Here is a 58,481-nt window from a genome sequence, read left to right on the forward strand (position 1 = left end):
ATCACAGGTATTGTACTGTAGACGGGGAAAAGTGATAAAACTGAGACAAATAAAGAGAAATGGAAAGGCACATTGCGCAATATTTCTGGTATCTCGCAAAGGGCAACTCAGGTGAGGCCCAAACTAAAAGCTAGCTGTTAGGTCTTTTTCAGGCAGAAATTAATAAGCCTTTTGAGCAGAAAGTGATGCACCTGAGGTACAAGTGCACCTAAATAAATATTCCGATGCCCTTGCCTTCACATGCAACATCCAGTCCTGAGCAGCGTCGTCCCAAACAGTACCACCTGGCCAGGTAATGCGTACAAGCAACGACCTGGGTAGGCTCCTGAGCCACCCGGTTATACATCCTCTGTGTGGTTCGTCTAACTCATCGAGGCATCCCACGTCTTCCTATCATGGGGTCTGTTGAGTGGTATTTGAGCACGCCCATGTCCATTGGATGTCCCTCTCGTGACATCATCCTCCCAGCTCAACAATGTGTCATCAACCATTAGAAACTATGATCCCAGATGACAGTTTCTTGTTATAGTATTTTGCTCATTTTACTCTCATCTCCATGGAAGTTGGCTTTGTTCATGACTACATAAATACCCATTATAAGCTCTCAGGTAAAAGATTTCAATTTCTTAGAAGACATGGCTTCTTCTCCAACTCGAAAACACACACATCCTCTTTGAAACCCACATACAGAGCTTTGTTTAGTTTCCAAACCTTATTCCTCTACCGAATTAAACAATTGGAAGGTCCTCACAACCTATCAAGGACACTTGTTTTGCAGATTCACAACCCTTTCAAACACATTCCAATATAACTATCAGCCACCTGACCTCCAGCTTAGAAGTTCATCTGCCTTCGTGGATTTAGAGCAATATTACAAAAAAAAAAAAGGATAGAGCTTGCAGGGAATATGCTTTCTTGCAAAACAAAGTTCCTTTTACGTTTGGCATCACTCATTAAAAATAAATTTTGAATTTAAATCATATTATAAAGTGTTCTAACATTGTAAACGCAGTAAAGAAGTTAATTCTTCCGTCACAATGCAAGATATTACGCGTGATCACCAAGTCAAGGAGAACATATCCATTCAGTTGAATCCTTTACCTCCTATCCAATCTCTGCTATATTTCCTGGAATCATCTGTCAATTCTAGTTTCATAAAATCTTCTCTTCTCTTTTCATTTCCTACTGTAAAGAGTTAGTCATTTCGAGCAAAATGGGTAGATGTTTTCATATGTAATTCCACACAAAACCAAAATATGCTGCCATTATAATTATCAAGTCAACTCAGGCAATCCATTGCAAAACTGGTTATTTTCTCTGCTACCAAATTGTAATAGCGTGAGAACTAAGCGAGCCCATCTATAGCTCTCTCAAGAAAGTTTCTCGTTGCCCACTAGACTAGCTAGCTACCATATGCAATAGGATCTACTAGTATTCTTACGTTAAAAATTTTGCGTAAGGAATAAGCAAACCGTGAGCCCGCAAAATTATGGCACACACCGAATACGAATCACACTTCAGACAAAACAAATCCAGTGCAAAAAGAACGAATCTTATCTATACCCTTTCTATAAAGCACAAGTTTTAACACCATCTTGATCAGGACATATAAACGCGCTCACATCTTCCATTCTTGTTCATCCCCTTTTGCTTTCATGTCTTGCCTGAATTTGAGGCTTCCACCAGCCAAGAAGGCATGGAAGAGTTTCACATCCAACCTCCAAAGAAAACTGCATAAACTCAACACGTGCAAATCTATCACGAAATCGAAATATCCAACCAAGAATATTAACAGCACTGCTTCTCATATCCTGTTTGATCAGAAACGTGATGGAAACAGGAAGCGGCTTGTATACCCACCTCGTGCACTTCCTTTTAAACAACGTAGCAGCCGCTTAGGCCATGTCCACAAGAAATCAGCACCTGTATATATTGATAAGCTCTTTCGAGAGCCTGTCAGTAGTTTTGAGTTGATGACTAAGTATCCGCCACCTCCAAAGACTATGAAGATTCTTGATCACCAGGCAGCTACAACTGTAGCGCCAGCAGGAACGAGCATGGAAGATGAGATCAATAGAGGGGAAAGAGGCTGTGCAGCGGATGATATGTGGGAGTCGTTGGGATTTGCATCTCCTCAAATGCAAGGAATTGATGAAAGAGCTGAGCAGTTCATTTTGACATTCCGGGCAGAGATGGAGATTCAGGAAACGATTGATTGTGATTTATAGCGATGGTAGCTCATATAATTGAGCAACTTGTCTTAATAATATTTGGATTTCTTTTGTTTGCAGTTGTTAGAAATAGTGAAGGTTGAAAATGCCTGTCTGTATGGAATGTCTGATTAATTAGAAGGCTCTGAGAGATCCCTGTACTCTTTTCCGATTTTGAGTTTCAGCGAACTATTAACGTGGTGGCTGAAAAGGTTGTGGAGATAGCAGCGCGATGAAATTCCTGGTGTGAGCAGGAAAACATGTTTGCAGCCATTGGACAAATCTAAAATCGTAGTTTGTATCTCTGGGCCTGGTTGGAGGTTTTTTCTTACAGAAACTCGTTGTTTATATGTGTGATTAGAACTTCATTGATCTTTTCACTGTTTTATGCGAAAATTGCACAGGCGAACCTGGATGAAGTATAACGATGAATCCTTTCTCCAATTTATGCTTGTTTGTACAGTGACTTGATTTATTCATTGTTAAGTTTATAAGCATGAGCATTTTGAATTGAATCGCGTGCTATCATAAAACTATCAAATACAAATGAAAACAATGATAAAAATTTTTAATTTATCAATAAATTTCAGTGAATTTTTTTAATTGAATATACCCTTGTTGTATTTATCGGTAAACACTGATAAAAATATTCCTTCGGTATATACAAAGAGAATTACAATGAAAAAACGATGACGTATAATTTTTACAAATAAATTTATCGAAGGATTTAAATCATCAGTACATCTATCTGTAATTTTTAATTCATGACCTGACAAATGACCCTCTCTTTTTCTCTCATTTCTTCTTCTTCCTCTTTTTTTCTTTTTTTGCAACAAACAATACACCAACGAATTTTATCACACATTAATCTTTAACTACAAATTTAGTCACCCCAACATTCAGTTTTTCAGCGTCTCTATTCTCATTTAAATTTTATTGAGGGTTTCTCACTTCAAGTAATCAAAACTAACTATTTTTTATTTGAACATAATTTTAAAATGTTATATATATATATATATAGATAGATAGATAGATAGATAGATAGATATTTGTATATGTATTTTGTTTGGATGTTTACTTATTTTATAACTTTTTCCCATATAAATTTGTTATATGAATGTGTGATTTATACATGTTAGGGTTTGTTTGAGATTTTGTAAAATTATATTTGTTTGTAAATTGATGAAATTTATTTTGAATTTGTGACTTAGGTGTTGTGTGATGAAATAAATAATGACTTATATAACATGACCATTTTATATTTTATTAATTTTATTATTGAGTTGAAATTTTTAGTAAATGTATAGAAATTTGAATTTATGTTGATAATTAATAATGAATTGGTTGTACTATTAAAATAGTTTAAATAAATTTGAGTAAAACCAATAATTGCAAATTTATTTAGTTTACATAATTAATTAACACATATTATCATTAATATTTTATATATGTTTGATATAAGTAATGGATGATCGTTCATGGATATATCGAGATTTATTTGAAGGGTTGTGTAAGATGGATTATTGTAATGGAGTTAAGGGTTTTATTAATCACGCATTATTTAATTCGAGAGATATTAGTGGAGGTAGTATATTAGATATCCATGTAAGAGGTGTAAAAATACAAAGTTTTGTGATTTAAATGTTGTAACGATGCATTTTCTATATATATAAAAAAAGGTTCATTAAAAGATAATTATGTTGATTTGCATACGGAGAATCATATATTCCTCATGAGACTATAGTAGAAGGATGGTTGGGTCAACTTCTAATTCTAGCAAAATGCATGAAATTATAAGTGATAATAGTAATCCTTATAGGAATATGGTTATAGATGCGATGAGAATGAATTAGGTTTATGTCGATGACTAAGTTTTTTGATCTTTTAAAAGACTCCAACAAACCATTATGGGATGGGTACATAAATCACAATAAATTATCAGTCATTGCACAAATGTTCACCATCAAGTCAAATCATGGGTTAAATGAGGTTAGTTACTATAAAATTATTGAACAGACGAGAAATATTTTACCTGAAGTAAATAGGCTGAAAAATAACTTTTATATTGCTAAATCCATGATGAATTCCTTTAGCCTAGGATTCCAAAAAATTGATACATGTCTAAACTTTTGCATGTTGTACTACCTTAAAAATATAGAGTTGACTAAGTACGGAACATGTAGGTATACTTGTTATAAACCTAGAATTAACAGGGAAATAACTGTTGTCACATATAGAAAAATACTTCTCAATCATACATACATAATAAATGTTATTCATGTTATCAAAAACTATTAAGCACATAGCATGACATCATTCATATAATATAGTGAATTGAATGATAGTGTTCTTTTTCAATGATGAAGCCTTAAAACATTTTAATAAGATCCATCTTTAATTTTTAGTGAAATCAAGAAACTTGAATCTTAGGTTATATATAGAAGAATTGAATCCAAGAATTGAATGAAAATATATGATCACCCTTAAAAAAAAAAAAAAAAGTTAAATGAACTGCAAAAATGCATTCCAATCTTCTATTATTTATGAATTTCATCAGTTCTTGTATATTAGAAGTTCTCATGGAATTTCCTCTTCACAAGCCGCATCGCCTTACTTCTCCTTGGTAGCATCCTCCTTTCATGTCTTCAATTTCTCCTACATATATGACCATATGATTTTTATATAACAACTCAGCTTGGGATGGAGCAGCTTTCGTGTGAGAACCTTGCCCTGTCTCAAACACCTTCGCAGCATGGATCTTGAGATGCTTGAACTCCAATGCCTGACGTTGCCATTATGAGATATAATGAAGTTGCCGAGATTTTATACAGGTTTCTCTTCTTCTCCTCTGCAAATTGGGAAACAGCCACCGGCACGGCCAACGATGGCGTTCTGTACAGCTCATCTCTGTTAAGGCGGTTCGGGCTCACATTCTTAGCCCTTTAGGGTTCGGAAATCCAATCTTGAACCACCAGTAACTCTAGATGGATACGAAGGAAAACGTGGGGTGTGTTTGGGCCACACCGGCCCATTGGGCTTGGTTAACCAAGAAATCTAGCCTTACATTACTTTTTTTAAGGGGGTGATTAATTACTTCTTTCTCTCCATCTAGGAATCAATAAAGTAAATATCGGAAGTTTTTTATTTTTTTGGAACATGATTTAGTTAGAATAATGAACCCAATAATGATATTAATTTTTTTTGACGAATTTAACTCGGGGTTCTCCCAAGGGTGAAAACATAGGAATTTTAATAAACTTTTGAAATATTATTAAGCACAAAAGTTGTCAAGGTTTCAAAATGATGCCTTTGACATATATATATAAAGACAAAATCATGATCTTACCAAAAAGATAAAAAAAATATCTTTTTTTTTTTCTCTATTTTTTTATATTTATTTCTCCTTTATATTATAAATATTCATAATAAAAGCTATAAAATTTCTATAAGAAATTACGATAAGAAGTTTTAGGTAGTGATTAATATTGTGGTAACAGTTAGTTTGTAAAGTATTTTTTAGTTGTAAATATATCAAAATAATATATATTTTTTAAAAAAAATTATTTTTGACATAAACATATCAAAACGATTCAATATTTTTAAAAAAATAAATTAAAGCAAAAAAACTCAAATGTTTTTAAAAATATTTAAAAAAAAACACAAAAAACAAATGCATTATTAATATTTGACTTGGAGATATAAATCTCTTGGAGATTAGGTATTCCTGCACGTTTTCCTTTTCGAGTGTGTTTGGTATTGCGGTAGCGGTTGTGGTTGTGGTTTAAAAAAAGTTGTTTTATAAAAAGTACTTTTAGTTGAGGTTGGTTTGAAAAAATAGGTGTTTGGTTAAAACTGTGGTTGAAATTGAGGTTGAAGAAAAAGTAGTTTAATGTGTTTGGTTAAGAATGATTTTGAAATTGAGGTTATAAAATAATTTTAAAAAATATATATTAATATTGATGGTTTTTAATTTAAATATTGTGGATTTAATTATTACTATTACATCATGAAATAAATAATACTTTATATAAAATATTTTTTATTTGTTCATTAAACTATCTACATTTCCATCACGTATGAAATACATCCGATAAGGACTATAATTTTTTTGGTTTCTTAAGCACGTAATAACATCGGGTAAAATATAATCAAGAACAAAATTAGGATTGCGATCAAATTTTGCAAATGATATGTCATCAAGCGATATCTGTCTTATTTATGTAGTGTCATTGAATAATGTTAAATATTAGTTTTTTGAATAAAATATAATTAAAAAATAAAAAAAATATTTTTTATTTTTTATTTTACTGGGTTGGACCCGGTTCAATATATTTTGAGCTTTGAACTGGACCCGATTAGGCCAGAACCGGTCTGACCAAAATAGCATGCTACACTGTTCATCTGTTGTAGCATTCTAATTATAAAGCGTTTTGGATTCAAGCCAATTTGTTGTTTCATGATTTTTCTTCTTCACATCAATTAATGGTTTTTGGTGTATTGTCGGCGCAATTGACCAAATGGAGGACCCCTCATGTTAAAGGCATTCCCAATATAAAAATATATATTGCGTTCCTGCCTCTCACAGGTATGGTAACAGTGGATTAACGAGAGGCGAGAGGTAGGAACGCAGCGAGAAGCATGAAATTTCAGCTTCAACAAAACAGCGTTTGCAACGCAGGTAATAGTAGGGCCCACATATAAAAAATCGCAGCTGATTTATAACCAAACACTTCAATGCAACTGTTACACAATAAACGCAGGTATAAACACTTAGCCAAACGGACTCTTCGTCTATTTTGAGAAAAAGTTGTGCCTATACTTTAGCAAGGAAGAGAGAAGCATTAAGAAAACGTGCTAAGCCTATCAAATTCAATGAATGGATGCATATAGCCAGCAAGGTCTTCATTTCCCTATCATGCTGTCAACATTGTGCATGGTTTTGGAAGCAATGAACGAGGCTGTGCTAAATTAACCAGAAAAAAAAAAAAGATGTTTTTTTTATAAAGTTTATAACACAATAACTTCATATCCGATATGATATCTATGGCTTGATTTACATGCTCACCGTATGCTTATTAAATCCAATCCTGGAGTTAAACTGGATTATGTATGGTTAATTGAATCAATTAAAAAAATTAGAATGATGTTATTTTAATTATTTAAAAAATAAATAAGTTTTAATTAGATCAATAAATTTGAAGCTTATTCCTAGTTGATCGGTCAATACTGAATAATTATAAATTAATTTTTTTAATACTTAATTTAGAACATAAATCAGTTCAATTAAGTTTTAGTTTCACCTGAACACCGGTTTAATGAAAATATTTTAATGTATGTTTGGGAATATAGTAACAGTTATTTTTTAAAATATTTTTTATTCAAATACACATCAAAATAATATTTTTTATTTTTTAAAAAATATTGTTTAATATTATTATATTAAAATGATCTAAAAACATAAAAAAATATTAATTAAAAAAAATAATTTTAAATTTTTTAAAAAAATTTCTGAAATGCAATGCCAGACCCACAGTTCAAATCAAGCCTTGCACAGTTCGGTGGCAGTGGTGAACACACAGAAAGAGAGTACTTCACAGAATTCGATGAATTTTTGGGTACAGACGGTGACTATTAAAATGATTTGGTGCAAGGTCGGTCCACGAACCACTGAAATTTTTGTTTCCACCTTTTCTACTCGGTACGAAAAGGAGCCCTTTTCGAAAATTGATGTTTTCGACACAGGAATAAGATAGGATTTGAGGGTCCTTCGTTGTAGAAATCCATTACCCACGAAAATCTAATATTAAATATTTTTTTATATATTTTTTCTCACAATAAAAGTTAATTTAGTTGGGAATTCCAATGATTCAAGGAATTTGGAATTCAGTTGGGAATCCCGACGATTCAAGTAATCTAAAATTAAATATAGATTCATTCGTGAGATGAAATAATTTTGTTGGTTTTTCAAAAGAGTTGAAAAGAGTAATGAAAAATTCATTAGTAATCTGCTTGTAATTGGTTTCGAGTGTTTTTTTTTTTTTAAATTCATTCAATTAAAGATTAAGAGTCTGAGTTTGATTATTAACCTTTTATGTTTTGTTTTAAAATTATGTTTTTTTAAATTTTAAATTTTTTTTAATTTTTAAATTATTTTGATGCACTGATATCAAAAATAATTTTTAAAAAATAAAAAAAAATATTATTTTGATGTATTTTTAAACAAAAAATATTTTGAACTACAATCACTATTATAATTCCAAATATATTCTTAATGAAATGATATTAATGTCAAAAATATATTATTTTGATGAGATAACAAAGAGAAATTGTAATATTTTGAAATGTTCTTATGATAGATCCTTTGTGCATGCATAGCATAATCATGGTGGTAACTATAGTACTTTAATTTCACGATTAATATGAGAAATTATAATCTGAAAGCACGATTAAAATCAGTTTTTTAATTAAATTAAATAAAATATTAACTAGATAAACTTATTCATTTTGATCAAATCTATTTAAACTCATTCAAACTTGACCAGATCAGTATATAAAAAACAAAACATTGTTGCCTTAATAAAAAAGATCAACCTAAATTAAGGTAATAACTTGAAATTTGACCGGATAAATTTTTTCATATTTATTAATTTATTTTATTTTGTTACAATAATTCTGTCTTCCTTCTAAGCAGTCAACAAATTGGAGAGCTACAATCCATACCTGCCTGCAAATCTATCTAAAAAAAAATGGAAAAATATAGTAGCAGGTTACAATTGTTCAAATTTCTGGTAATTCTGGTAACTCCCCAGCTCTTGTGAAGAGGTTGTGCCAAAAGTCCAAGCCATCATACATACTTGAATTAGTGGCTTGGACTTGTTCCATATCAATTATCAGTGGAGAAAATGGAAATTGAATTAGCGGCTCAGTGCTAATGGCCGGATAATCACTCGTCAAGCTTGAATTATCAGCAGACAGTACTTCTGACCAAAAAATCTCATCCATTTCAAGAACATCATCCGACTCCAAGACCTTCGTGCTCATGTCATTACTGGTATCAACTGTGATCACCGAAGAGACATCACTTGAACATTGTTGTGGTGAAACTGGTCTATGTTCCTTGGTTTGATCACATCCTGCCGCAACAACGTTTGATGAACTCACTATTTCTGGATCAGTCTTTACTTCGTGATTGAATCTAGAAACATCAACAGATCTTCCATTGATTTCTGGGGCGACATGGTTTTGCTCAAGTCTTTTTTTCAAGTGGGTGTGCCACACATTTTTAATTTCGTTGTCTGTGCGTCCTGGTAATCTCGCTGCAATTGCCGACCATCTGGGAAAAAAAGAAGGGGGATCGATCCATGTCAAGATATGCAATAACCTTAGTTATGATCCTACTTGATTAGCAGAATTTAAAATGCTAAAAGCCCTTTTGGCATGTTTCATGTCACATGAATGATTATATGTGCAATAACCAAAGTGTGCCAATCTTGTCTGAGAGTGCTTCAACTTGAAAAACGTGGGATTTCTTATTAGTCTATGATATATGGTACGTGACTTCCAGGAATCTGTCAGCCCCACATGTTTCTGATGCAACCATGAAAAAAATATTGACATGAGAGAAGGACACTTTAAAATGACAAGTTGATTTCTTCTTCTTCTGCTTTTTGCTGTTAGGAGGATGTGGATGTGGGGGGCGGCTACAATGACAAGTCCTTTGATCACCAGAAATTAAAAAAAAAAAAAAAAAAAAAAGGTTTTTTGCCTAGCCTATAGGCTACATGCCATCTCCCTATGAAGCACTGATTATCAAGTATCAATCGGGGAAGCAGAAGTTCTTGAAGATCAATAATTAGTTCTTCCATGTAAATGAAAATGCCAGTGTTTTGACTCTAGTTTGACTGAAAATGGTGAAACTGCATACCTATTGCCTAACATCTCATGCAATTTGATGATGGTATCCTCTTCTTCTCTGCTGAAATTTCCTCGTTTAATGTCAGGCCTCAGGTAATTTATCCACCGGAGCCTGCAGCTCTTTCCACACCTCAGCAGACCTGAAAATTGGGTAAGAAAGAAACGATTCAAAACCAACATAAATCACCAGCTTGTTGCTAAAGATCTCAGATGATCAGTTTGACTCAATTATCCACGCAAATGGTCAGGATTCACTTCAGAATTAAGTTCTAAAGAGAGATAAATAGTAGAGAGTGTATGCTTCTACAAGGCAATCTTTGTTGGGAAGTGATGATCCATGGTAGATATGTGTATAAATTACCAGCTTGTTTAGGAAGCGCACGCCAATTGCCATGGCCATAAAGCTGAATGTGACTGATGAGAATCCGATCCTCTTCAGCAGTCCAGGGACCTCTCTTCAATCCCATTTTCTCACAGCATGGAGCTCTCACCATTGTTGTATCTCAGAGCTCGTTAGAAGAAAGAAAAGAATGGCTGGCTCTTTATAAAGAAACGAAAGAGCCTCAATGCTCAAAATATGAAGCAAGGCAACGAGCAACTAGACTATATATAGCATGACAAAAGCATGCGGGCATGTATATAATAATCTACAGATGAATGAGTCCAAAGCACACCCCATCCATCTTTTTTCTAAAGGCAAATCCGCCTGCAATTTCTAGGAAATCTCTTTCACTCGCTCACCCCTCTCAAGTGGGGTGCAGCGCTTGATCACCAGACTGGTCAAATGAAAACGTGGTCATTTGCATCAAACGGGTGTGAACTCGGTGGCTATGTTCAAGTGCAAGCAACTTGTTGTCAAGTTTAGCTCGTCTTATAGGAGAAGTTTCAACAGTCGACACTTTGGGGATTTGGATTGGAATTCTTGGGTGAAAACCTTGGAAGGAATTATATACGAAAATAAAAAGATTTAAATGATAAATTTTTTATTTTATTTTTTATGGAATATACGTGTTAGATATTAATATAAATTATATTTTGAAACTTCACTTAACGGTTTAACCTACTGAGTTGAAATGATTTTTTTGATATGGTATCAAAGTCTTAATAACTAAGCAGTCACGAATTTAAATATCACTATCTTTATTTATTTGATAAAAATTAAATATAAAATAGTATGAGTATATACAAATTTCAAGTTCAAAAGGTTTGTTCTTAAGATGATGTATTACAAAATAATATAAATTATATATTGAAACCTCACTTCGTAACTTAAATTATTGGGTTGAAATGATTTTTTGATAATAAATAAATTTTTTTCAATTTATCTTAGATAATTTAGTAAGGATTTTTTTAATTATGGCCTTAGGATCCATCCATGGACACTTAACATTGTACTAAATTTATGGAGAGGTAGTGGCCAGTTTAATAAAATAAAATAAATTTTAATTTTAATATTTGCTTATCACGAGGAGATATTTTAGATTTTTTTAACACGTAAAAATCCTTTTTGTTCGGTGCGAAAATCACTCCACATGAATACAAATAACATGGAGATTTGAGAGGTCATCGCTCCCCATGCTATTTGTATAAAAAAATAGAATACCAATCAAACAATATATTCCATTCTAATTAAAAATATATATATATATATATCAAAACATAATCAATAATTTTGAGTTAGACAACTCTTTCCGGTTTGTTTTTACATTTTAAAAACATTTTTAAAAAAAATAATTTTTTTTTTTTTTTTTTGCTTTAAATTAATATTTTTTTGGTATTTTTATATTATTTTGATGTGCTGATATTAAAAATAAAATTTAAAAATATATATCATTTTGATGTATTTCAAGTAAAAAGCACTTTAAAAAATAATAACAAACACACTTAACATGCATATATGATTATAAATGATATTCAATTGATAGTTTATATTTCAATCAACACTCACACATTCAAGAGATTTATTTAAGACCTTTTTTTAGTAAAACAAATAAATTAAAACTCGAGAGAGTTAGTTTCTAAAAAAATCTCAAAATTCTATTATATAATATAATCTTTTTCTTTACTAATAATACTATAGATGAATAAAAATCCAAGATTCAGATGAATCTACTCCCTTAGTTTTTATATTAAAACCTTTACTTTTCTTATATATATATATATATTCCTCTTTATCTATTCCCTTAAGAACATCTTCTTCATGATTAATGGATGTCGTATCTTTTGAAAGAACTCACATCCATGCAATTTTTCACTTATATTTTAACTAAGATAATAATTTAAATAGTTATTTTTTGTTTTATTTAGATTTTTTATATGTTTTGAATAATATTAAGATACTTGATAAATTTTGGGAATGAAATTAAAATTTACTCCAAAAAAATATACAAAGACGCCAGCCATTAATTGCTTTTCCAAGCACACGCGTGGAATTATTGTCAAAAGATAAGCTCTGAACAATTTGTCAAGGGACCATTTTTTAAGGAAAAAAAGGAGTGATGATTGTGATTTGTCCAGAATATCTTGCTTTATATCTCGAGGTTCAAAAGAGTTTAATATAAATAATTCCGTATATCAATTTAAAAGCAGAAAACGCTTACTGGGTATTTTAAGATTTTGACTCGAATGATAATTAGATTTATCTTTAATAAATCTCATGTTAATTACTGGTTCAAAGATGGATGATCTACGTAAGAATATTTAAATCAAAGAGATATTCAGTTATGCGTGTGGCTGAATATTATATATTTTTGTGTGGACACCTTGTTTTAAATTAATTAATTAATTATGAAAATTACCTCAACTCCATTAACAACTTCTCCAAGTTGGAGTTTTTTACATGTATGTTTGTTTTTTTAGATAACTTTTATGATTTTGATTTGAAAAAAATAATTTTTTTTAGAAAATATAGTTTGTTGGATTTAAATAAGTAGTTGGTATGGTTGAGGTTTATGTGCGTATAAAATATTTAGTAGTGTTGTTACGGTTGCTTTTCAAAGTGTTTTGTACTTGGAAATGCATCAAAATATATTTTTTAATTATTTTTGATATTATTAAAATGATCTGAAAATACAAAAAAAATATTAATTTGAAGTTAAAAAAATTACATTTTTATAAAAAACACTTTGAAACACAAAAACAAAAAAATTACATTTTTATAAAAGTATTTTGAAACGTAAAAAATAAATAACATTTCAAATTTAATTTTTTAATAAGTCTCGTAATAAAAAAAATATAATTTAATGTACGTTCTTATATTTTTTACATCACAGACACTAAAAACTGAAAGTAAACAAACACAGCCGAGTACATCTGTAGACGTGAGAGTTTTTCTGTCCACGTTCACGAGAAAGAAATAGCTTGAAAGCTAAGTAAAACCGGCGTAAAACAATATTGTGTACAATAAGATCCAATTTTTTTTTTTTTTTTTAAATGCTGTCATTACATAGGTAAAAAAGTAGCCTGTTCCTCTCGGACAAAATGATGATTTAAGTTTTTATTTTCCTTTCTCCAAGGGTCACAGGCTTGGTTAACTTATAAACAGGAATATAATTTTATTAATAAGTGGTTACTTGAAACGGTAAAGATTTTAACCTGCCAAGATCTGATTTAATTGAATTTTTAGTTATTTAAATGATTTAATTAAATCTAATTTAAAACTCAACCGAGTCGAGTTTTTCTTTTTCGGATATCCACAACTCCATGGGTTCATTCAACCAAACTCTATCGCCCAAAAATGAATTCTAAAACTTTGGATTGTCGATGTTGTCATTTCACTTGAGACGTTAATTTTGATTTGTATTATATATATTTGAATTATATTTGTTAATTCAAATTTTTAATTCTCTAAATTATTATTTATTTTTTGAATTAATTGAGAATTATGTTTAGATTGAGGTTAGAAGTTATGTAGAAATTGAAACATGATAAGAGTTAATGTCCTTTTAGGTGTGTATAGTAGCTTCTGTTTTTCTATGTTTTTCAGTAATATATTTATTTTTAAAAATATTAAATTAATGTTTTTTGTTATTATATTGATGTGCTAATATGAATAATATATATATATATATATATAATTATTTTAATATATTTTTAAACAAAAAATATTTTTTAAAAATACTATACACTATAATATTAAATGTACATTTAATATGGTAAATCATTTTTAATATAGTATATCGAAACTTATCGGGTTAATCTAGTGACGGTTGATTAACTAATCAACTTGATAACATGATAACTCCTGTCTTTTTCCACATAAGTCTTCTAATCGGATCTAAAAAATATGATCAATGCTAAAAAAAGAAAAAAGATTGCATCGTGTTGTCGAGAGGGGAGGGGGGAATTTTCACCTCTTGGAAGGGTTGAGTGGCCGTCCTTGTTTCTTGTAGGTCAAATTTACAGTTCCATCAGATTTGTTTTTTGTTTTATGATATAATTAATGCATCATAAATAAATATGATGGAAATAAACAATAAAAAAAACAAGTGTGTTTTTTTTAATATTCGTTATTAACTAAACCAATTAATTATTAAAATAGTTTGTCCTGAGAAAAAAAAAAAAAAAAAAACAAGAAGAAAAAGAGTGTTACTTGGACTAAACTAGAAAATTGGGTGTTTCTTTCTTAATTTATTTGCCTTTTTTATTCCTTTTATTTATTTATTTATTTTTTTTGTAATTGGAGCATGCTGATGAGCGTACAATGAAGGATATAAATCTAAGATTTCTCAATTCCTAAATTTACAGTATTAAATTATGAACTCTGAACTGCAAAATTTTGAATGATCAATATGCTAATATGCTCTAAAATTAAGCTAAAAAAAATTTAAATAATAACTAAATTCACCTAAACTAGTTAAAATCAAATCAAATTAAAATTCTAAAACCTAATTAGAAAAAATAAATTGAAAAAATTAAATTCTTTAACAATCTAATATGAGCATGAAACTACTCAACTAATTACAAGCAATTGATCGTTTATAAAATTGAGTTTATAGAACACACTCATCAAATTCTAGTTTATCCAACAATCAAATAAAAAATTACACATGCTTTTATTTAAAAAACTCGTTTAACTTGTTTAAATTTCTTCTTAAACTTATTTATAAGCAACCAGCACTCATGAAAAATGCTTTTTTATTTTTTAAGAAATTAGATAAAAATTCCCTTACTTTAACTTTTTCTCTCTTCTTGATTTTTCTTCATTTAACTTTTGCGTTTTTGTCTTTTATGCCTATTTGGTTGCAAAAGAATCTTAATTTTATTTGACTTTTGGGGAACAAGAGTCGCCGTGCAATTACTTTACTCCCTGCCTTGTTTCAGCAATGATGCACTTTTTTTTTTTTGGTGAAGACCCTTTTCATGTTAAATGTATTCGGACCAAACTGCGATCCATTGAGTTCAGGCCGCCATCGTTACCAATATCTGCTCTCTCTTTTTCTCATTTTTGAATATTTATTTTCTCTGCATTTTTTTTTAATTTTTAATATTAAAATAATTTAAAAACATCAAAAAATTAATTTAAAATACAAAACAATTCTCTAAAAATCATTCCTATTCGAAATCCCATAAATCTCAGAATTATTAAAGATTTATATAGACGTTAATTTCACGGCTTATTTTTATGTTAATAAAAAAATACAAAAAGTTAATTTTTTTTTATAAAAAAAATAAAAATAAAAAGCTGTTGTGGATGCAGGGGCAGAGTCAGGGGTAGCAAGCAGGCCCGGGCCTTGCAAAACATTTTAAAATTTTCTATTATTTAATATTTTTAATGTAAATAAATAAATACTTTTAATAATATATATTATTATATTAATTTTAACCTTACCTGTAAAATACACCTCGCTCCGCCCCTGTGCGGATGTACTTCGAGTTTTTATGTCGAAGCTCTTCAATATAACTGGCCCTAGAAGCTCCTGGCTAGACTAAAAGTAAAGTTAAATGCAAAAAAAGGGGTCAAATCCGTAATCCATGACTTACGACTTGCCGACAACAGATTTTGGCTCCTCCGAAAAGGCACTTTAACATAAATTTGAGAGCTAGTTGCGTGGCTTAAGGTTTCTCTCACGGTCGACACAGCTCGGCATTTCTTGTCCTTGTGTACTAGAGATCAAGCATTGCTTTGTTTTTGTTTTTGTTTTTCGATGAATTACGATATCTTAACTGGTCACCATGTCGTTGGAATCATGCATTAACTTACCGGTTTGGGGTGACAAAACCCTATTGGCATATGCTAAACAAGATTTTTATGGACTGCTTCCTGTCGATGATCCAAGATTACACCACAAGATGATCTTCCTTCACTCTTTTTCAAGAAACAGAAAAGGTGAAAAACTATTAACAACGCTTCCAATTGTGGTAAAATGGCAAAATGAAAATCTAAGTATTCTATCGTCTTTTTTAAATAAAATTGATTTTAACCATGAAATAAATGATATTTCAATAAATTAATCTAATATTAAGATAAAAAAATATTTAATCCACCTTAATTAACTAGGGATGACCTACAAAACTCATTGGGATAATCTTCCTCGTGTAAGGAGAAGAAAAAAACACCTAAGTCAGACTACTTTTATAATAAAACTCATTGATATCAAAATGACACCTAGCCTATCAACCTGCTACCTAAAAAAAATATAGGTATTAGTAATGTGTCTTTTAAATAAATAAATAAATATATTTTATCCATGAATTTAAAATAAGTTGAATGTTAGATGATTTTTTTTTTATCTAACATTGATAATGAAACACATTGGATCAATCTAAGTCATTCCAGGTTGATATGCGAAAGCTGTTGGTAAAATCCTGGAAAAAAAAACAAGCTAGGAATCCTAAATTTTGAATTAATTTAATGTTGAAGAAAAAAATTGACAATAAAAACCCAAGTGAACTTTAGTCAATTAACCAAACTCGCAATGCAAGTCATGCATATCATCGGAATTCAATAAATTTTTTATGCCATATATATATATTATTTTTCATTTAATAGATTTTTCATGACAGTAAAGAAATGTGATATTTTCTAAAGAATTTTTTTTTAAAAAAAAAACATGATAAAACAAATCATTGATAACAAAATATGAAATAACATTTTTTTTTAATTTTAAGTTAATTAAAAAAATAAATCATTGATAAAATTGCATTTAAAAAAAATTGAGGTACTAAAAGTACATTAAAAAAAAATCTAGATGTTGTGGCTTAATTTGTCAAACTTCAATTTAGATTTTGAAATTAACCAGGTTGATTTTTTTTCCTATATCTAAAAAAGGGCCAAAAAAAGCCCAATACATTTGGCCCTCTTAAAGGAACAGGCTAGGTTCGCACACGTATGCCTGCTTTTTTTTTTTTTTTCTCATTGAAAGGGCAGACAACAAGATTTTTTTCTTTTAAAATATAGGATAATGCATAGTTGGACAAGACAAACGATGCGTCATCTCTCAACCCAGATTTCAGCCATAGATAGCCATCGTGGTAGTTAGAAAATCAAGGCTATGAATTTTTAACCCACCAAACTCATTTGTCAACCCATTTAAAGCCAAAAACCAGTTCTACAACATGTAGAAACCAATTTAGCATCCAATAAACCAAGAAAACATCTAAAACCATAAAATTAAATTGAATAAATTTTCTTTTTCTTGACTTAGATCTGTTTTTTTTAGTCAAAATCAAGACTTAAAATAACCATTATAAGACTCATCTCATCATAGATAACCTATTGACATCAATTTCAACTATTTTGATGGTTGAAAAAGGTATAAGCAATGAATTTTTTTTTTTTTAAGCTAGAATCTAATGAGCTTTTATCTCTCCTATAACAAAAATAAATTGAAAATGAGGGAAATGAATTTTGGTACTAAAATGTAATTTTTGAAAACTAAAAGGTCCAATCACCTATAAACCAAAAAAATATGAAGAACTAAAATAATTTTTTTGTATGAAATTCAAAGTCACCACTTATGTTACCCATAGTTTTTATTTTGGTTCTTTGACTTTCAACCCAATCCTTCCCCTAAAAAAATAAGTAATTGGGTGGAAATTTGAGCTCCTGACTCAATTATGAAGAGAGAAAAAAATTCGAGAATCAAACTAATTATTTTTGTAAAAATCAACCATTTCAATTCACAGTAATTTACACAGTACAAATGACTACAGCGAAAACCCAGCATATTTTAATTTTAAGCTAGAATGCCGGTCCGGCTATGGCAACAATTTGTTTCCAATTAATAAATTAGGAAATGCATGTGGAAAAAAAGGTACTACGCATAGATATAAAATGAAGATCTTGCATCTTAATAATTAATTTACAATTACATCGATCTTTTGTTTGTTGAGAGAGCAAAATACATGGAGTCCAAAGATAAATCTTGAGAAAAATATGCATGGCAACATATTGGAAACTCACCTTTAAATTTAAAGCCAATAGAGAGTCTTGGAACAACAACAAAACTAAAGTCCATGGGAGTTTTTTTTTTATTATTAAAATCCTATCTTTCAAGAATGAAATGAAAGTAGTTTTTATAAAATGACTATAAAAACATGATAAGAAAAAAAAAGACTATAATTACTAAATCACTCTCAGAAATCACAAATGTGTGTGGCATGAGGAATCCTAACAAAAGATTCATCAACTTCACAAAATTGAAAGTTAGGTATAAGAAAGTTTGAATTCAAATGTTAGATTGTTATATTAAAAGAGTTTGGGATCAAAATGAACAAAAATCAAAGTTTGAGAATCAAAGTGTAAAAACTGAAAGTTTGAAAAAGATATATTTTCTAACTTTGAAGTGTGAACCAAATGCTTAAGATATATGATTAATGGATTTGAAGTTGTTTCATTCATTTTCTTTCATTTAAAAGTCATGGTTTTGGAGTAATTCATTGTGCTATGATCATTCAACATTATAAAAACAAGTAATTTGATTGTGTTAGAAATAATTTTATTTTAATTTTATACAAAACTAAAACAAGTTCTCTCTCAATGTTATCAGAATAGTCTTTTATTTTATTATCTAGGAATCTTGATGTTATTGTATTAGATCTCCAAGTATATCTACTTTAAACCCAATAGCAACTATATATTTTGTAAAATTAATTTATTTTCATATTGCAAAAATTCACATAATCCTCCCAATTAATTATCAACAAATTAAATCCTCCTAAATGAAATCTTAGATCTGCAAATTAATTAGTAAAAGGGCTCTAGTATCACGCCGGTTTTATCCTACAATTACAAACTCGTTCAAATTTCTCAATGACACTTGGAAAATTGTTTTTAGTTCTAATATCAGGAAAAATCTATCATTATTACTGCCTGAAAACAATAAAAATTATTAATTTAAACCAAAATAAAATTTAAATCTTTTTAAAAAACTGTTCAACTACACTATCAATCACATCGGAAATAGCAAACTACATTTCAAGTCAGAAACAGTAACAAGCACTCTGTTATTTTAAATTTATTTTTATATATTAATAATTTTATTAATGATAATTTTTTGAATTAAAATATATATTAATGATATTTTTTTATACTTTAAAAATTATTTTTGATATCAGTATATCAAAATAATTTAAAAACATTAAAAATATATTAATTTAAAATTAAAAAAAATTAAAAAAATTTTAAATTTTTTTAAAATACTTATAAAACACAAAAATAAATATCTCTATTATTCTTTTCAAGTAACAAACAGCGTGGGAATAGTCGTTTGATAAGGATCGGTGCATGCATCCTTATACACGCGCGCGCGCGCCACGCACCTGGTAAAGGGATTCTTAATCTGAGGAAGTTACCGGGCTGCTCATGTCTTCGAGTGGTCCTGTATACCTGGGCTGTGTGTCTGTGTCTGTGTCTCTTTCTGGAGAAGAACATTAATTCGTTTGGAATTGTGTAAATTGACGACATGAGGAGTAATCAAAAGTAACGAAACTCTTTTACGATATATAAAGGGTTGTAAGCGGCTGTCAATGTTAGGGTATAAGAAATCCAATTAGCAGCAGATGTAAAAAGACTCGAAGATCATCGAGCTTCAGGTTGGTTGGTTCTCAATGATCATTTTAGGCTGACTTTGATGGGTTTTCAATCTATATTATTTTCCAAATGTTTTTTCAACGCTTGTAATTGTATAAGAATTCTTACCAAGGTGTAATTTTTCAGAAAAATCCGACTTGAATGCGTGCAGGGGCCCAAGTCAATGTGTAAGACGGTGACTTGAGCATGGTGACAGTGGTAATGATTACTAGTTATACTGTAGTGGTCTAATGGGAATTGGGTAGGCAGTCTGGACGCTTGCTCCTTCCTATATCATAGCATCAAGTCAACTATGCAGACTCTTCTTCATCGCCCACCTCGCCTCTTTGCAAGAAATTAGAGTCTCCATTCAAAGATGTACGCATGGAAATGTTGCCAGACATGCTTTGTTTGTTTTACAGATCTGAAAAGGGGAAAAAAGGCATTATGTGATAGATAGCATGAGTTTTTTTCAAAGAAACATGTATATCCCCACTTGTCAAGACAAGGGAGGAATTAGAATATTCGAGTGTTTTCAAAGAAATATTTTGAGTTTTTAGGGGGGGGGGGGGTATAAAATAATTCATGAAAGTATAAGTTTCTGAACTGAGATTAAATCTTACGAACTTGATTATCATTATCGTTTAATAAATGTTAGGCAGTGCTCACATTATAATAGAGATGGAGAGGAGGAGATGCTCATCTTATAAAGAAGTGGCTTTCCAAGCCTTTCAAGTATCAAGTGAAGAAGAAAGTGCAATCCAATCCCATAAAATTGACTGATACATTCTGTGAGGTGTTTGTTTTTACTAGTAGAGAGATTAATAATTGTTCTTTTATTATTATTTTTTTAGTGAAATACTTCTATACTTATCCTTGAGATAAACATGTAAATTCTATAGTGTTTTATTTTTTATTTTACGCGTAATATTGCTTCTGCATGTCGTAATCCTAACATTATACGCTAATGTGCTCAAATCATGGATATTAATAGTGAATGTGAGCCTACCAATAAGCTGTGTGTGTGTGTGTGTAATTGGTGAGATGAGTTTGATAATATTAACATGTAAAAACGATTTTAAATCATAAAAAAATTAATTAAAAACAAAAAAAAATTAAAATTATAAAACTTGGATTACACGAGGACCTCGAGCAGCCCCTTGACAGTTCATTCGCAATCAAGTTCCATTCACGAAGAATCTTGATGATTTTATACCGGCTGCTGCTCATATATTATCATGGTTCCTCCTCTTATGAGCTTAAAGTTGCAGGGGGATGCATCGTCAGATGGCTGCTGTTACGTCTAATCGCACTTACGCTTTGAATTCCTGCAAAAGATAGGGGATATATTGGCTAGAAAATGAAGTCGTGTTGTTTTCAATTGATGGATTATTAAACTCCATATTTTATTCAAATATATTTCCTGTTTCGCGTTCCAGTCCAACAATATTTGATAGCTCTTTGAATATAGGTGGAGATTGAACTGACTTCTATCCTGCAATCTCAACTTCACTTAGACCCTTTCGCTAATGAGGAAAACTTCTTCGTGCTCAAAGCATATGCAGCAACCAGCCATCCCTTCAGTGCATCTTCACCAGTAGCGTTTTGATCCAATACCAAATCAATCCATTTATTTCCAGGACTTAGGAAATAATTCTTTCAATTCATTAAGTTTTGAAGGCTTCACCACTCTGTACATAGCCTGTCCAACTTTTACATTGCCAGCATCTTCTACAAATCCTCCTGGAAATAAGAGATCTTCATGATATCTAAGATCAGCAGGGCTTGATATTTTCCCTGTCTGAGTTGGATGAAAGATGAAGAGATTAGTCAGGTGGAAATAAAAAAGCAAAAGTAGGGCATGCTGAGCTGTGAAACAAACCTTGACAAGATCAGCCACAACCATTGCCGTCCTCTGTGGATTCAATGTATTAACAGGGGTAGCTCGCATTTCTTCAATATCACAACAAACGTGTACATTAGAAAGAAGAGGCCCAACAACTACCTGCAAGAAATGTTGGAAAATAGAAGCTCAGAGTTCATTTAGACAACATAGACAACTAAATCAGCACATATGCAAAACATTCCCGATAAATCACAAGGTTTACTTTTTTTGTATTGAATAAAACAAAGCAAAGAATCAAGCAAGTCTTGCGGCAGATATATTTATAAAATACACTATTTGATCAACACGAGTTTCAGTTTCTCAAGTTAATTTAAACATGCCAGTGGCTGATTCAAACCTGGCTTGAGAGTTAACACGTTCCAATTGAGGTTGTGGCCTCAAACAGCACCACAGCAAAGCACAGAGCATGCCAGCCACACTTTTGAGCTTGTTAGCCAAGAAGATGAATGCAGCACGGGGATCCCAAAACACAGCTTCAGTGTTGGGTCATAGTAATGCTCTTCTAAACATCAGCAACCTTTGGAAATGGCCATCCACACTCGCTTTCAGGAACACATGCATAATGCAAAACAACAAATCAAGTACTTGTATCAGATAGCAATGGTAAACTTTGTACCTTCCTCTGCATTGATGAGCAGACAGTGGATGCCAATTGAATTCCTACTCCTAGTCCAAGAACATTGAAAAGTATCGAGATGGCCTCCCCTTTTGCAAACAGGTCACTTAGATTGCCTTCTTTTGCAAATGAAGAATATAGTGGCAACCTTTTTGCCCTTGCTGCAACTACTGCCATCCCCTATCAAATCCATGGAAGAGAAAGTAAAATAAACATATCGGTCCATGCCAAAATGGAGGACAGCAAAGACATAGATGAAGACAAAGGCCAACAAGATCCATAATGAGCTACCTTAATATTTTTATGCAGATTTAAGTGGTTGTTAACCTAAAATATACCTTCGCAAAATTGCCAGGTCCAGCCACCTCAAGAAAAAGATGTGGACATAACGGAGAAAGAACTTCTAAGCCTGTGCCCAAATCGTAAAGCACATCAGCTGCAGCAAATAAAACCCCTCCAAGTCAGACCCCAGCCAACTCCTGTCCAAATTCATTATGTGAGAAGAGTCAATAAATAAAAAAAAGAAAAACTCAGGTTCTAGGCCCGAGAAAACAAACCTCGGATTCTCCAATGGTTTGGCTCTGAATCCATTCTAGCACCCAAATTGCTACATATAAGCTTCCCTACATGCTGCATCTCATCCTTCAGTATCTGCTCATCAACAATATTAATGAAGACCAGAAGAGAAACGCAAATTAGGGCTAATATTCTACCATCTTTAATGAAGTTTACCCAGCTCACTACTGTTGCTTGTGCAGGAGTGGGACGCAAGCCTGCAGCAAATAGTAGCGACTGCAAAGCAGTAAGAACATGGAGAAAAGACCCCAAAATTACAGCTCTCATTTCATAAGATCAAAAGAAGTTCTACTTACATAAATACATGTTAACAGCATTAGTAAAAGTATACATACGAGATATCCATTTCAGAGAATCAACAAAGATAAAGGCATCAGCATTGCACAGTATCTCTAGCCATCAGGGACGAGAAACTAAATTAAGTTAAGACAAAGAAATTGAAGTCTGATGTTAACTCAGAAGAGTCCTAGAAGAAGACCTGAGTGGATGGCACAGATAATGCAGCCCTAGAAAAGTGTTGCAGCGCACGAAATCACGTGTATCTAAGATATCCCTCATTCACACTAGCTTTTTTTTTTTTTTTCATAATAAAGCTGCCCAGTTGTGAGTATACAGTTGCCAAATTCGCACTGCCAATACCAACTAACCTGCAAGGATATCCTGAAGGAAAAAACTTGCTCGAGAAAGATTCAACGACTCTGTGATACACTGGTCTTGCATCATCAACTACATTCACCTGTTGTTTGCATACAAATGTCACAAGCTGAACTTAAATTCCCCAAGCTGTAAACTTTATTATAATTATTGGCTTCTTTTATCAAAATTAAAGAAACCCATGATTTAATTTGGTCCACATGGCTCACGGTTACACGGAATAGAAGGATCAAACTATTTTCCAGAAATGAAACAACTACGCACTCCAAATTTGTAAGAATGCATAAAAGAGAAAGGAGATTAGAGTTAGAAAATCCCAGAAAAAGGAATTAATTCTAGGAGATAAAATATAATTAAATCGATTGAACGCCAACATAAATAGAGACGAGCTGCTATCCCCCAATTTAGCCCATGTGCTCATGATAATTGGACAAATGACCCCTTAAAAAAATATTTCATCAAACTTACCCTCATATTTATGTTTTACACTCGCATTTCATCAATTTAGTCCATTTGTATTGAATTAGTGATGACAATGAATCTGGTTGGAGTTGGGTTTTGCTCGCTCGAGCTCTTTTCTTGGTGGCTAGCTTTTGGGCAGCTATTCAACTATTCTGACTATGTTTTCTACTGTGAATTCTTTCGACTCTTCAATGTTTGCTTTGAAAAAGAATAGGATTATCTTACGTGTAAAGGAAGAGCTGCTAGTAACAAGTGAGGGAAGGAACCCTTGGAGAGGACATCGACATGAAGTAAAGAGCCCTTACCCCTTAGTTATAATCAATAAAGAAAAGCGAGGACGAGATCGAATACGCCGAGCCAAATCTTCTTCATGTAAAATTTACTGTGTATCTTCGTCTTCAACCCAGTCGGATCGAATCAGGAGGGGAACTTTCTTCAATAGTGGGTATCTGGTTTGATCCCCTTTTTATTTTTAAATCAATTTAAAAAAAAATTATACTTTAAAAACAAACTAGAATTTTAGCAGAATTTCAAGAGGGACACACCCATTTCATTTTACCAGCATCAAACTGAATTTCAACTTTCAAGCATACAATCATGGACCTCTAGTTTCTTCAGCTTTTACAAGAGAATGTCGTTTGTCTTTAAAAGGAGCACTTGAATTCAGGTTCTGTAATTTAACCATATCATTAACATATCAAGTTATCAACTATGTGGCAAAGATACAATGAAAAGTTTGTTCTTTTCTTTGACAACAACAACAGTTGATAACATGTACATAGGGAATTCAGCTCTAGGATTTAGACAATGTAACAACGCATTATAGAGCAAGTGGGTTTGTTAATTCGGCTCTAGGATGTAGATCATTTGTAACAAAGCATTACAGTACAAGCGGGTTTGTCTGCTTGGACTACCCACAAAGGATGCAAGGAATAAACCGCTGCGGAGAATTCTGATCTAGGATCCAGACCATGCAATGGCCAACTAGCATTTCATCTTACGCAACAATTTTTCACAATGTCAAATCTGCATCATCATCGTAGTCAAAATCTGGATCAGCTGAAGGCCTTGTTCTTTTAGTATCTCTTGATGCACCTCTTCCCTTCTTTGGCTTTCCTCTGAAAAATAAATCAGGTGAAGCTATATGCTGTCACTTTCTAAATTCTCAATGTCATCATTTAAATTTAACAAGTCATCCCAATAATTCATAAACCATAGGTTATAGTTATAACATAAGGTTCAGACTGATCTAAGTAGTACTCACTGTCCGTTTGCATATATGCCTCCACCCTTTGATCGACCTACACCATATTCTGACCGCCCTTCTGCGATAAACAGGATGGAGCATTAGTTTTTTTTTTTTTTTTTTAAAAAAAAAAAAGGAAGCAAAGTTGTGCAACTTCTTTATATGGCTCACCATCTCGTCCAGCTGCTTGTTCTTCAGCCTGAAAAACGTGAAGTGGAAGGGAAATATGAGTGACATATAGAGGAAATTCCTAACGGGCCAATGTCTGGGGAGAAATATCATAAGTTGTTTGATATGTTGAAAGGTCAACAAAAAGAACGTCTCAAGCCTAAAGGATCCAGTACTGATTAGGATCCAGTACTGATTCCAATGGAGCTTTATCACCAAACCAGGCAGCATCTCAAAAACCAGGTACATATACCATAGAGGGGATTGTGTAAAAGCAAAATAAAATTCAAAATGACATGCAACTTTCAGACTCCATGATCCCATTTCTATTTAGTCATGTCTAATGAACAACTCATGAACAGCAATATTTTCTTAAACAAGTTTTCCATATAGTAGAAGTACTCTTCAGGAAAGCCGAATGCCTTTCCATACAATCTCCAAGCTATTATGGTTTGAATTCCAAATGGCTGCACAGTAACCTTTCCAGAAAACTCAAACCCAAGCACGCCCTAGCATCAGGGTCATAGCAGCCTTGTCATACAGGTATATACACCAGGACTGATAAAACTCCAAAATTCTTGAAGGCATGGTTGTCATGTGTAAACCGTCTGGTCTTTTTTTTCCAGTTGTTGATGAGTTTAGATGCTGACAGACAATTTTTTTTGTGCTTTGGTCTGAAGCTTTTTTCAAGAAAAAACAACCTTTTGTGGATACGTCATGTCAGTTTTTAATAGATCCCTTTTACATTCAGAGAACTCAATGTGAGGTGAAAAGCACCAATCACATGTTTCAGAATTCTCATCACCCGAATTATGTGTTTTACATGCAAACAGGAATAATTTAAAGGCATTTCATAAGCCTTTTGGCACAAAATGGCTTTAGCAAAACACCATATCTTTCAAAAGAGCAATGCCTAAGAGGTCCGAACTATATCTCAAGCAATTAGGTTCATTATAAATGACTATTTTCAGTTTGTCATGGTTTCCATTCTTTCCTTTTCCTTTTTTTAAGCATAGACATTGAGCATCCCTGGAAACTCCTTTATAAGGACATAAAGGAAAAATATTGTTAAGAGAAAGAAAATAAAAAAAATTGGAAGTGCTGCCATTACTAAGCATTTAAGACTTATAACACATACTGCTGGTGAGGTGACTGAAGACAATGAGAAGAGCCTATCTTCAGGCTGGAACTTCCTAGACCGCTTTAAGCTGCGATTATAAGCTTGAAGTCAATTACATAATATGCATGGTGATCCACCTGAATCCAAATCCAAAATGTATATGCATACCTTATATATATATATATATATATATATATGCGTGTTGCTGTGTTTTTATCTTCCACTTTTTAATGAATGTTACTGTATAGAAGGGACCAGACAATGTAAAGCATCTATTCTCGTTTTGTCTATAATAGGTTCACATGTCAAAGCTTCCCTATTACACATAATCAACCTCACAAGAAAAGGCTGTGATCCATCATTACCTATACCTCAGTCATGTTGCTTTCATTAACACAAAGATAAATCTGTTTGCTTTCTTAGCACTCGTTCATTATAACTAAGATGCTAATAATTGCTAGTGTCCACCCTCAGTGTCATTTTTTTGTGCTATCAGTAATTGTAGCAACAAGTATTTTCATGACCCATAACCAAGGGCACCAATCAAATTTCTGCAAATTACAAGTATCTATGTCACATGAATTTTTTTATGCATGACTTCATATATCAGCATACAAGGAGGGGGGAAAAATCAAAAGAGGAACTTCACAAATAGAGACAAGGGGTGGAAAAACTATTTGAATCAAAGCGGAGGAAATAAATGAAAATCACAATATCCACTCCATACAGTGCAGTGTTCTTGGATGAAGATAGAAACCCTTCGAAACCTTTCAATACATTACCACACTGCCCCGGATCCTGCAAATAACTTGTCTCCAAATCATAAACCTGAATCAAGAACATGCTTCCTTGTTAAAATCAAAACAAAAATGATATAAAACTAGTTCCACCTGACCAACTCAAGCATAAAAAACAGAGCCCAGAGAAAATTTCAGCCAAAAAATTCAACTTGTTGCTTAAAGAGTCAAAACTTTGGGCAGCATTGCAGAACCCAGAAAGAAAAACAGTATGGCAGCACCAAATTTAAGAGTATTATTCAAATTAATAGTAAAATTAAGGAATAAAGAACCTGTTTTTCGATAATACGAAGCTCATCATGCAGCTTGGCTCTTTTGCTTAAAAGATTTGCAAGCATTGCAGCTGGATTTGAAGACCCTCTTTGCCCTAATTATAAAAAAAAAAAAAAAAAAACATCAACTTTAATCGCATCGCAACAGAAATTCAAATACCGATTCAACAAAGGCCATCATGAATCAGCGGGTTACCTTCAGCATCCATTTTGCGCGCGAGAATTTTGAACAATCAGAGATCAAAGTTTACAGGTTTGGAAAAGCCCTAAACCTAAATTGGACTGACATGAAAAGAGAAGAAAAAATTAAAAAACTGATAGCTGACACGTGTTTTTTTTTAATTAAAAAAATAACGGCAGTATCATCGCGTTTGGACTAATGGGCCCCGATATGGATATCGAATAATCTGGGCTTGATATTGAGCCTGGCCTCGTAGAAAATACAAATAAATAGTTTATAATATTAGAAAAGGTTCAGCAGGACGCGGCGAGCAGATCACGTTGATACACGTAAGGGAGGGACATAGACATGCACGTGCGGGGAGTTCGGATGGTATGTGCACGTGCATCTCAAATCATCAATGTTTAGATTCTTAGAGAAAAATATCCTTTAAAAATATATTAATTTGGATGCATAAAGATGTGATATCGGTAACTTGTTAATTCAAAATTTATTTTGAATAAGATTATTTTTTAAAAAAAATTAATTCTAGTTAATTTATCTAATTTTGTGTTTTGAACCAAATAATTTTAATTAATATAATACTTATTAATGATTAAAAAAATGTTTTTTTTTTACGATAACAAGTGTTTTTTTTAACAATTTATGTTCAAATGAGAGTTAAAGTTTGATTTTCAAGATAATTTTAAGTATGTATTTTAATATAAATATAGTATTTTACATTGATTTAAGAAATTCTTTTAAATATCAATTTAAAAGTTTAAATCTAAAAAATAAATATACCTGCTTAACTATTAACAAGATTTATTAAGATTCGAAGTGGAAAAAAAAATAGAAAAAAAACAAGTGGATGATTGTCGAGAACGCACTTGGTGGGGGAGTGGGGCCCTATGATGATACAAGATTCGTTGTTCAATATTGTAAAAGCCAAAAGCTACAGGTAGTAGCGTTAATGCAACGCACCGTCCCTTCATAATGTTTGGTCAGCTTTTCTTTCTCTGTTGGCTCACCGGCTTTTTCTTATCCTTCGATTTTTTTTTTATTATTATAAATATCTAAATTAATTTGTGTGTAACTTCAAAAAAAATTCAACTTCATAATTATTAAAATTAATATAAATCTGAAATTAATAATAATATAAGTTTTTGGTAACTTAAAAATAACTCAAACTCATAATTATTGAATAATAAATTTAATATACGACCAGATGAATTAATTTTTTTTATTTATAACTTCTTTATTTTTTTAACTTTTTTAATGTTAAAAGTGATCACTTCTTTCTTTCTAGAGTTATTTTCAAACTAAACCAATAAAAAAACTACAAGTAAAACCTTTTTAATAAAATAAGTATTATTTGCAATGATATAATGTGAAGTTGTGTATTTGTTATTGTGTTTTTTAAAATTGCTTAAATCTTTAAAAGATATTTTTAAAAAAAAAAATTTATGTTAGTACATTAAAATCATTTAAAATACTAAAAGAATATTAATTTGATGTCTTTTAATATAAAACACATTAAAACACAAAAGCTACCATACTCTTAAACACAAGCCAAGCATATATTTAACATTGTGATGTGGGGTGTTTTTTTTAATTAAAAATACATTAAAATAATATTTTTATTATTTTTAATATTAATAAGTCAAAACCTTCTAGAAAATTCTAAAAAAAATCAATATGATATTTTTCTATATAAAAAGCATTTTGAAAACCGGCATTGTGATGTGAAATTTCATGCCAATTAATAGACATGCAAATTTCTCTTGTTTAAAATGATAGGATTGGACACCAACGATATAGTCATCTATCCTAAACTTGACTTTAGGTCTCCTTGGAAATTTCATTCCATTTCTTAAAAACTATCAAAATAACTCAACAATTCAATTAGTCGACTATGAATATGACCCCTCACCCACACAGACAAGGCTCTCCCCTTCCAAGTCGTGTAGGGTCGCATCATCACCCTTGAGGCCTCGCATTTGTATGCCACGTAGAACATACAACGGATGAAAAGAATGTGTATGTTTTCGAGGTAGTTTTTATGATAGTGACTCAAAAAATAAGTTTATAAATACATGATTAGTTAAAAATATAGTTGAAGTTATTATTTAATAAAAAATATATTTAAAAAAAAGATGAAAAAGCTATTAGGTAAATCTCATAAAGATATATAACTGATATCTAATTTTATTTTTTTCTATTAAATACAAAATTTTTACGGTGCTTTTTATATTAAAAACAAACACACTAAAAAAAAAAATGAAAACTAAAGTTATCTTGCAGGTATCAAACGCCTACTTAAAGTTATATATGTTATTATTGTATATCGTATATTGCAATACAACAACTATATATAATAATATTTTAACATTAATCTATTAAATTAATTTAAAATTATTCAAAAATTATTTTAAAATAAAAAATTAGGTGATGTTATGTTTATGTTTGGAAGTGTGATTGCAGTTATTTTTAAAAGTATTTTTTGTTCAGAAAAAGTATGCCAGTAGTTTTTTTTATTATTTTTTAAAAATTATTTTTGAGATTAGTATATTAAAATAATTTAAAAACATAAAAAATATATTGATTCGAAGAGAAAAAAAGAAATTTTTTTAATTTTTTTTAAAATATTTTTAATACCAAACACGCCTTATACCAACACAAACCGGACAATACCCATGTCATCTACTTTCTCTCTCTCGCAACAGGAAATTGGAGGACAAAAAAGGTGAAAAACCCGTACGCTCCCCTACTTATGTTTCTTGAGTGATTGACAATGATTTTAACTTTTTATAAATTTTAAAAATATATTTTTATTTGAAAAAAATATTAAAATAATTTTTATAATTTTAAATTTTTATTTTAAAAATAAAAAAAATTATTTTAATATATTTTAAATAAAAAATATTTATAATAACAAGTATCTTTCACATGGTATAATGAATGAAGTGACTCATTGATATAAGATCGACTGGTCGGTGGTTTTTTTTTCCTTTCTAAACAGTATCATTCTAAGTGTTTTTATAAAAAAATTTAAGTTAACCCGAAATATTCCATCCGACCCAAATCTTTAAACGGTTCAACCACTGAATTAACTCATATAACTATTCTTTTCACGTTACAATTCACTACCCCAAAAGCGACAACACTACACTGCAGAATTTCTACTCTCCTTTCGTCTCTTGAAAGCACTAAATTTCCATTTTCTATTTCATTTTTTTTTAACCATTACAGTATCACACAAGGATTTCTCTCTCTCTCTCTCTCTCTCCTTTTGAGTCTGGTGTATTTATTCCTTTTCTATTTTTTTCCCCTTTCCGTCCAAAACCTGGCCACCACTGGAAACCTTTTCTTTTTTTTATATAGTTCTTGTAATTAAAGCAGCTTGTGCTGTTTGTTGCTGATCTTCACACTGCTACAATTCTCACAGCTCTTTCTAAGCTGCCATGTCTTTCAGGGGAGCAAGTCGGGTAAGCCCCATCTCCTTCTCTGTTTATTTCTATAAGGGCTTGTTTTCTCTTTTTAACATGAGATTGCTTTGACTGTCTGTGGATGCTTGGTTTTGCTCATCTATGTTAACTAGGAATATTTCTATGCTAAAAGTTGCTCCCTTTCTTCTCTCTTGTTAATAAAGATTTGATCTTTAGGGATAAAAAGGAGCTAAATTGTTGTTGGGTAGAACCCATTTCCTATCATTCTTCAAAGAATGAATTTTCATACTTTCAAGTTGTGTTTTGATTTGTCAAGTTATTGTTTTTATTAATCCACTGTAAATTTCTAGCCCAATGCTTCATCCGGCATGGGTGTTGCTGATCACAGCAAAATAGCATTCGTGGAACTTCAGAGGAAGAAGGTCCATAGGTATGTGATCTTCAAAATTGATGAAAAGAAGAAGGAGGTTGTGGTGGAGAAGACTGGCGGGCCAGCTGAGAGCTATGAAGATTTCACTGCATCTTTGCCTGAGAACGACTGTCGATACGCTGTTTATGACTTTGACTTCGTGACGTCTGAGAATTGTCAAAAGAGCAAGATCTTCTTCATTGCATGGTGAGCTTCTCCTTTGATTTGCTTAATTATGATTTGGTTGATTGGATTGGAAAATTATTTAAGACGTGCTTAATTTGGATTAGCAAGATCTTCTGAAAATTGTTTGAGATATAATTAATCCACGCCATTCTTTATACGCGTGTTATGTTTACTAACTTTTACCCTCAAAAGATATTTTGTTATGTTATTTGGATGAGTTTCCTACTTGATTGTTGACTAGTTGCAATCATAAAATTGCCAAGTCTGATGGCATACTACATGTGGGATTTGATTCTGTTTCTTATTGAATGATACGGCGCATCTGGAATCCTTGAACATTTCAATATAAGCACTTTTGCACTAGCATTACATTTCCCCCCCTTCTCCATGAGCAATTTATCGCCACATAAATAGTTCAATTACGAGCATCCATTCGTGCAATGTAACACAGGGAAAGTCTTCTTGCCTTCACATGTTTAGCCCTCCACTGTTTATTGTTAGTTAGAAAAATCTCTGAAGTTCTAAATGTTAAGATTATGATAATACTTGCATAAAGCTGCGAAGGTAACTTCAGAGCTGGACATTGTTTTGCTGTAATTTGTCCACATTAACAATTGCACTTATTCATATGCATAAGATTTGTATATATACTTGTAATTTGTAAATCTATCTAGATAAGATGTTTGCACATCTTCTGGTGTTTACAATGAAAGTCAGGTTGGAATTTTTGCCCCAGTATACAGGGAATAGATATTTAGCTTCAAAAGCTACTAGAACCCTGATTTAACTGTGCTCTGGAGTCCACCCTTTCTAGTTAAACCAGGTAATTGATGTCTGATGAGGTAAGTGAGGGGGTTCTACCCTCAGAGATAATTTCACTGAAGAGCATGAATTGATATTCAATACCATTTAACTATACTATGCTCTTGATTGTTTTTCATTTTATATTTTTTTCTTTTTGTCTCATTGTATCATTTTACTTGTTTATAATAGGCCTTTAAAACCCTCACTGCAAGTATAGAATTTGTTATCTGGATTTTGAATTTTCTGAACTATGCGTTGATTCCTTGCCTGTGTTCTTATACGCCAAAGAAGTGTTGTGCCACAGCTTCATGCCAATGACTGATAAACCTTTGTTATAAAAATAACTTGGAGGTCTCCCATCTATTTTTATATACTGTCTTATGGGCAAGAGCACTGCTATTGCATTTGCAAGGGAATGCACTGCTCCTTGTTTCTTTAACTATGTTTATGCACATTTTTGTGGCTTCATCAACTCTGCGGAATAATTGAAGGCATCTAACTTTCAGTTATTCAATGTATAACCGTTTGACCAGGTCTCCTTCAACCTCTCGAATCCGTGCAAAGATGCTCTATGCCACATCTAAAGACAGATTTAGAAGGGAGCTGGATGGTATTCACTATGAGATTCAGGCTACTGACCCTACAGAGATGGATCTTGAGGTGATAAGAGAACGTGCAAATTAAAGAGTCTCTGACATTAATGGTTTCTTCCATGGAAAACGAAGTTGTGAAGCTCTTGCCAACTTACGGATTAAAGCCCTCTTGTTCCCTTAAGCTATGCACAGGATCCTTGTGCGAACAAGATAAACTACCTGTTACTTAAATAACTAGCATTGGGAAATACTGATAGAAGCTCTGTGCTATTATTGTGGAAATTAAATTCAGTTTCCTTAAAGCATGTAAGTTGGTGGATACTTGGCAATCCTACATATTTGTATCCTTTAAATTTCTTCTATTAGATACTCTTGTTTCCTTGCCCTCGTTTTTCCCTGCTGTTGCCGAGAGGTGACAAAATTGAAGTGTTGGAGGCAGCCCAGTAATTTGCTACAAGTAAGCAAGGAAAGTACTAGAAAAAATTCAGAAATTTATATGCAGGGACACAGGACACTGCTACAACGGAAAAGAAGGAAATATGATGGCTAACCGACGATGTTCAGCACTAGAAGCTGTCGCAGAGAAACATGAATTCGATTTGCAAAAATACGAGAATGAACTACTGCCCAATAAAATAAAATAAAATAAAATTGATTCGGTTATTTTCCTTGTGTACTTCAGACCACCGTTACTGCTCCTCAACCTCATTTTCGCCGGACATCTCCTCAAGAGATTTCCCCTTTGATTCTGGCACCAAGAAAGTAAACAGCAGGCCCAAGAGGTTGACCACACCCAGTACAAGAAGCGAATTGCGCACCCCAATACCTGCAGGGTATCCTGCATCGGCCTTGGCCTTGTCTTGATTTTGAGCCAAATATAAGAAACCAAACGCACCAACTATAGCCCCGAGCTTCCCTGATGCTGCTGATATTCCGTGGCAGGTAGACCTCAACCTTGCTGGGAATATCTCGGCTGGCACAACAAATGTGGTGGCATTGGGTCCGAAGTTTGCAAAGAAGAAGGTAAATGAGTACAGGACCACGAATCCAATTCTATTCTCACTGTGGGTCCAGTGTTTGTAAGGAATTGCAATCGCAAACATAAACACTGTCATGAAGAAGAAACCCATCAGTTGGATGGCAAACCTTCCGATTTTATCAATAAAAGCCACCGTGAACCAGTAGCCTGGGACAGTACTGCATAAAGCAATCAGTGTTTGCGCCCTTGCAATTCTATAAACCTCTTGAACTGCATTCATAGTTTTTGCCGGAGGAATCCATCCAATTGCGCTAAAGATATCCTTTTGGAAAAGATTTTGGCTGTAGAATGCAATGTCAAGCAAGAACCACGTGCTTGCAGTTCCCAACAAGTGAAGCCCGTGGCGACGAAGAAACTTCGACGAGAACAAACCAAAAGAGTTGGCTGGTTGCCCATCAAGCTTCTCAATCTTCTGGGTTTCTGCTTCAATGTCAACTTGCAAAACCTTCGACATGTCAGATGCTGCCTGCTGGGCATTCTTGGCAACAAGGGCCGTGTACCGAGCAGTTTCGGGCATCTTCATTCGCCAATAGTAGGTCATTGCTGCTGGTAGTGCTCCGACCATTACAATGATTCTCCAAAGATAGTCTGCTTGAGGGATGGTTGAAGCGATTGGATCAACTTGATAAGCAGGAGCACTGTACTTGGCTTCGAACACAGATGATATAATTATAGCAAATATCCCGCCAGCTAAAATCCCAAAGCCCTGCATGGCAAACACCGCTGCAATGAAGGCACCACGAGTTTTCTTGCTAGCATACTCAGACATGATGGTTGCAGAAAGCGGGTAGTCACCACCAATGCCAAAACCAAGCCAGAATCTGAAGAAGCAAAGGGTTGACATGACAGCCTTGGCATCGTGTCCTAAAGAAAGGCCAGAACAAACAGAACATAAGACCATGAGCATCAGAGTCAGCCCATAGACCCTCTTCCTTCCCAATTTGTCACCAAGCCAGCCGAAGAAGAGCTGGCCGGCTAGAGTTCCAACGAGTGCCACACCATTAACAGCTGCTGATACGTTGGGAGGCAACGATCCAGGCTTCGCTGCACCGTCGACATGGTAGTAAATGCGGCCAAGCAACTTTGTGACAAGGGATATGCAGAACAGATCATATGCATCGGTGAAGAAACCCATTCCAGCAATAATGATAGCAGTGAAATGGTACCATTGTGTTTTTGCCACATCTAGTGCGTTAAGCACCTCCAGCTGTTCCTTGGCCATTTCTTGCAATGTTCACTAACACACCCTTCTCCGCTAATATATCTGCATGCATGGTTTTTGAACAACACCAACATATATATAAGAACATGCACTCTTTACACATCATGCGAGATGCTTGAACAAAACACCCAAATTAGCCAGATGACAAACATGAATGTCACCAACTCCTATAGGGCACAATCTTTGTTTTTTTCTCACGTTAATGGATATATGCTCGGGCTAGCTTGCATGTCAATAGAGACCAGGTACTCTCCCCCTGCAATCTTAAGATGCACCCTCGACATAATGCACTCGAAGAAAAGTCGCCAACTCCTATAGGGCAATCTAGTCTTGATGTAAATATTAACAGGCAACAGTCATTCTATATTCCGAACCCGGAAAAGAATCATAAAAAGGAAAACTGGTGATCCTAGCTAAACCCAAGAAGAAAGAATCAATGCATATCAAACAAAAAGATGGCAATCAATATATATTTTCAAGAAAAGATGAAATGGAAAAGCCGCAGCCTCTTCAGTATCATAGCTATATCAAAATTTTAAACAAAGAAAAACACAAGAACGCAAAAATGCATCGTTAATTTATATTGTATGCTGCAAATTTAAAAGTCATCTCCAACAAATGAAGTTTGCAAGAACATTAAACAGGAACATTAAAAGAAAGAAAGACATGCATAACGAAGATCAGTTTCCTGACCTGAACCTGCTTCCTTTCTTGATCAGATAGTATTAGAAAGGAGATAGAGATGTCGAGACTCGAGTGATGGAGGCGGAGACAAGGTCTAGGTCAGGTGAGGATTTTTTTGTGGATTTAAGTACTAAAATAATCTCCAAAAAATTCCAAGAATATACCAACCGTGCATTCCCTCCAGCCTCGCTCTTATAACTCGGTCATATCCTACTATTTCTCCTGCAAAATCTCAGCGGTTTCACTATATCTTCCAAACCTCAAATATTTCGTTGGCAGTAATTGGCACATTCCATGGCATATTATTTCTCAATTATGCTACATAATATAGAAACATTCCAGGTTGGGTTATCTTGTCTGTATAATCTTAGCCCTTTTATTTTCTTCCATTTTAGTCTCTCAAACCGAGTCGAGCAACTCTATATGGAGTGGGATTAGGGACAGCTGTAGCATGGAATATGTAGACGCAAAGATTCTTTGGACATGACAGTTTCTGATCATGTGTATATGAAACGAATATTATGATGCAGTTATATTGTAAGATCGTCAGGGTGCTTTTCATCGTCGAATATATATTATGAAACGAATAATAATAATAATAATACCACTAAAAATCACTGGCAATGAGCATGGAAGTTGAAAATACATCATCTAGACAGATCTCCGCTTGGACTATCAATTCGTCGTCCCTGGGGAAAAAAACATAAAGAAAGACAAGAAATTAAAACACATCATTCTTTATTTCACATGGAAACAGAATTTGAACCTAAATATCCCCTGCCCCCATGTTTCTTTAATTAACATTTACATCCACAATGTCATGTAAACGTAGAACAGTGAAGGAGCAGAACAAGAAGCAGAAAAGAGAGACTTGGTTTTTCAAACATAATTATTGGACCAATTAACTAAAAACTAAACGAACTTTCGTAACCCAGTATCAACAGCGAAGTAGCTGGGTTTTTTTCCTTTTCTTTTTCTAAACAAAAACATTGTTTTTTTTTCAATCTTTTTTTTTTTTAATTTCATATTTTAATATTTTTTAATTTTAAATTAAATTTTATAATTTATTTTGATTTACAATTTCAAACTCACCGTGAGGCTTGAAAAAGGTAACCTAGGTTATGATTTGGGAAGATTTAGTGGAAAAATCAGGTTGAACGTAGGCTCTATGGATGGCCTCTCGGGCAACTTCTCTGGTTCAAAAGGAAGAAAAAAAATAAACAATATTTGAGTAAACAGTGGCATGTCATTAAATTAAAGTTATTTTTCAATTTAGCCTATGAACTTTCAAAATCTTTCAATTAAGCTCAAAATTGTCCTTGTCATTAATAACCTTTTCAATTACACCCTTGGAATTTTGCTATCATGCCCTTGAATTGCTGCATGCCTTATGAAATGATTCTTAGTTTTGAATTTTTTCAATTTAGTCTTTAATTGACTCTTTAAACTTCTAATTCTTTCAATCTCACCCTTGATTAAATCAATTAAACCCTTGGAACCTCAATATCTATTCAATTCGGTCCCTGGACTTTTATTCCTTGCAATTTTTACCCTAATTGATTCATGAACTTTGATACTTCTCCAATTAAGACCGTAATTGCATTAGTTAACCCAATCCAATGTTCAATTACATCCCTAGACCTATTAATTCCTCTAATTTTAGCTAAATTGACTTCAAAACTTTAATTTTTTTTTCAATTTAACCCCTGATTTTGAGAAAACCTAAAATTAAGTTACAGCAATTATGATACCCTCGCAATAAATAAGTTACTGTAATACGAATTTAATTGGTGGCATAATGGCGAGCTTATCGTCCTTGACAAACTTCAAGAAAACTAGAGTTTTCAACGGGGAGAACCGGAAAGGGTGAAGACTCGATGATTACTAATTGTGTGTTGGTGTCATGATCAAGGTGGCTTCATTCTAAAGAACAATAAACTGCACAAAAATCTATCTCTTTCTCTATCACCTTTCTCACCACCTCCACTACCTTTCTCACCACCTCCACTGTTTCTCTCCTTTTGAGAATCAAATTAGGCAAATAATAAGCACCTCAAAATGGTTTTCAGAAAGTACCAAAAGTAGCTTTTCATATTTAGCTTTGTTGCTTGAAAACATCATCGGCCCAATGGATTTGTGGACGGATTTCATATGGGTCCATTTAGGCTGGCTAAATGCTGTAGTTTTTTAAAGGACAAATGCACCAAATTTGAAGTTCAAGAGGTCGTGTGGTGTTGGTGCTTCCACAACACCTGAAACTACTCCAATCTTAATTTAATCTATTCTTTTTTAATTTTCTTCATTTACAGATATTTTATTAAATTAAAATCGAGGAATATTTCTGCATCGGGATCTAATTATTGTTGATGTTATGCATTACTTGTTATTAAATATTATGTTCTTGAGGAATCTGAGGGGTTGAAATTGTTGAACGTTCATTATATATATATGGCATGATTAATTGAAGAGCTAATTAAACTAAATAAAATACAAGGCTAATGGGCTAGCTCGACGTTAGGCAACAGCTAGCATTCCACAAAGAGGAACACGTAATTCATGATATTTGTTTTTAAAAATAAATTAATACATGGATATCGTGGGCAGATCGATAAGGATTAAGGATAGCTTCACATGCTTTGAGGACAAGAAGCAATCATGGTACCACACATGGATCATGGACGTAGGATTCTCCATCTTGTATGAACGGCCGATCTTCATTCAAATCCACCACCACATAATTCAAGTTCATACCTCAACTGAACTTAATTATTGCACTAACGACCAATCAATTTAATTGATACATGTAACTTTGATGTTTTGTGTAATTCCTGCAATGAGAAAACTTATGGTGCTTGTAGAGTAATTAATGATATTTCAGCAATTATTTATGTGATGTATTTTGAAGAAAAAAAATCAACAAAAAAGAATTTTGTTTATTAACGAGTCTAATGAATTATGTTAGATTTTTTTATATAAACTGTGGTAACATAATTTTTTATCCTTATTTTTGTATATATTTTGAATAAAAATTCAAAAAATTATCTTTTTAATAATTTTAGCTATTTTAATTATTTTGTTATTTTTTTTATTTTTATTTAACTTTTGTGTGTTAAAATATCTTGAAAATCATAAAATAATTTTTTTATATAATTCATTCAAATCAAGGAATTAATTGCATATCTTACGCCTTACGGTAACAATCCCAGCAATTAAAACCAAATTTCAATCTTTAATAATTCTAGCTCTCAAATCCCATAAATATGGCTTCAGAATTATAGCCCAAATCTGCAATCAATTCCCTAAATTTTGTTCCAAGATCTATTCTCATAATCAGAACCTTGGTTCTCCATCAATACACAACACAGGGAAAAAAACCAATACAAAAAAATAAAAAATAAATAAATTCCCCATCCCATCTCAAGCCTCCCACGAGGAACATCAAAGAGGTCTGGAAATTTTTCCAGACTTCAATCTTCCCTACCAACACCATTTCCACCCAAACCGCCGCTATAATTCTCTTTTAATTAAACCAGCCACCTCTCCTCTCAAAGAAATAAACCCCCAGACATAAAGCACCACCGGTCTTCAAATAATAAAGAAAAAAATAAACAAAACAAATGAGTAATGATATTTTGATAAACTCTGGCTATTATGTAAATGATGATACTCTTCAGAGTTTGAATGTTGAAACTATTTCTTGATTAATGAAACTAGTGTTACATTAAATAGACAGATGCTAAAATTAGTTTTTGGTTATTAAAACTAGTACAGTGTCAAATTAATAAATATTAAAATTGGCTCTTAAATAATGGAATTAGTACCTTCTCTAATGGATAAACTTAGAAATCATTCTCACATGATTAAAAGGAGTTAGATTAAATGGACGGTTAGAAAATTAAATCCTCGGGCTACTATAATTTTACTTAAATATTATAAATATGTTTGTAAATGATTTATTGATGGACCAATACATGTTATTCTATATGCATGCTTCTCTGGGTCTCTTATGACTATGTAGGAAAGAAAGATGTGTAATTTATCACCTTTTGTATTATGAATGTAAGAAAGAAAATTTTCATATTTTGTGTATCCTGATATTAATTGACCAAAATTTCCTTCTGAAGCACTAGATTAATGTACTAGGTGATGTTAAGTAATTTAATCTTAAATTCCATTTTTTAAAATTTATTTTATAGTATATCATATGTGTGTATTATATTTGATGACGTATAACAAATTGAACTGATGAAATGTTGTCTTTGAATATTTTCAATAAATCTTGTTGGGGATATAATTTATTTGGATATAGATTAAAGATTGAAAATCTTGATTGAAGTGATATAGGTTGATGTTGATAATTTAAGATGTTCTTGATGTAATGGAAACTTTATTGATTTATTATTTTAAAATTTTCGGTTGTGAATTTTTTTAATGTTACATAATTTTATTTTATTAGTTAATTTTTATTTATGAAATTGTATATTTATAATGAAATATGTTGAATATTTCATCACATATATCAATTTTTCTTTGATAAAAAATTACATGAAAGTTTATTTATTTTTCATGTTATTTATTTTTATTTTATTTTATATATATATAACACAATAAATTTTGATCGATAGAAAATTGTTGTTTCTATGTTCCCTGCAGTCGTTGTCATCACCACGAGCCACCATCAAATCCACCATCAAGACAATAAATGAGCTTAGAAGAAAAGAAGAAAGGTTTTGCAGGTTCTATTTGAGAGGAGCGTGAGATGCACTTGCGTTTCAAATCCAGCAATTAGTCGGCCCGCGTGTGTATACATGCGCTCCACGTGGTCCCCCAGGAATTTTCCAGCATTTACTGGTTTTTTCCCACCTGAAGGTCAATTTCCATAGATATAACTAACTCTTATCTTAATCTTTAAAATCAATGTCAATTTTTAAGATTTTTAATTATTAAATGATAACTTTAATTTTTCATGATATATATATTTTTAGCCCCCGCTCTAACTTTCACTGAGTTGCATAGTAAATCGACCTCTATCCACGTGTAATTGACCAAAAAAATCGTTATATATATATATAGATAGATAAATCTTTTTGTCTAACAAGTGATATTTTTGCTTTAATATAAAGTTTTGATTCCATGACAGCTGTCCTCATCACCAATGACAGTTGTTATTCTAATATTATTTATTATTTCATAAAAAATAAAATAATATATATATATATATATATACACATATGTGTGTTTTATGTCAATATTAATATATGTATATACCATATTGTATTGAAAAAAACATAAAAATTCTATAAATATATCTATATAATATAAATATATATTTCAAGTTAAATTCTAGTTGATTTTATATTGAGTTTGACAATATTTACATCATATTCATATATATTATGTATGGAATAAAGTAACTATTTAAAAGTTGGTATCTATATCCACCAGAGGCTTTGATTAGATCATCATCCCTGCCTGAAACTCTGCTGCAATCATGTAATTTATGGCCGGAAAAAAGGAGAGGAAGTGAAAGTGCTCTGTATTTCTTCGTCGGAGTCTGCAGTGGTAGAGATTAACAGAGGGCACTACAAGAACAACGATGGAACCAACATATCTGATCACAGCTCCCTTCTCTCTGTTTCTTTCTTTTTTATCATCTTCCTTTTCGGGTTCTGGAATTCTTAATTTATTGAATCCACTTGCGAGGAAGGTGTACGGAAAACATATATTAATGCGAAGGTGATTGATTGGAAATATTATCCAACAGTAAGCGAGAGAGACACTACACGACAAATCCATGGCGACTACTCGACGCCAAATTTGCAGACGTCGATAAAGCTTGAATTATGGAGGAGGAAGATTCCCTTGTATCCATGAGTTCTTTCTCTGTTTTTTTTCCTCACAATTGTACGGAAATTATGATTAATCTCTTGACTTCTCCTGCAGTTGGTGTTTTCCGTTAGATTGACCAATGATTGGACTTTACGGCCCTTTTCAGAGTTCTTCTTTTCAGTTTGACACGGTAAAAAAAGAAAACGGAGAAAATAACAAAAAATCATAATTCCCACAACATTAACTTATATAATTTACACCATCCTTAAAGTATTTTATTTTTAAAGAATTTCTTGGACCGTGTTGTTTTCTTTCTTTATTATGCTAAAATCTAAAAAGAAACTCTCCTCTTTACTCAAATTCTCATGTTGTTGCTGCTAAATTGGAGAATCGTCACTAGAATTGTTAGTTTTTTGGGACAAAATTAATTTATAGCAACGTTTAATTAGCTTTACTGGTTGAAGTATCAAAATATTGATGCTGACATTTTTTTTATAGGGAGAGATGTAATTTCATTATTGATATTAATTAATTTTAGCAGGTAAATTATCATTATGAATTTTATAAAATTCAAATAAAGATAATAAAAATGAAATTTAAATATAATAGAAAGAAAACATACTCAATTATTATTAGAATAGTAATTATTGAAATTTAAATATAATAGAAAGAAAATCCTTAAAGATTGAGGGCAAAAAACCAAACAAGACTATGAAATTAAAAACATATTAATATAGATTCATAATTATTAATTTGGGCTCCTGGCCCGAAGACATCACATCTAGCAACTGGATATGAAATTATTAAAAAAGAAAAAAAGAGTGACAACAAAGAGAGGAGGAAACTAGTGTTGTTTTTACTGACGGGATCCAAAAAATGTATTTTTAGAGAGTAGACGTTTAGAGAGAGAGAGACTAGGGTTTGATGAATGTTAATATAAAGTCTTTTAATACATAATTGCAATGAATAATCTTTTTATGTGTATAAATGTGAAAGACATAATATTTTATGCCATATGATTGTGTTTACTTTATTTTTACACCATTTTTTTAAAATTAATTCTACTTTTCAGAAATTACATAAATAATACTCCACGTATTTTTAAAAATACCAATGATCTGGTGCAATACAAGTTTTTTAGTTAATTAGAAATAGCAAGTATGTTTATTTGTGCTAGGAGAATTTCCTGAAGCACTGAAGTTTCTGTTTCAATTAAAATCCATTTGATATATTTAAACATGAACTATTGGAAGCACCGAAGCAGCTCTGCTTACTTTTCTTTTCCTGCAATAATGATAGCGTTGTGCTTTGACTTTTCCACGAGGAGTTTTTAATTTCTTTTTTTTTTTTCTTGTTGTGGTTAATTAAATGTTAAACAATAATTCACAAAGAGTTCGTAGTCTTTAATTGTCATTTACAGATTAATTAAAAGTATATAGTTATGCGTGTGGTTCATTTTATATATATGGGATCTCTCTTACAATTCTATTATCCTATTTTATAAGAGAATAGTGCTAAATATTAGTTTAAAATAATCAGAAAAGACTTCAAGAATATACATAAATTATTAAAATAATGAAATTCACCATTTAATCTCACACTATCGATCCAATGACTCACAATCATAATCTTTATTAAGTCATTATTATTTTTTCTTAATGTTAGCATTTTTATTTTTAATTTAAAATTTCCTTTAATATCAACTTAATTTTTTATAAGTATGGAAGATTATTTGAGATGTCAATAAAGTGAGCATCACTATCACATGATTAATTAATTTATACACTTGGGATTTGGACGGTGGAGAGTTGTCGCTCTGATCTGGAGAGAATTTATAAGTAAATATGTTGTCAACCCCATTCCTACTGATCTCTAACCTTCTTTTTCGAGCAAATTTACAGGCAAATCTGTTGTCAAAACTTGCCTTTCTCTCTCTAACCATTTGTCGCATAGCGTTTGGAGGTAACTTCATGCTTTGATTATCGATCGTTTTATTTTATTTATAGTATTTATATTATAATTCGGCAGAAGAACATGAAGTTTTTCTCCGTTGTTCATGGATGTAGTGAAAAAGGAATTTTAATGTGGTATTTGGAGAGGGAATTGCGTACCTAACAAGTTGCCTTCGAAAAAATACTTTCGGTACATGAATATATGAGCAGAAAAACTAATTGAATTTTATTTTGGATTTATTTCTGAGAAGTAGAATCATGCAAATAATAATAATAATAATAAAATTCAACCAGTTTTTTCACAGTATTTTTCTCTCTTTCTTGTTAAAAAGAAGGGACACACCGAAAGGGTAAAATGTACAGAATCAAATCGGAAATGAAAAGACAGCGGTGGCGAGAGCTAGCTGACGGAGATACAAATTCACTTGGGAATACCTCTCTCACAAGAGCTTAAAAGTGTTTCCAAATAATCAGCTCCTAGATCCTCCAACACCAACACTTCTTTTGTTGCTAACCCTTTCCCTTTCCTTTTACCACTCATTGGCTTTCTTTTGGAATGCGTCTTCTTCAGCGCCTCAGCTGGTGAGCACGGCCAGTCTGTGAAACCACACTTTAACTCTTCGAGTGATCTTCTCACTTGCTCAATAGGAAAATTGAGGACAGCCTTAGAGCCCTGTAATGATAATGCTGCCTGGTCATAAGCTAGAGCAGCTGCTTCACCAGTATCAAATGTGCCGAGCCAAACCCGCACTCCGTTCCTAGTGGAATCTCTTATTTCTGCCGCATATGTTCCCCAGGGCCGATTTCGGACCCCTCGGTAAGTCTTTTTCCTTGTCGGAATGTCTTTTTTAGCTTTTGGAGTGGCTTCCTGTTCCTTGATCTCTTTCGAGGAACTAAGCTGCGGTGAATTATTCTTGGCTGTGTTTGGTGGAACATCCGAAGCAATACTATGAGAAGATGCTTGGGCTTCGGTGAGTGGAACGTCAGATGGAAGAGTACTCTCTTGACTCCGTTCAGAGTCATTCGAGTTGAACGGAGAGAAATCATGAAGGTTAAAAGGAAGCTTATCCCACGATGGATCCAGAAGGCCGAAGGGAGGCGATGTCGAGAATTCTTGATTTGGATTGTTGAAGAAAGAATGATCCATCCTTCATCTGTTGCAGGGTACTGCAGTTTCTTCTAGGCTGACCTATTTTGGCTTGCTACCATCTGAATAATATCTGCCCATGTATACACACACACACACAACAGAGAAAGATTAAATTATTGAGTCTGCATTCAGAGAATGAAAAACAACAAAAACAAAAAAAAATACAGATTGAAATTGCCTTTTGCAATTGTAATGTGGACCCAATCATTAGTTGGAGACAGTTTGTTAATTACTTGAACTATTATGACAGTGAAAACTAGTAGTGGATTTAGAGAAATTATTAAATCAATAATATTATTATATTTCATTAAGTTTACCGGTACACCATTTGCATTTTCTTATTTTTTTTAATATATAATTATGGTTGTGCTATCCAACGAAAAAGTATTGGACAAATTTAATAATTTACCAAAGTTCTATTAATTGAATATTGATCTTAGATGATGAAATAGATTTATCTAATATCTTTTCATATGGTTTTTAGTCTTCTTATTCGGGGACCAAGTGCTTTTCTTCGAGGAATATGGCTCTGTGCATGCACTTCTAAATATTCATCTAGTTAATTTACCATATACATAGGAGCGTATAAGCATGTTATTTATTTATTTGCTTGTCTCGACTATTTGGGCCCCGGAAACATGTGATTAAAACGCTCTGCAACTGTTTAGGATGGTGTCGATGCTCGAGGGTTAATGTCCCCACACAAGAAAAATCAACATACAATATCCACATTTTATTTGTTTATCTCACCTAATAATTAATATACATATCCGTACAGATGAAGAAGCCTGGGGTCATCACTTTTCCCGTATTTTCTTCTTAAATTTATTAAGGGCACCTTACGTCCTTACCGGATCCCGGGGCCACATTAGCCAGAAGACGGTTCCTTGTTGTCGGGCATATGAGATACCAAATTCAATCAAAATAATTATGCAAATAATTAAATTTAAAAAAAAAAAAGAAAAAAAGAGAGGGGTTAAAAGGTATTAGTCAAACACACCCACAGTTTACTGTTGATTCGCACAGTAAATTTATTGTTTTGCCCCTGCCACACAAAAATATTTAGCTTTGTTGGAAGGGTAATTCAGTCTTCTTCTTAGGATACAAGTATCATTTGCTAAATTTATAAGAGACATTATGGTCAGCTCATATTTTCGTTGCGCAATACAATAACTAAATTGTTATAAATCTCCTACCTAAAACTAGAAAATTAGTGCTAAAAATGGTATATTTTTAATTGAGAAATGATAATTAAGAATAAAAATTATTATTGAGGGGGGTAAAAGCTTTTAGTAATTTAAATAAAAAATTTAGATGAAATAAAATAATAAAATCGATACGTAAAATGTTAATTAGTGATAAATCATGTAAATTTTCTGATCGGGTAAAATAATTATTTCAAATGAAGGATTTTTATAAAATTTAGAGTGAAATATTTAGAGAAAAAGATAGAAGGGAACTCCAAATAAATTAATAAATGACTTTAAACTCAAATAACACTGATCATTGGTATAATTTTCATGTACAATCATGTAGGGGAGGAAATATAAAAGAAGATTTTTTTTTTATATTATGAACAGAGGTGAGAGTCCTCAATTAATTAGTTTGAAAATCTTGATGATTTAGATAAATTAAATAATATGCACAAATTTGGATTTTTAGTACAAAATTACTTATTGTCCACTTTTATGTTATTGAGCATATATTTTAATATGATAGTTGGATCATGCTGAAATTCTATGAGGAGTCTTTTAATATATTGTTCTATCTTAGATTAAAATTTCAGATCAATTAAAATTTGATAAGGTCTTTCAAAGATACTGATAGTCAAATAAAATTATAGAAAACAACATAGGGACTAAGTAATGGAATTTTTGTAAATAAATGTAAACAACCCCCTTTCTTTTTATGATCTAGGCAACATGTTGGTCTAGTGGCCTAGGTGTTTTTTAAGGTTGATCTTTTTTTTTTTTTTATCGTATTCAGTTTTGTCCTTTAAGATTCGGTTCTTTTTTAAACTAAGCTTCACTTTTTCTTCTTCTTCTCATTTTACATTATATCGAGTTATTCTGTTTGCATGATTCTATTCACATTTTTGATGACTTTACTTGGATTTGCTGGTTTTTTATTTTTTTAGATTTTTTTAATTCACTTATTTTTTTTTTCAATTTCATTCTTCTATATTTGAATTTTTTAAAGTTTGAAAATTGTTATTTTTTTTAATTTTCTTTGTCAAGTCATGAATGGTTTCCGTTTTAAAATATATTTACAGCATTTAAATATTGTTTTCTTACATTAAAAAAATACTAGCTTAGCCCATAAAGAAATAGGAGCTACCTATTAACAATACTCTAAAAGGTGTGGGGAAAATACTGTAGCTTTCCCATGCCTTTTAACTTTTTCCATGCCTTTACTTTCCCCATGCTTTTTATACTTTTCCCACGCCTTTTATTTTCAGTATAATAATATTTTTTTTTATTTTTTTACATGTTTGTTTTTTTAGCTTCTCATGATTGACTTATTTTTTTTTAAAAAAAACAATTTTTATATTTTTTAAAATTATTTTTATTGATTTTTTTATAATATTGAACTGATTGAGAATTTAACTCTGTAATTTAAAAAAAATATTATGAATTACTATAATGTTTCCTTGTATGATTTTTTTTCTTTCTTTTTATGATTTTTTTTTTCAAAATGATCCTTTTCAGTTTTTTTCTTGATATTGAGCTGTTTGAGACTTTATCTTTGTAACCTTTTTTTTTTTTTTTTTTTTTTTAATAAAAAAACATTGTAGATTACTATAGTATTTCCCCCCACATAGTTTTTGTTTTGGTGCAATATTTCTCCACATGTTTTTTTTGTCAAAATTTTCTTTGTTGAATTGATTTTTTTTAATATTGAGTTGGTTGAGAATTTAGCTTTAGCTTTCCTCAAATGCTTGTTCCTTTATTTTTTTTTTTTGCTTTAAAACACCGTTGATTGTTAAAATGTTTCCCCACATGATTGTTTTTGTTATAATTTTTTTTTAAATTTATCTTTATCAATTTTATTGTTTTTAATATTGAGCTAGTTGAAAATTATAATTGTAAATTTTTTCATGAAACACATAGATTGTTATAATATTTTCCTACATGGTTTTTTTCCTTGTGCTTTTTTATGATTTTTTTAAAAATTATCTTTATTGATTTTATTTTTTAATATTGAGTTGGTTAAGAATTACAATTTTATATTTCCTGACAAAACATTATAGATTGTTGCAATATTTCCTTACATGATTTTTTTAAAAAATTATCTTTGTTTATTTTTATTTTTTTAATATTAAACTGCTTGAAAATTTAGCTTTATAGTTTTTTTTTTAAAATATATTATGAATTACAATAATATTTTTTCATATAATTTATTTAAATTTTTTTTTTATAAATTCATGACAACACACAAACATGACATAAACGCACATCAACACGCCAGCATAGCAACTAATCTAATTATTAAACAAAAACTGAGTACGAGATAGCTACAGGCTACCTTCAAGGGACAAATGATGGATTGAAGGATCGGGATATTTCTTTGCATATTATACTTAGATAGTCTTTACTCTTTTTTCTTTTCTTTTCTTTTCTTTTCTTTCATAAGGAGTAGGTTTCAACAAAATAATAATGGGGCACCAAAGTGAAAGTGATCGCACTTTGATTTTTTTTTCCTCCCTTAACTATTATTTTTCCTTTTTAGACTAGCAATGTCCCCCTAAATTTTCTCTCAAGATAGGGCTTCACATCCTAGACTTGGTCCTCTTCATTTGCCAGTCCTTCCAACCATAGTTTTAAAACTCGGCCCGGCGGGTCAACCCGGGACCCGGGTATGGGACCGGTCCGGGTGGAGGTCAAAACCCGCTTGGAAATTTGCCCGGCTCGGCCAGACCCGGTCGCAAACCCGTTGACTTTTATTTTTTTTGTTTTTTTTGCTAAAACGACGTCATTTTGATTTTAAAAAAAAAAATAAATTTTGACCCGGCGACCCGGTCGAGACCCGATGACCCGGTCAAAACCCAGAACCCAGGTCTTGGACCGGGCCGACCACCAGGCTGGGTCTTAAAATTATGCTTCCAACTCCTATATATTATTTTTTCATCTTGCAAAATATATAAGATAATCACTTATTTTTTAAGAAATAAAAAATTATCTATATATACAGAGCATCAGATCTTTGATCTTGACACAGGGCCCAATAAACAGCTAGCTAGCCACACTAAGTAGCCAGAGTGAGAGAAGAATGGCTGTAAACCGTCCATTTTAGATAAAACAGCTAGGTTGAATCCACTTGTAGCTTAAAATCCAGCGAGGAACAAGATGGGTCATAAAAAGGAATGGGATTTTTTATATGCTAATTTTGGAGTCGTTTTTTGTTTGCTTGCTGGACTTTAAACCGAGGAACAGAGGATAAAGGAACTGTACAGTGCTGTTTATGTTTTTCAACATTCCATCAATTTCCACTTTACAGAGAGGGTCTTGCTTGCATTAGAAATCTAGAGGAGATTAAAAGTAGATGATACAAGACTCAATTTATCCTCTAATAAATGAAAAAGAAACTTTACAGAGTGTGTAGAAATCAGGATGGACAACAAGAAAGGAAAGAAACTCTTGCCACGACATTACCCCTCTCCTCATCTTAGGAAAGACAAGGGAAAAAGAAAACAAAATCAAAGGTCTGCAAAGAAGAAAGTGATTGATAAATAAAGGAATTAAGGAGATGAAAGCAGTCTGAATTCACCAAGAACTAGAGCTCTCACATGAATTCAGAAGCTCTTCAAGGTAGTCAGCTCCCAAATCCTCCAAAACCACCACATTTTGTTGTCTAGTATTAGCTACTTGATTCACTTTACTTTTCCTACTCGTTGATTTTCTTCTCACGGAGTGTCTCCTCTTAAGGGCCACCACAGGCGAACACCCCTCTTCACATCTATACTTCATGTCTTCAAGTGATTCTCTCACCATCTCCACAGAGAAATTGAGTACAGCCATGGAACCCCGCATGGAGAATGCTGCTTGATCATAAGCCAAAGCAGCCGCCTCTGCACTATCAAAGGTTCCTAGCCAAACCCGGACGCCATTTCTTGTAGAATCCCTTATCTCTGCAGCATATTTACCCCATGGCCGCCTCCTAACCCCTCTGTAGGATTTCTCTTTCTTTGGCTCCTCTTCTTTGGCATTTGAAGTCACTTCCTCTTCCTTAATTCCACTCGAGGAATTAGATTCCGAGGACTCCTTGGCACCATCGGCGCCCAAATCATTAAACAGTACCATCTCCCCTGAGTCACTGGTGTTGAAAGGAAGGGAACTGCTCGGAAAAAGAAGATCATCCCATGAAAATGAATCTAAAGAACCAAAAGAAGATTCAGGGGAGAGATCTGAATTTAGGTATTGATTATGGTAAAACAGAGAAGGTTCCATCTGGGATTTTTGAGCGGACAACTAACCTTCGGTCTATGACTTGTGGGTTTGGTTATGCTTGTTCCTAAGTGGCGACTTGAAAATATTTGATCGGCTAACTAACCATTTATATACCACCAAAAGAAGGAAAGATTTTGAACAAGAAATAATTAAAAAAAAAATAAAAAATTGAAATGATTGAATGAGCACCAGTCGATGATAAAGAGAGATATCGATAAGAGGGGATGCCCTTAGGTTTATGGTATTATTTAATTACAAGCAAGCAATGCTGTGCTAGGTTTGAGGTCGTGTTCTTGTTCTTTGTTATTAGGAAGGCTTGGGAATTTGTTTTTAAGGCACGTGTGTTTTGTGACGTACGGCGGCGGGATTGGTCCCACAAATGCCTATATCTTGCCGATGTCACCATTGCCTTGTTCGCATATGTCTTACACGTGGCACCAATATTTCAATACAAAGTGGCAAGCTTTTCATCGTCACTGGAAGGTTTGTACAGTGTAGCGCTTGGCATTTACAGTTAAATGTTTTTAACTGCTTTGTGAATTTTGAGCTTCAAGTTGACACAGTTTTTAAATGTGTTTTTGGTTTGAAAAATATTAAATTGATAATATTTAGTGATTTATGATAGTTTTAATATGTTGATATTAAAAATAAATAAATAAATTTTTATTTTAATATATTTTTAAATAAAACACTATTTTTAAAAAAGAATTAGTTTTTTAATCTTATGATCGGACGGTATAACAAAATAGTATATACCATTGGGCGCTGATGATAGTATATAACAATAGTAGTTATCTCCTCGATCGCACCTTGGATCAAATCAAGAGGCAATGTCTTGTTTCATTCTCAGTATACAGAACTCGTTAATCTGTTCTGTATTATTTCAAGCATAAGAAAATAAAGAAGAAATCAAGGAAAATGGTTCTGGGTAATGTTTTGAGAGCTGCAGTGATTGTTTGTTCAAAATTAAAGACAATTGTTAGATATTAGTTTACATCGTGTTTGAATAGAAATCATCGATGCAAAAAATAATTGGTGTTTAGAACACTTATTCAACTAGCTAATTAGAATCTTTATTGAATTATAATAATTAGTCTAGACTCGTAATCTTTCAATTTTACATGTTGAATTTAAGTGAGTTGAATACACGAAAAAGAGAAGAATGATTAAAATTGTGTGTGTTCTTAGTTTTCAACAAAGCCACTCTTAAAGAGATGACGATGTTACAAGAGATTGACTCGTGACGAGAAGAATATTTATTTAATTTAAAGGTTTTAAATTCTATACCCGTTAATAAAATCTTGAGTTTTTTACATATTTATGTCGACTAAGTGATAGATTTGCTATGAAATCTGATCTTTTTAGTCTTGTCCAATGAATGTTAAAAGCATCTAAATTATTATACACTACTTTTTTGATGGTTTTTGGTGCCACATGAACCAACTTCCGTCCCCTGTCCACGAAAAAGTGAAAAAAAAAAAAAGGAACAAAAAGAGAAGAAAATGGAGTTCCGAGCCTTCATAATCACCTCGGGGATAATCAGATTTAAATCACATTAGTTTTATAATCAATAAAACCACGCCCCGCTTAATTACGGATGGTGATAAGAGAGTTAATTCGGCACCCTAATACGGGCGAGGAGGATTCATGTGAAAGTTCTTGCGTATTTAATATCAACTGGTAATTTTAGGTAAAGCTCCACCTTTAATCGTTATCACTTAATGTAATGATGTGCACATGAAAGAAATAAAAGTCATGGTTCCTTGTGGCAAATTTGATTTGAAAAGACTGGCAGAGGGGACAAGAATATATCAAATCCATAAAATATTTAGAACAGATGAAGCTGTTTGATAGCAACGTTGTCTAGATTCAGGCCCCCTTTCGTGGGATTGCTTGAAACCGTTCCAGGTCTTCAAGAAGACAAAATATCTCCATGGAAATGCCTGAATTTTGAAAGTCCTCCGAAAAGAATGGGTTGCTACACGGTTGATGGCGACCATCCCTTTATTTTTCTACGGTTCCGTTAATTTTTTTTAAAAAATTATGTTTAATTTTTAAATCATTTTAATACTGATACAAAAATATAAGTATTTTTTTATATGAAAAAAAATTAAAAATCATAGGATTACTAGTTTCGTTAATATAAAAAATTTTTAAAAATAAAAAATACTTTATTTTTCTGCGGTTCTGTTATTTTTTTAAAAATGTTATGTTTAATTTTTAAATTATTTTGACGATGATACAAAAATAAAAATACTTTTTTGTGGTTCAAAAATTATAAAAATATTTTTACATAAAAAATAATATTTATCAAGAAGATTACCTAATAAATAATAGAAGATAGAAAGTTAGAGTTTTTATAGTCTTAGTTTCAATTCTCAGAGAGAAAAAAAAGTGTTTCCAACATTTGATAGTTTTTTAAATTATGGGAAAAATTTTAAGATGAAAAGGTTTTGAATAATCAATTAGGGATTAAAAAAAAAAATTCAAGGCCATTCAAATATAAACTTACATAAAAAAAAACTAAATTAAATAAAATTCTAAAATCTAGCTAGAAAAACAAATCTAGAAAAAAAAATAAAAAAAAACTCAAAAAATGTCTTATGAGTTTAATTTGGGCATGTACAAGACTGAAACTTATCAAAACACTGTTCACGTGAGAATAATATAAAGCGTTGAAATTAATTCCTCGTAGCTGCTTGATTTAGCAAGTGGGGAGCCATCTATAAATGTTATTAATTCTTTCATATTTTATTTCTCTTCTTTTTTTATGCAGAAATCTTGGAACCGAGAGTTTGTTGTTCATAATGAGGGTAGATTTTGGTCTCGTCCTTAATTGTTCATATTTTTCCTCCTGAACTCTCGTTTATATCGATGGATTCCGTAATTTCCAGCTCAAGCAAATATATAACCCCTGCCTTTCTCTTTACTCGTAATTAATTCCAATGGAGAAAACATGTTTCCAGCCTCTCTAAATTCTACATTTGATCAAATAGAATTAATTACAAAATAATTTGATCAAATCCTTTTAAAAGCTATTCAAATTAAACTTACCCAACTCTCTCTCAATGATGTGGCTCATCAATAACTTGTCTAGCAGGAATGTATCTAGAGGAAGGATGGCCACGGGACATGGTATCTGGTTTAGCCATTTGGAATATCTGGAAACCTAGAAATCAACGAGTGTTTGGTGGAACTGAAGACTACAACACCAGCCCTCTCGGACCAGCTACAAGGATGCTCCAAGACATTCAGCGTGCGGCGGAGCATGACGACAAACCAGCCAAGAGAAGCAGACGTGTAAGTATGGTGGGATTGAAGTATTATCCGACGGAATTGGAGGCGCTGGAGGAGGACTGTTGAGGGATAGAATGGGGAGTTGGATCAAGGGTGTTGAGCCCCAATTTTATTTTATTTTTTTTTATAAAAAAAACAAAAACTCTCTCAATGATGCAAAAATCATTCGGAACAAATTAAATTTGATGATTTATGATGAATAAATCAATTTCATCGATCAACTAAAAAAGAGAGTAAAAGCTAAATGATTTGGTATATTTAAAACATAATAATAACGGGTGGACTGGTATTAATAATCAATGAATTATAAATAATATCATCCAGAAAAATGACAATCTCCTTTTTCTTCAATAGTTCTATCATGCCTTGATAATGATACCAAACCTCATTTTTTTTTCTTCTTTTTTTAAGTGTGTAACAATAAAACCCTACATTTTTTACATTTAAAACGCCTCGAATATATAATTGTCAGGCATGTTCAAGAACTGATGATATGAGTTAAGCTCGAGTTACTAATTTACTGAGTAAATTCACGTGTCACATGATTATATAAATTTATTTAAAAATTCCTAATCTTAACTTGATAGATAGAGTATAGATTTATATTATTTAGATTTTATCAAAGTCAGTATAGAAAAAATTAAAATAAAACTTGATTCAATTATATCCGTGTTAACATTGAGTATAATAACTATATATGTTGCTATCAAATTATTTTTTTTTATTGAATGATTTATTTGTTCATTTTTTTATTCCAAGTACGCGAGTTAATTAAAAACCTTAAGCATGTGACTACATAATTAATAATACAATATAAAAAGAAAGCTGGTGATGATTTTAAGAAATAAAAGTTAGATAATATTTTCAAAATAATCATGGCAGCTATTACAGTTGCCATCGTGGGCGGCATGTAATGTAGCTTTGAGGGGGCCACAGCATCCATGGCACCCTAAACTTTTTTCAGATAGGCAATATTATGAGTCCTTAAATTATATTTATTTTTCACTCTGATCCCCTAAGAATCATTTGTTATGAAAACCATGCGTAGCATTCTCACTGGACATATTCACTTTGTACATTTTTGTAAGCTTGTGGCAGCTGTGACGCCACAAATCTGGGTCTTGCAAGGTAATTGGTCATTGTTTTTCTTCTGAAAAAAATAGGATGGTCACTGTCATTTTACAAGGTAAAGCTGGAAAACCTACCACGTGAGAGGGATAGAGGGTCACGTGGAGCTCGAATGTGGTAAAGTGGTCCTTACATTGCACCTCTTTGGACTAGTCAATTAGTCATTTGTATATTGACAAAGTTGTAAGACATGCACTCACTTATCTTTGGTGCCTAACGATTCATAGTATATAGTCACTTACCTTACAATATATCTATTTTTTTTCCCAGCTGTCACCATTAATTCTTTTTCAAGCCCTCACTGATGACCATGAAATGCATAAATGAGCTATTGTGACCACTCTCATCCGATTCAAGATTGCCGGTCGTCCGGAGCCGGCACCACAACCAACCGTCAATCCTTGGCTAAATTTGCAGAATTGTTTCTTTTGATATATATATATATATATCGTCAGAATAATGGTGCGGTCGCTCTTGATCAACCACCAGAATTATTTGAATTTTCTGTTCAATTGTCTATGACAACAACTTGTAAATATAAAATACACACAACTTGCTTGTGCTGCCAATATCAATGTTAAGCCCTTGTTCTTTCGAAGCCATGCCACCATACCAATATTATTAACAAAATATCTGTGTAATTACTACTTAGTTGTTAATCTTTTGTGCCCTAAATTCGTATAGCAAACGAGAGAATACCAGCAAATTACAAAATCTGCTATACATTTATGCATTCCCTTGGTTAACACAAAAAAAAGAAAAGAGGAGAGTTTTTGTTGGTCACAAAAGGTAAGAAAAATTAGGTGTGATTCTGTGTCCCATTTCACTATCCCTCGGTCTAATAGCATTTGATGAGAGGTAATGTCGATTCCTTGCAACTTGTTTGGTGATGGGGCCATAGGGGAATATATTGCGAGCTTTTTTTCGAGGGAGGTGCATGAACCCGTATACTTTAACAAATCATCATTCAAAAAAATGTGCCACAAATATAACGTGAAAGAAATGTGAGAATTTTCATAATTTTCTTTGGAATGGAGGTTCGGTTGATTCATTGGTTTTTTCCTCCCTTCATCTCTACTTATATGCAACTTGATTTTTTGCCAAACCGTCGAAGCATTAACTATTCTCAGTCTTCTGGTGCGATTTAACTTTAAGCAAGCCCGTGCATGTATCTTCAATTATTTGGCATAATTAATTGGCGAATTACATGGAGGAAGAAGAGCTCATGACTATGTTAAACTATTTATTATTGAAAGCGAGTTGAAAGACAAATGGCAACTCAATCTTTATCCACTACGGATCAGGAATGAGTGAGTTGCATGTGTATACTGCATATAAAGTAATTGATTTATAAAAGTAATTTGTAGTAAACAAATGCAAATTGTCGCAATCCTATTCCAAGTTGTTTGCTAGATTTGCTCACCACCAATATTAATTACTATATAAGGGGCGGTGGGATAATATTTCGAGCACTTCCTTGGAAAGTAGAGGGAAATTTAGGCTTTAATTCAATTTATTATCATGGATTTGTACAGTCCTGATTCAAAAAAGGGATACAATCCTCTTCATCCTTCTAACATTGTTCGAGATATCTCTGTAAATTCAACTGGAAAAGAAATGATTTATTGCAAGAATTGCCATTGGATTTGGCAATTCTAAACTTGATTGAACATCATTGTATACTCCTTTAGGTTTTTCTAAACTTGATTGAACATGTATAGATTGTTCATCATTCTACTGTTGTAGCCTTTCTTCAAACTCTTTGCAATCTAGAAGCATCTTTTTATCTAAAGACCATCAAAATGGCTTCATGAAACACTACATCTCGTGATGTGTAGCACTTTTTTGTCATAGAATAACAATATCTAAAGACCATCAAAATGGCTTCATGTAAACAGTGAATTTTTCTCCTTACTTCTCCTTCAACTAACTCTTTGAACTCTTTGAACTTTTTTAATGTATTTGATTTTTCTTTCATAAAAAAACCTCACACAAACCTTTAAAAATCATCAATAAATGTCACCATATACTGTAACCCTCTAGTTGATGATCATTGCTTAAAAAAACTATACAAATATTTTATTCAATGTACATATTTCCATAAATATATTAGATATTTATAAGGATATTTTATATAAATATCTATTACTACCTCTTCTTTTTCTGTTCAGTTGCATTCTTCTCTCTTTTGGTGCTGTCTCCAATCATCTGTGGTGTGTTTAGAATGTAAAAATTCAGCCCTAGCTACTACCTCAAGAGGTATATATATTCTGACTTTATCCTTCAAAGGATAGGAAGTCAGTTTCCTTCTTTGTCTCGGATTCTTTCCCTTCTTGATATTGAGGGCCAAATTTGAAGCAGAAAACTTGCAAATTAAGACTTTTGTATTATCGGAAAAATTATAGAAAATCAAATCTTCTTTCCAACTAAATTGATCTTGCAATTTTTGAACCTTTTTAACTTGATATATGGGCCAAAAACCGAGATTGTGTTTAGATCGCAGGAATTTCAAGTCTGATTCAAACTCTTTTGACTCATTTTTTGAGCTTCAAAACAACAAAACTGATTTTCCATGCTCTACATATAAATAATAGGCATGTTTCTTAGTTTTTCATAATGGTAAAGAACACCTGAAACGGAGTTATGTAACTCTTGTTACAACCCAAACATTAATTAGTGCTCAACTTTAATTTTAGATTCGGCTTACTCTAGTAATTTAGTACATGAAAAAAAACATTTAACCCTCGATAAGTTAATAGTCTTCAAATGCATCTAAAATCCTAGTTAACTTGCGCGTCACACAGAACACTTCAAAATAAAATAAAAATAATTATATATATATATGCAATAAATTTCTTTATCACTCCCCATCACTTAAACAAACATTATACTACCTTAAACCTCAATGTTTTTCTTGCAGGTATAGCGGGGCACCAAATCTCCCAGATATAGCCTTATTAGCCTATAAAAATCACCCCAATCTTTCTGCCTTGAATTTTTCCAGTTTCATCACTATAAAACATATATGGTCAATTCAATGCCCTAGCAATGAATTTGTCGGAAAAGAATTACTTTCAAAAAGGTCGACACCATGGTGACGACGACAGACTCCTTACAACCACTTGCTCTATACAACATGGTCAATTCAATGCCCTGGCAATGGATTAGGAGAATATCAA

The 58,481-nt window shown here is 32.1% G+C and overlaps 6 protein-coding genes and 1 long non-coding RNA gene across 9 annotated transcripts; 1 reads left to right on the plus strand and 6 right to left on the minus strand.

The window, feature by feature from the left end:
- Window positions 1-8,825: 8,825 nt before the first annotated feature.
- On the minus strand, window positions 8,826-10,721 carry LOC118049409 (transcription factor MYB14). Its single transcript, XM_035059407.2, has 3 exons — window positions 10,486-10,721; window positions 10,135-10,264; window positions 8,826-9,543 (listed from the first exon to the last, which is right to left on the minus strand). Exons 1-3 carry the CDS (start codon window positions 10,616-10,618, stop codon window positions 8,988-8,990), a joined length of 819 nt encoding a protein of 272 aa, XP_034915298.1. The 5' UTR covers window positions 10,619-10,721; the 3' UTR covers window positions 8,826-8,987.
- Window positions 10,722-21,251: 10,530 nt separating this feature from the next.
- On the minus strand, window positions 21,252-23,712 carry LOC118049260 (uncharacterized). 2 transcript variants are annotated; one of them, XR_012169037.1, is made up of 6 exons: window positions 23,216-23,712; window positions 22,997-23,137; window positions 22,659-22,838; window positions 22,380-22,559; window positions 22,019-22,141; window positions 21,252-21,937 (listed from the first exon to the last, which is right to left on the minus strand). It is a non-coding gene; the product is annotated as an uncharacterized lncRNA (long non-coding RNA). The 2 variants fall into 2 exon arrangements; XR_012169036.1 differs by having other exon boundaries at window positions 22,380-22,838.
- Window positions 23,713-24,987: 1,275 nt separating this feature from the next.
- LOC118049411 (uncharacterized) lies at window positions 24,988-28,283 on the minus strand. Of its 2 annotated transcripts, none has more exons than XM_073407289.1 (7): window positions 28,150-28,283; window positions 27,954-28,048; window positions 27,612-27,712; window positions 26,903-26,972; window positions 25,768-25,795; window positions 25,615-25,672; window positions 24,988-25,468 (listed from the first exon to the last, which is right to left on the minus strand). In XM_073407289.1, the coding sequence occupies exons 1-7, from the start codon at window positions 28,160-28,162 to the stop codon at window positions 25,363-25,365; spliced, it is 471 nt and encodes a 156-aa protein (XP_073263390.1). In that variant the 5' UTR covers window positions 28,163-28,283; the 3' UTR covers window positions 24,988-25,362. The 2 variants fall into 2 exon arrangements, with proteins under 2 accessions (XP_073263390.1, XP_034915299.1); XM_035059408.2 differs by having other exon boundaries at window positions 25,615-25,675.
- Window positions 28,284-31,375: 3,092 nt separating this feature from the next.
- On the plus strand, window positions 31,376-33,938 carry LOC118049413 (actin-depolymerizing factor). Its single transcript, XM_035059411.2, has 3 exons — window positions 31,376-31,601; window positions 31,913-32,178; window positions 33,495-33,938. Exons 1-3 carry the CDS (start codon window positions 31,578-31,580, stop codon window positions 33,643-33,645), a joined length of 441 nt encoding a protein of 146 aa, XP_034915302.1. The 5' UTR covers window positions 31,376-31,577; the 3' UTR covers window positions 33,646-33,938.
- A 139-nt stretch (window positions 33,939-34,077) lies between these two features.
- On the minus strand, window positions 34,078-36,057 carry LOC118049412 (inorganic phosphate transporter 1-4). Its single transcript, XM_035059410.2, has one exon. It carries the CDS (start codon window positions 35,813-35,815, stop codon window positions 34,244-34,246), a length of 1,572 nt encoding a protein of 523 aa, XP_034915301.1. The 5' UTR covers window positions 35,816-36,057; the 3' UTR covers window positions 34,078-34,243.
- Window positions 36,058-44,548: 8,491 nt separating this feature from the next.
- Window positions 44,549-45,619, minus strand: LOC118049414 (ethylene-response factor C3). The gene has a single exon (XM_035059412.2). It carries the CDS (start codon window positions 45,425-45,427, stop codon window positions 44,702-44,704), a length of 726 nt encoding a protein of 241 aa, XP_034915303.1. The 5' UTR covers window positions 45,428-45,619; the 3' UTR covers window positions 44,549-44,701.
- A 4,350-nt stretch (window positions 45,620-49,969) lies between these two features.
- LOC118049415 (ethylene-response factor C3-like) lies at window positions 49,970-51,136 on the minus strand. Its single transcript, XM_035059413.2, has 2 exons — window positions 50,217-51,136; window positions 49,970-50,134 (listed from the first exon to the last, which is right to left on the minus strand). The coding sequence occupies exons 1-2, from the start codon at window positions 50,875-50,877 to the stop codon at window positions 50,127-50,129; spliced, it is 669 nt and encodes a 222-aa protein (XP_034915304.1). The 5' UTR covers window positions 50,878-51,136; the 3' UTR covers window positions 49,970-50,126.
- Between the last annotated feature and the right edge of the window lie 7,345 nt (window positions 51,137-58,481).

Source organism: Populus alba, chromosome 2, assembly GCF_005239225.2.
Source record: "Populus alba chromosome 2, ASM523922v2, whole genome shotgun sequence".
Lineage (NCBI taxonomy): Eukaryota > Viridiplantae > Streptophyta > Magnoliopsida > Malpighiales > Salicaceae > Populus > Populus alba.

What these genes read in the sequence shown, in the direction of transcription:
- LOC118049409 (XM_035059407.2), bottom strand. Translation starts at nt 10,618, where the DNA reads ATGGTGAGAGCTCCATGCTGTGAGAAAATGGGATTGAAGAGAGGTCCC. An exon ending in TGCGCTTCCTAAACAAGCTG is followed by an intron (nt 10,265 to 10,485) that starts GTAATTTATACA and finishes CCCAATTTTCAG; the next exon opens with GTCTGCTGAGGTGTGGAAAG. An exon ending in CATGAGATGTTAGGCAATAG is followed by an intron (nt 9,544 to 10,134) that starts GTATGCAGTTTC and finishes TTTTTTTCCCAG; the next exon opens with ATGGTCGGCAATTGCAGCGA.
- LOC118049411 (XM_035059408.2), bottom strand. An exon ending in TTCGTATTATCGAAAAACAG is followed by an intron (nt 27,713 to 27,953) that starts GTTCTTTATTCC and finishes TTCTTGATTCAG; the next exon opens with GTTTATGATTTGGAGACAAG. An exon ending in GGCATATATGCAAACGGACA is followed by an intron (nt 25,469 to 25,614) that starts GTGAGTACTACT and finishes TTTATTTTTCAG; the next exon opens with AGGAAAGCCAAAGAAGGGAA.
- LOC118049413 (XM_035059411.2), top strand. Translation starts at nt 31,578, where the DNA reads ATGTCTTTCAGGGGAGCAAGTCGG. An exon ending in CTTTCAGGGGAGCAAGTCGG is followed by an intron (nt 31,602 to 31,912) that starts GTAAGCCCCATC and finishes GTAAATTTCTAG; the next exon opens with CCCAATGCTTCATCCGGCAT. An exon ending in AAGATCTTCTTCATTGCATG is followed by an intron (nt 32,179 to 33,494) that starts GTGAGCTTCTCC and finishes CCGTTTGACCAG; the next exon opens with GTCTCCTTCAACCTCTCGAA.
- LOC118049412 (XM_035059410.2), bottom strand. Translation starts at nt 35,815, where the DNA reads ATGGCCAAGGAACAGCTGGAGGTGCTTAACGCACTAGATGTGGCAAAA.
- LOC118049414 (XM_035059412.2), bottom strand. Translation starts at nt 45,427, where the DNA reads ATGGATCATTCTTTCTTCAACAATCCAAATCAAGAATTCTCGACATCG.
- LOC118049415 (XM_035059413.2), bottom strand. Translation starts at nt 50,877, where the DNA reads ATGGAACCTTCTCTGTTTTACCATAATCAATACCTAAATTCAGATCTC.